The sequence below is a fragment of the Girardinichthys multiradiatus genome, chromosome 3, assembly GCF_021462225.1.
Source record: "Girardinichthys multiradiatus isolate DD_20200921_A chromosome 3, DD_fGirMul_XY1, whole genome shotgun sequence".
In the NCBI taxonomy this organism is placed as follows: domain Eukaryota; kingdom Metazoa; phylum Chordata; class Actinopteri; order Cyprinodontiformes; family Goodeidae; genus Girardinichthys; species Girardinichthys multiradiatus.
This window is the reverse complement of record NC_061796.1, coordinates 1,626,919-1,691,834: the sequence shown is the minus strand read 5'-3', so window position 1 is coordinate 1,691,834 and position 64,916 is coordinate 1,626,919. Positions and strand designations below refer to the sequence as shown.

Here is a 64,916-nt window from a genome sequence, read left to right as displayed (position 1 = left end):
CAGTAAGAAGGGCAGAAGACAAGTGGTGGTTGTTGTGTTTTCAGAAGTTCTCAGCCAACCTAATTGGGATTTTTTTTTTAAGTATATCACTATTTTGTCATAGAGTCCTGAGCAACACCAGGAAAATCAATCATATTACACAGGTCCTTAAACCAATACACTGTTTCCCTGTTTGAAAAAGGATAGTGTTGAAAATCTTTCTATCAGTTTAGAAAGCAGTTCAATATTTTCTTGTCATTTTCTTGTCTATCATGACCCCACAGGTCATGATAGATCAGTCTCTTTGGCGTTCCCAGGACCAGAATTAAACAAGGTGAGGCAGCTTTTAGTGTCTATGCTGCTCAGCTGTGGAACAAACTCCATGAAAACCTGAAAGGTGCAGAAATTATTGGTTTCTTCAAATAAGGACTGTTAGACATTACTGTTAACTGAGGCTTTTATTTAAAGCCCAAACGTATTCAATGTTTTTATGTTTCAGGAGCATGTGGGAAGTTTGTGTTGTTGTTGGAGGAGAATGACATTATGGAAAACCCTCTGACTTGCCTGGAAGGTCAAAATAATATGTGTATACGCATACAGTATATTTCACCATTCATTCATTTTAGCATGAGCTTGTGAAGGTGAAGCATCTTAATTAGCAATAATGCAACTGTTTATAAATGGATTTAGTTGCGGAACCTTGTTAGATGCCTCCTGGACACCGGATGCCTCCTGGACGACCAGATGCCTCCTGGACGCCTTCCTCGGGAGGTGTTCCAGGCACGTCCCACCGGGAGGAGGCCCAGGACACGGCCCAGGACACGCTGGAGGGACTATGTCTCTCGGCTGGCCTGGGAACGCCTTGGGCTCCCCCCGGAGGAGCTGGAAGAGGTGTCTGGGGAAAGGGACGTCTGGCGTCTCTGCTGAGTCCCGGATAAAGCGGAAGACGACGAGTACGAGTACCTTGTTAATTATTTTCAATCTTTGAAAATGTTCAAAACCAGACATTTTAGTCTGTGTAATGCTCTTGGAGACAATACTTATTTTGAAAAGCTGCTCTAAAACCAAGGAAAGTTCTGTCAATTGAAGATCATTTTAAAATATCTTTAGACAGGTAAACTGGGATTCCTGTTTGATTAACATTGTTTTAACTACAGATTTTTGATATTTTTTTAAATAAAAAAAGCCTTCTATTTTGCAAGTCACAGCTTATTTTGAATATAGTTTTCCTAACTCTAATATCTGTGACTGCTCATGAAAAGCATCAGTACTTGACAGATAGCTTAGAAAGAATACAATCGCTAGCAAGTGAAAAAAACAACAACATTTTGTGTAATTGTGTCACTAAATAAAACTCAGTTTGCAATCATGAACATAAACAGTTGAAACCAGATATTTACAGACACTGTCTAACATTAAATCAGACTAAACCTTTGCTATTTTAAGTTATTTAGAATAACCACAGCTATTTCTATTTGCTATGTCGCTCAGCACGGAAGAAGCCATTACTATAAAATCAACACAAAAATCCAGGTTATAGTTTGCAGTTGTACTCAGGGACAAAGGCCCTAATTTGTGGAGAATTTTGAAGCAACGTCTCAAGATATCAGCCATGAGCTTGGGCAAAAAGGGCTGTTCTGAATGGCTCCAAAGACCCTAATCGTACCGCTAAATCAGTTACAAAAATATATGCAGACAAGAAACTAAATGTTTTGGAGTGGCCATCTCAAAGCCATAAATTTGGTCTCATAGAAAATCCAGGGCAGAGATGAAAACGTGTGTGTGAGCAAGGCGAACCGGGTTAACCTGACGCATGTACACCAGTTCTATCTGGAGCAATGGGCCAAAATTCCAGCAGCTATTATTAGGAGCTTTTATATAGATACCCAAAACATTTGACCCACGTCCTACAGCTGAAAAGGCAAATCTATCAATACTAAAGATATGTGCGTAAACTTCTGGATTTGAAGACAGATTTAAAAAAATACTCTTGCTCATATTCTGATATTTAGGCAATCAAGATAATTTTGGTAATCCTAACTGACCTAAAACAACAACAAAAAAACCAAAAACATTTATATTAGCTTTAATGTCAAACAGTGAAACAAATGTTGATTTTATACAGTGTATGTGAATATCTGGTTTATGTCAGGTGTAACCATTACATGCAAATAACTAGCATAAAACTGCTAAACACTGATCATTTGCAGCTGGCGAATTTAATTACATTTAAGACCATATGTAGTTTTTAACAATATTAATGAGTTTGTTAATTTCATGCATGTAAAAACAAATGTTTCCCCTTGCTGGAAATTATCCAAAACTGAAGAACTGAAGAACTGTCGTAAGAGTCCCTTCTGTCCTCACGTGTAAGAATGCTGTTGAGCGCTCAGATGTTCTGCGCCACTTGTTGCATTCCCTGAGAGGTAAAACCAGCTCTGACCGGCTCCAGGAAAGTTAGATGTTCACCACTGAGGGTAGCCGCTCAGACACCAGCAGAGACTGGTTCACCATGGAGTGTGACGGACGGATGAGAGGATTTTACTCCTCTCTTCTCAGACACAGGCGCTGTAGCAGAAGGGAAACCTCCCCCTGTTTCTGTCAGAGGATCAGCTTTCTGCAAACCAAGACTTGCTGTGACCTCTCAGCTCTGACCTCTGCAGTGTCTCCAAATTTAGACCGCAGAGACACAGGAACAAACCTGATATTATTTCAGTATCAGAACTTCATGTCCCTTATCTGAATAACACATCTGAAATAAATTCATGCGCAACGTTCCCATTCATCTTTTCAGGTTACCAACAAAACCACAACGTCAGTGAGCCACTGTTGTTTTTTTGGCTTTATATATGGTTTTACTGCTAGTCTTTAAATTCTTCAGACATCTCCGTTCTTCTCAGTTTCACTCAATAATTTGTTTACCACCAGCAGCAGTGCCGGACCCAGACTCTCTCTCCCTCCCTTCATTACATAAGAATACATTAGTGTCAAAGTTTAGTTATATAACTCAGTTCTCAGTAGAAAGCCTTCATAATGTCACAATGTGGCTTGAATCTAAATTTTGTGGAGAGAATCACCGTGTTTGTTTTATTACTGAAAGGATGTTTAAGGCCTTAGTGGAGAATTCGGAGGGGAACACTATTATTGTAATTCAGTACTAGTCCTCTTCCTTGCACTATGCTTTGAAATTATTGCAGTGGGCCAAAATAAACAAACCAATCCAGGGCTATAGTGAGAACATTTTTCATGCTTAATGATTTAAAGAGCAAGCATGGTCCCTTTTGCAGGGTCATAAATTTACAGAACAGAGATTATTATCCATGTGGCCTTTTTCTTGCTGTGTGTGAATGAAGAAAAACTCACACCTCTCGTTTCTCTTCTACTCTGAATTTAAAAAGTGTTGCTCTGAAATGCAGGTTCTCCATAAAGCTTCTCACCCAGCAGCATAGGTTGTCAGTCAGGACATTTTCAGCCAGATACTGAAGGAGCTCACAGTAAAGATTGAGTACTTGAACATGTGTGTTGCAGCTTTAAAAGACAATCTTTGCATTTCTGTTTTCACTTACAACCCATCTCTGAAGCATACTCTTTGCTGCTCCTGATTTACGCTAGAGTCTCACTCTACTAAAAATGTCAGAATATTATAAACAAGCACAGTATCAGAACTGCGCATTGCATTAAACTGCAATTAATGATGATAAACATAAATCCTACACAGTTGAATTTCAACAATGAAATCTGTTAATCCTGGTTGAATATATGTCCTAATAGGAATTTCTTGACTTTTACTCTTTTGCATCCTTTAGCTAGTGACTCCAACTGAAGGTTTCTTGGATAGCTCAGCGGACCATAATATCTGCCTATTATGGAAGCTTATGGAACAAAAAACAACTACAAAAAATATATAAATATATTGTATAAGCTTATTTGGACTCCCTTTTTTCATTATTTTATTTTTGATATTCCCTGCACGCATATTCACTCTTTACAATGGGATCAGCAGGCAGATGCTGATCCGAATCAATTAATGTGGACAAACTGGAGTAGAAAGCTATGCAAGCATATGTCGTGCTTTCATCCCTCAGCACAGGCTTTCAGTATGACTTGTGTGGAAATTAAGTCTCGCTTGACTGAGTTTACACAGAGCCTGCTGCTCAAAACAAGTTTACTACTGAAGACGTAAAAATGCTCTGCTGTGATTAACTTAGGAGTTTACAGGCTGATTCAGACAGAGAAATAGATTTCCAGAAGGATTCTGGCAACAAAACAAACAAACAAACAGATAATTCAGTTTGCTGTCACAATAAGAGCAAGTCTGTATAAGCAGCTAATCCTGTAGTCTGATCTCGTTTTTCCAAACTTAATTAAAAAAGACAAGAAGAAAACTGATCAATTAGGCTACCAAGAAGCCAATGTTAAAACTGAAAGAGCTATAGGGATTTATGGCCAGGACTGGCTGTGTCTCCAGTATTCCCTGTATGTCTGGACTAAGGAGTAGGGTTGCAAGACAGCAGCCTTTCCTTCCAAAGAAAAGATTCAGATCTGGCTTGTCATGAAGGGCGGGTTTGTTGGACCAACATGAAGATCAGAGCGAGTGAGACACATGGTGAGTAGCAGTGTTTCAATAATATTAATGAAGCTGGAACGTACAGGTAATGACAGGACAAGGAACCTCAGGCAGGTATACAGACAGGTAGCAAACAGGAGGATCTGGTCGTGAGCAATGAAACCCAGAGGGTATAAATACAAAGGTAGGGTGGAGAATGGACCAATGAAAGAGGGGAGCCAATTAGGAGAAATATGGAGCAGCTGGTGACAGGGAGAATGCAGAGCAAGTAGAAGGAGGCTGATTAACACAGATGAGCAGGGAGTTCAGGGAAGTAACAGAAACATCCGAGAGCCACACAAAGCTATGGTAAAAATGGACAGTGCATGAACTAAAGGGTTTAAAAAAAAAAAGATGCAGCAAAACATTAGTTGAAGGGGCTACTGACTTAGGCACCCAAATATATTCCCCTCTCTTAATTTATTTCTCCCCAACAGATTTTTCTTATTTTACAGTTGTATCATGCAGAATAAAAGTCAAAACAAGATTTGAAATAATTTAGCATCCTCTCATTGTTACGTCACAAATACCTGGCATTTTAACAGGGGTCTGCACCCGTCTATATCCAAGGTATAGACCCATTCAGTAAATTAGAATGTTATTGAAAAATTCATTTATTTCAGGAACTCAGTTCACAAAGTGAAACACATTATATAGATTAATTACACACAGGCTGATGTTTTCAAGGCTTTATTTCTATTAATTATGATGATTTTCTGGTTACAGCTAATGAAAACAAGACATTTAAGATTAGAATATTACACCAGACCAATAAAAAATATTAATACAGAAATGTGCACTTAATGAAATGTATATTTGATAACTGCTTAAAGGTTGTTATTCTTAAAACATAACTTTAATCTGACAAACGAGGCTCATGGGAACGCATATTCTAATTTCTAGAATATGACTGTATTCTATTTATATTTATTGCCATACATTAAATTCACACTCTGAATGCTAGTATCAGATTTGTCCAATCAGATGGACCATATCTGCCTTGACATGCCACTGAGTGTTAAAATACACATTCTGGTTGGCAGTCACCAGACTGTATCACAGTCTTAAAACTGGGTCAGTAGCGATGTGAACAGGCCCTGCCAGTTTCCCAGAGCTGCAACGGACATGACGCCTGATGACAAATGTTTGGAGCGCTGTCGGGAATTTACACATGTAGTACAGTTTCTAGGGATCAAAAATAGCCCAAAACCTACATTTGGAAACTGAAGAGTAGATCAAAAAAGCTGAACTCAGCAGTTAAATTAGGGCATGACATGGTCACAGCACGAGCAGCTGTCTGTATTGCTACCTACTTGACTTACTGGAGCTAGAACATGTGTGAGTAGTATACTTATAGCCACTTGGCCTTAGTATTATTCTTTATAAAAGAGCATATTATATGTTTGAGAAAATAAAATTTATTATAAGACAAAGATAACCTAAGTACATAAAAAACAGTTTTCAAATGATGGTTTGTTTATGATTTACCCCTCTTCTTGTACAGTTTTACATGCCACATCCAGGCAGGATTACTGCCAGATCTGTAAAATCAAAATTTAATGGAATCTGTCTGACAACATGAACTAGACTAAAAGTTCTCAAAAAAGCAACATGTTTAATCCCGGGACTAAAGAAATTCGTGTTTTGGTTTGAAAATGGCTAAACAGCCTTTTTAAGGTTTTGGGACTCCTTTGATAGCCATAAACCACAAATGGAGAGGGTACAGACAGTGGTGAACATACTCCATATAAAACACTACAGGGCTCCCTCACGGCAGGGTCAGTGATAATTATTCAATAATAGGAGAGAGGAACTGGGTAAAAATAGCACCCATGGGAGCGTTACAAGACCAAAACCACTGGAGACCAAAAAGAACACAAAGGCCCATCTCACACTGCCAAAAAACATCTTGATGGTCCCCTAGGGTTTGGGTGAGTTTATTGGTGGACTGAGGGGACTGAAGTGGAAATTTATGGAAGGTGTGCCTCTCGTTACATCTGGAACAAAACTAAAAGCATTTTAAAAGCCAGGATGTTACGCCTGCAGTCAAACATGGTGGTGGCAGTGTGATGGTCTTGGGCAACTCTGCTTCTTCATGAGCTGGCCGACTTGCTGTAATTGATGGAACTGTGAATTTTGCTCTCTTCGAGAAAATGTTGGAGGAGAATGTTTGTGACCATAAGCTCAAGCGCACTTCGGTAATGCAGCAGTGCAATGCTCTAAAGCACATCAGGAAGTCCACCTCTGTATGGATGAAAAAAAGTAAAGTTTTGATCTGGTCTAAAATCCAATTGAGATGCTGATGCCTTAAACAGGGTGTTCATGCTAAAAAATGTGGCTGAAGTAAAAAGAATTCTGCAAAAAAAGAGACAAAGGACAAAATTCCTCCACAGCAATCTAAAAGACTCAGTGCCTGTTTAGTCAAATGCTAAATAGCAGTCATTACCGCCAAGGGTAGGTTTAGGTATCTTACACTTGCTTTAGGTAGCTAACATGAGCCACCATGCAGTTATGGATCTGCTTTGGACCTTTTTAAATCAAAGGGCGCTGCACTGGAGTGCATTGATGATTTAGTTGCGGCGAAAATGTTGTAAAACACAACCCTAAAGGCCTTCCTTTTCAAACTTAAATACTTGGTAATTCCATCTTGTCAGACAAGTAATTTAAACAACACCATAACGCAGCTGTATGAATGATTGTCCTAGATACTGGTCATGAGAAGCGCTCATGGTAAGCCTCGCATGCTATATTTATAAGTTGTCTGAGGGAGCTTGAACGCAGCGCGTCGTGCGTCAACAGCCTTAAATTCAGCAGCAGAGGGGGTTGAAGTTTCATTCCAGAGGGTGGAGTTTACTGAGAATGGTCTAACCAGAACCAGAGCCAGAACCAGAACCAGCTCCTGATCTCTGTGGAGTTTTATTTTAAAATAAAACTTCTTCCAGATGACTCTGACTCAAGAACGACCGATGACGTATGCCAAAATGAAGGGGCTTGTTACCGTTATATCAGGTAGGTCGCCATTTTTAGGCTTAATTGAACAGTACAATGAGCTGTTATCTTAAATATGACACATTGAAACGTAATTAGAAAACTTATTAATTAAAATGGTTTCACTTGTTACATTAATGCTGAAATAATTTAGCACAGTGGTTTCTTTTAATTATTTGGTAAATCCACAAAACTAATAAATTGAGTTTTATATTGGAAGTGACCTCAGTTTGAAAGGCTGCCAGATGTCAGCAGACTAAAACCAGCTAGTACACTCTTATGTAATGGACTAACCCATCCCCTCCCTCTCTTTCTGTCTGTCCGTCTGTCTTACAGATGTGCTAAAAGAGAAAAAAGTTGGCTTCATGGATTTCTTACACAAACTTGTTTCCACCCAGAAACCCTGCCAACAGTAAGTTAACAAAAAATAAGGCATTTTTTACTTTGTGTCCAGCCCTTTGAATCAGAATCTAAACCAAGCTCTGCTTGACCTCCTGATTGAAGCCTGGGCACCCAGAAACCACTGAAGAGACAAAGCAAGCTGAGGAGACAGAAGGAGGAGGAAGCTATCTCTGTGAGTTCGGATCTGGTGAAGGAATTCTAGGAGATGCTGCCATGGTGTTGATGGGATGAAACCCAGTCCCTCCTTCTGACCGACCCTCTCCCCCTCTCTCTGTGTCTTATTTTTTCAGGGCCCGTTGAACTCAGAGGCCTCACAGTGAGTCACGCCCCATTACAGTAATATTTCTTGAAGAAAATATTTTTGCTTCACATTACAGAGCAACCCTTTCTTTTATAGCAGTCAATTGAGAAGCACAGTGAAGGTCCATGGGAGGGTCCCCTAATTGGCTCCTAACCTTGTGAGCCCACGTCACAGGTTATGGCATTAGCAATTATGAGGGTTTCCTGAAGAAAAAAACAGGATTATGTTATTTTGTGGCCACGTTCAGTATTTAGTATTACCGCTCTATTTGTATTACAAGCATTTATACATTTCTTGTTATTTACCACTGTTTTCTGTCATTGTCTTGATCAGGGTGAAACCATCAGACTTTGACTACCTCAAAGTTATTGGCAAAGGAAGCTTTGGAAAGGTATTTCCTGATTAACATGCTGATTTATATCTATAAATGCTGTGAACTAATAAGGTGAAATATATAACAGGTGTTGTTGGCAAGACACAGAAAACAAGGAGGTTACTACGCAGTTAAAATTCTGGACAAGCAGATGATCATCAAGAGGAAAGGGGTCTGTCCTTGTCTGTGTTTTGTTGCATCTGTTTTTCTATCTGTGTCGGTTTTTTCTGTCTAACCATCTGTGGGTTATCTCTCTGCAGCAAAGGCACGTGATGGTTGAAAGGAACGTACTGCTGAAGGGACTAAACCATCCATTCCTGGTGGGGCTTCATTTCTCCTTCCAGACACCAAAGACACTCTACTTTGTCCTGGACTTTGTAAACGGAGGAGAGGTATGAAATTCCTTGTGCAAACTCACACCAAAAGATTTGTCTGTCGGAATGTGTGCAAGAGACTCTCCATAATGTTTCATTTCTGTGTGTGAAACCTTGTTTCTTTCAGCTGTTTTACCACCTGCAGAGAGAGGGTTCATTTCCAGAACCCCGAGCTGCTTTCTACGCTGCAGAGATAGCTGCTGCACTTGGCTACCTTCACTCTCTAAGCATCGTTTACAGGTGCACAAACACATATGTAACACGGCTTTAGATAACTCTGTCAGGGTTTCTGCAGGTTTTGCTAAAATTCAGTTAAAGATCCCTGTGGAAGAAATATAAGTCAATCAAGAAGTAGCTTATACATCTGTTGGCTTACAAAATAGCCAAGTTAAACACAGCTATATCCTCTGAGGTTGGTATTTATCACTTCTTTAATGTGACGTGTGCTCTTACACCTACTGGTTACCTTCAAATAGTATGCGGTACATGTTTCACAACACTACTACTGAAATCTATTTCAGTAGTAATGTTGTGAAACATTGTTAAACATTGTTAATTTTACAGTTTGTTTTTTTTCACATCAAAGAAGCTGGACAAAAATGATTACCAAAAAAGATTTTATATCTTATATCTAACCTTTGGAAACTACATAGTTTAGTCCATCTTGAAATTCCTGCAGACAGGTTTTTTACTGCCCTACATCAAGCGATTTGTAATATAATTTTCCCTAAATTTCACAATTAGAATTACTGAACATTGACTAAATAAATGGTGCCAAAGTATTTCTCAAAAATTAAAAAAATATGCCAAAGTATTGAGTGAACAAAAGTAAACATTACTGAACCAATTAGGCCTATCTAAAGGTAATGGAAGGTCTTCTATGAGAAATCTGGACTTATTTAAGACTTTTAAATACTTTTTCTAGTTGTAGACTAGACACTCCATCTCTGTCCTGTGTACAGACCCATTCAATAAATTAGAATATTGTTGAAAAGTTAATTAAGTAACTTGACTCACTAAGTGAAACACATTATATAGATTAGCTGCACACAAAGTGATGTTTTCCAGCCTTTATTTCTGTTAATTATGAGGATTTTCTGCTGACAGCTAATGAAAACACAACATTTAAGATTAGAATGTTACATCAGACCAATAAAACTAACTTTTTAAATACAGAGATGTAGGCTTTTTGAAAGATAGTTTTATAAATGCTTAAAGGTTGTTATTTTCAAAAAAATACTCTCAACCTGAAAAACAGTCCTCACTGGAACACATATTCTGATTTATTGAAAATGACTTTATGTCTGTACAGAGACCTCAAACCAGAAAACATCCTGCTGGACGGCCAGGGTCACGTGATGCTAACAGACTTTGGTCTTTGTAAAGAAGGTGTGGCTGTCGGTGGGATTACACACACCTTCTGTGGGACCCCAGAGTATCTGGCTCCGGAGGTTCTTCTAGGCCAGCCATACAGCCTAGCTGTGGACTGGTGGGGACTTGGAGCTGTGCTGTTTGAGATGCTCTCTGGACTGGTGAGTAGCACTGGATTAAACTACTTCTTTGTGTTTTCTTCTGCATCTTGAACTGACTATATCGCCTTCCTTTCTGCTGCCCAGCCTCCATTTTACAGCCGCAGCAGACTAGAGATGTTAGAAAATATCCTGTATTCTCCTCTGCGGCTGCCCAGCGGCCTGTCTGAAGGTGCCATAGCACTGTTAAAAGGGTTGTTAGAAAGGAACATCTCAAGGCGCTTAGGCCAGAGACTTGACGTTGTAAGCGCACACACAGAGCATCAACAATGAGTGAGAAGGCACATGGCCACTGGAGTTAATTTCTGTTGTGTTCCCAGGAGGAGCTGAAGGAGCATTGCTTCTTTGCTTCTATCAACTGGGATGACCTCGTAGCCAGAAAAGTTAGGCCCCCGTTCATCCCTAAAGTGGTACGAATACATCAGAAAAACAATTTCAATTTTTACCCGTTTGGTCCTTACTCTTTTCTCCTTTTCTAGACCGGTCCTGATGATGTATGCTACATCGCTCCTGAGTTCTGGCTGCAGCCTGTCCCTGCCTCCCTGAACGAGAGGGTCGAGGCAGCGGCAGCCAGTGTGACGTTTCCTGAGTTCTCCTACATGAACCCAGCAGAGAACGTAGTTGCAGAGGCAGTTTTATAAGCCCACCAAATCCTCAGGAAGTGTGATTGTTGAAATATATTTTTTTCTAAAGGTATATATATTATTTATTGTAATTTCTATTTTTTTGTACTTGAACAGAATATGCAATCCCTGACATGGCAATTTGCAGCATGCTTCATTTGTTGTTCCTGAATAAATAGTGATATATTTTTAACTTTTCACTAGTTTCTCAGTGTGAGTTGTTTATTAGGGAAAGGCGGATCACTATTTTTGAAGTCCTTTATATAATGTGTCTATTAAGCATGAACAACACAGCTATGAGTAGGTATGTTTATAGCCTTTATTGCACGGGTCCCATTTAACAAATACATTCACTTGTTATAATGATGTCTTACTGGCTTTCTTAACACTGCATACATAAGAATAGAAACTGAGTGTATTGCAAGCAGAAAATGAAAGCTTCTATGTAGCAGTTATATAAAAACATAGCCGAATGCCATTTTTAGCAAAAAATACACACAGCCTTTACCTTCTGTGTGTTGTGACAAACAAAGCAAAAAAAAGAAAACAGATGGTTTACATTTGCATCTTGATAATTTAGAAAGTCATCAAAAAAGTGTCATTAATTCAGAAAGTGAAACTCACACAGACTGATCTATATCAAACACTAAGCTGTTAATTTTGATGATTATGGTTAACAGCTTATGAAAATCCAAAATACAATTTCCGAGAAAACTACACAAGAACAATAAAAAATTATTTTCAGTAGAGAAATGTAATGTCATGAACCACACAATCATGGTGAGGACAGATTACCTAACAAAGGATTGTTGCTCTCTCATAGTGCTGTGTATAACTATATTAATGGAAAGTTTAGTTTAGAAAAAAGGTATGCAGCTTCACGAGGACTGTAAAGCATATCTCGTTCAAACGTTTGTAGAAGCTTCGCATGTCATGGTCTGAGGCTGGAGTCAGTGCTTCAAGAACCACCACAGACATATGTAGGACATGTTTTAAACTGGTCTTAAACCAGAGGCAGAGTCAGAGGCGTCTGTTAGTTGATATAAGAGAACGAGGACAGGACTAGGCATGGGCTGGTTACTGGTATCAAGGTATACCAAGGTTTTTAACAGTTATGGTTTCAGAATTAACATTTTCTGTCAAAATTGTCCCAGGGTTTAGGTCCTTTTAATGATATGCCAGAGAAACTGATGCACTGACTTGACTTTTCTCTGGCTTCTCTGGCTGTAAGAACACAAAACAGGGCTGCCCTCCCCCACATGTCTCTGAACACTGCTAGTTAGCTGCCCCAAAAAGGCTTTTGCCTCTATATACATGAAATACAATAAAGGTAATTTGGAAACACTTAATGGTCACAAACAACATGGACTGTCATGGTCTAGATAATCTTATACAATTTTGTGTGACACCAGAAAACTAGGGTATTTTTTTTAAATCAAGGTCCAAAGTCCTCTATTCACATGAACGTAAATTTTGTCTTTCATTTAGAAATCAAGGTCCCAGGGTCTAGAAGAAGAGCGGTGATGTGCAGAATCCAAGTTGTTTGAGGTCTGGAGATTTTAGAGCAGACAAGCTTTATGGAGATGGTGGTTTCATTTCCAGCAGGACTTGGCTTCTGGCCACACTGCCGAAGGCACCAATACCTCCTTTGATGACCATTGTATCACTGGGCATCTCCTGTGGAGGTTCAATCCTGCCAAAATTAAGAATACATACAGAAATAAATAAATTATTCAATAAAATAATTTGGGCCAAAAAGTAGCTAGTAAAATATATTAGTGTGCCAGTAAATGCAAAAAAAAAAAAAAAAGATTTATTCAATAATTAATCAATTAATCAGATATAAATATATATTTCTAATTTTATTTACACCACTAATTTTAAATCATGTATTTTTTTCTTGAACTCTATATATTTATTTAATACAAGTGAATTTCTTGCCATTTATTTTTCCTATCCTGTTATTTCTTTAATATTTACTACCACCGGAATATATTTAAAACCTGTTTTTTTTCCCCAAAATTAAATATTTTTATTTTACTCCTTTTAATTGTTAAACACTGATATATTTTCTCCTCTAATATGTTCCTGTTGTATTTTCTTACCCAACAAATTTCCCTGAGCCCATTTATTTCCAATCATCCTATTTGCATTTGCATTTTCTTCTTCGAGACTGCTCATTCTTTCACTTAATTAAAATGAAAAAGAAAAAGACATTTGAGATTTATTTTTCAAAATGTACCCCAGCAAATAGATACCAAAGTTCAATTTGAAATGGAAAATTTGAAAATGAAAAAGCATTTCCAGAAATGCTTTTTCATTTTAAGAATGTGGCTGCATTATTTGACCCATAAATAAAATGAGTAATCAATCATCCTATTTGCATTTGCTTCTTCAAGACTGCACATTTTATGCCATAATCAAAAAGAAAACAAAGCAGACAACGAAAACGAAAAAGCATTCCGAGCGGCGGGCGCAGAAGTGACGTCAGCAGCCGCTCTTTCTCAGCTCCTTGCTGACCGAGCTACCCATCTTGTTTGGTGGGGGCGCTGTGCACGTCTGCATTGTATTACATTGCAAACGTGCCGAGAAATTGATTGAATTGCAGCAGGGCCGAGCTCAATTTGTGGCAGTGGCAGGCAGAACAGTTAGTTCCGTCACAGCCTGCCACTGAAGCTGCCACCGGAACTGCCACAGCCTGCAGCAGGGTGGCAGAGGATTCCGCGAGGATGCCAGAAGGTGCCAGACCGGCCGTAAAAGCTTGCCAATGCGGTTGCCGCTGTTTTTGTGGAATCTGATGCTGATTATCGGCAAACGGGATGTCATTGTTGTTATAGCCTGTTACCTTTAAATATTGATTTCATTACTCATTATTATTTAATAAACAGCTTTAGACCCATAAGGTGATTGTATTTTCTTGACATGGAAAATAAATAGCACTATGTCTATGTGTGACGTGTTGAAAGGATGACGAAAATTTATTGCACAAACAGCCGGTTTATTATAGAGCGGCTAGTCTGAATTGTCACTCACAGAAAATTATAAATAAATGCTTAAAAATACGCTGGATATCCCAGGCCATAAGGCTGCCACCGGAACTGCCAGTTCCGCCTGTCACTGCCACAAATTGAGCTCGGCCCTGCTGCAATTCAATCAATTTCTCGGCACGTTTGCAATGTAATGCACTGCAGACGTGCACAGCGCCTCCCACCGAACAAGATGGGTAGCTCGGTCAGCAGGGAGCTGAGGAAGAGCGGCTGCTGACGTCACTCTGTGGCGCCAGCCGCTCGGAATGCTTTTTCGTTTTTGAGTTGTGGGCAGTACTTTGCGGGCAGACCACGAAAACAAAAAAGGAATGTCTGCTTTGTTTTCTTTTTGATTATGGCATAAAATGTGCAGTCTTGAAGAAGAAAATGCAAATGCAAATAGGATGATTGATTACTCATTTTATTTATGGGTCAAATAATGCAGCAACATTCTTAAAATGAAAAAGGATTTCTGGAAATGCTTTTTCATTTTCAAATTTTACATTTCAAATTTAATTTTGGTATCTATTTGCTGGAGTACATTTTGAAAAATAAATCTCAAATGTCTTTTTCATTTTAATTAAGTGAAAGAATGAGCAGTCTTGAAGAAGAAAATTAAAATGCAAATAGGATTATTGATTACTAATTTCATTTATGAGTCAAACAATGCAGCCACATTCTTAAAATGAAAAAGCATTTCTGAAAATGCTTTTTCATTTGAAATATGGTAACGATTTGCTTCCATAATTTCCGTCCTTCTTTTTTATATTCCTTGGTCGCTGTATTGTCTTTTCCTCCTCAATATGCAGCTGGAAACAGAAAAACAAACGGGGCGGGACTGAGACAGGGGAGGCGGTGTTTGGAACAGCGTCACGCCTCAGCTTCTTTCCTATTGGTTGAGGTCAAGCCTCTAGGAAGTTGGTGCTGAGTCTATGGCTGCCTGGTTCTGAAAAGGTGCTAGCAGAAATGGCTAACCTCTTTCATGCTTTTGCTAATGAAGTCAGGGGTGTTGGGGATTTGTTGGTAGATAGCACTGTTAGTTGGGATAGTTTACTGTGTCCTGTTGACTCCAACTGAGAGAATACTTCAGTTTGCCTGAGTATAAAGTATTAAGGCATTTATGTTTACAGACCCGCTTTAAAAATAAAAGAATGACTCAGTGACAGACTGTATTCCCAATCTAACTGGGGGAAACATATTTTAAAATCTTCAATGTTAAATTAGCTTCTTTAAACATTTAAATTGATACTTCCTGAATAATATTCAGATATACATTTTTCAAAAATAAAACTTGGTAAATATGGCCAATATTATTCACCATATTAATAAATTTTTTTGAGTTCTGTTCTGGTTATTTCAGTTTCTATAGATGTCACTATATTTTATTTATATTTCATGTGGGATTTCTAAATTAAAGTCTCATAAAGATTACTATTGAACATTTTATTCTGAGATTACAGCCCTGTTCCCCTGGAAAGTTAAAGGCCAAACTAGGGCTTGCATCAGTCAGAGTGGGGCTACATGTAGAGAGAGTTATTGGAGAGGCAAGGAATCTACAGGTCCTTCTCAAAATATTAGCATATTGTGATAAAGTTCATTATTTTCCATAATGTCATGATGAAAATTTAACATTCATATATTTTAGATTCATTGCACACTAACTGAAATATTTCAGGTCTTTTATTGTCTTAATACGGATGATTTTGGCATACAGCTCATGAAAACCCAAAATTCCTATCTCACAAAATTAGCATATTTCATCCGACCAATAAAAGAAAAGTGTTTTTAATACAAAAAACGTCAACCTTCAAATAATCATGTACAGTTATGCACTCAATACTTGGTCGGGAATCCTTTTGCAGAAATGACTGCTTCAATGCGGCGTGGCATGGAGGCAATCAGCCTGTGGCACTGCTGAGGTCTTATGGAGGCCCAGGATGCTTCGATAGCGGCCTTTAGCTCATCCAGAGTGTTGGGTCATGAGTCTCTCAACGTTCTCTTCACAATATCCCACAGATTCTCTATGGGGTTCAGGTCAGGAGAGTTGGCAGGCCAATTGAGCACAGTGATACCATGGTCAGTAAACCATTTACCAGTGGTTTTGGCACTGTGAGCAGGTGCCAGGTCGTGCTGAAAAATGAAATCTTCATCTCCATAAAGCTTTTCAGCAGATGGAAGCATGAAGTGCTCCAAAATCTCCTGATAGCTACCTGCATTGACCCTGCCCTTGATAAAACACAGTGGACCAACACCAGCAGCTGACACGGCACCCCAGACCATCACTGACTGTGGGTACTTGACACTGGACTTCTGGCATTTTGGCATTTCCTTCTCCCCAGTCTTCCTCCAGACTCTGGCACCTTGATTTCCGAATGACATGCAGAATTTGCTTTCATCCGAAAAAAGTACTTTGGACCACTGAGCAACAGTCCAGTGCTGCTTCTCTGTAGCCCAGGTCTGGGGAATGCGGCACCTGTAGCCCATTTCCTGCACACGCCTGTGCACGGTGGCTCTGGATGTTTCTACTCCAGACTCAGTCCACTGCTTCCGCAAGTCCCCCAAGGTCTGGAATCGGCCCTTATCCACAATCTTCCTCAGGGTCCGGTCACCTCTTCTCGTTGTGCAGCGTTTTCTGCCACACTTTTTCCTTCCCACAGACTTCCCACTGAGGTGCCTTGATACAGCACTCTGGGAACAGCCTATTCGTTCAGAAATTTCTTTCTGTGTCTTACCCTCTTGCTTGAGGGTGTCAATAGTGGCCTTCTGGACAGCAGTCAGGTCGGCAGTCTTACCCATGATTGGGGTTTTGAGTGATGAACCAGGCTGGGAGTTTTAAAGGCCTCAGGAATCTTTTGCAGGTGTTTAGAGTTAACTCGTTGATTCAGATGATTAGGTTCATAGCTCATTTAGAGACCCTTTTAATGATATGCTAATTTTGTGAGATAGGAATTTTGGGTTTTCATGAGCTGTATGCCAAAATCATCCGTATTAAGACAATAAAAGACCTGAAATATTTCAGTTAGTGTGCAATGAATCTAAAATATATGAATGTTAAATTTTCATCATGACATTATGGAAAATAATGAACTTTATCACAATATGCTAATTTTTTGAGAAGGACCTGTATATACTACATTTCAAAGTACAACTGGAACTCACATTTGCAAATATACCCTACAGGTGTTACACATCTGGATAAAATATTGCACATATGCTGAGGAAATGGCTTCAGATTACAACGGCAGATATGTAAATCCTTAGTGACATAGATGGTCAACTCCTAACTGTAACAGGAATCTGACCTTTTTTTTAAATGATGATTATAGTGTAAATATCTATATTAGAATCTTCCAGAGGTGTAATTTTGAATTTCCATATCTGATATGAATTAAGTGACATCTAGAGATGATGTAGCTTAAGTCCATAAAGCTACAATTATCTTTTAATGGTGTTATTAATTCATTAAAAGATTAGGAGATATTGTCATAGTAGTATTGCTTTAATTCTGAAATCCCAGATTAGATCTGGATAACACTTTTTAATTTTAATACAAAGAGGAATCAGCCCAGGGCATCAGACATACTTATTTTTAAAGGATTGTGGATATGACAAGGTATACATAAATTTTTCATGTTTAGGGACTTTCTTTTTAAATTCCACATCAGATGTGGATAAAATTTATTGAGTGACATCTATGGATGTTAAATTTTTTATCTGGACAGAAATTAGCCTGTGATAATGGACAATGCTAATTTATTTAATTTATTTATATCAATTGTTAATAGAGTGTCTTATAGTTAATGTCCTCATCTAGCAATTTAATTGTGAAATTCTGCACCATATATGAATAATACTTTTGAGTAATGTGTGAATTGTTTGCTCTTAATTTAGACAAAAATTGTACTGGAATGAAAGAAATGTTTTTTTATTAAAACAAATGCTGATATATATAATTTTCCCATGTTTTAATTTAGAAATCCCTCTTAAAATATTAATAAAATATAGTGACATCTATAGAAACTGAACCCCTAATCAGAGCAGAAGCCATCCTTGAATGAGTTTACCTTAAAAAGATTATAAATATGGAAATTTACCAGGTTTTATTTTTGAAAAATGTATTGCTGAATATTTTCAAGAAGTATCACTGGACATGTTTTAAGAGACTAGCTTGAAGCTGAAGTTCTTGAAACATGTTTTCCCTGGTTGAATTGGGAATACAGTCAGTCATTGAGTCATGCTTTTATTTTGAAAGTGGGTCTGTACACGTGGATGCCTCTTAGTACTCGGCAAACTGAAGTATTCTCTCAGTTAGAGTCAGCAGGACACAGTAAACTATCCCGACTAACAGCGAAATCTATCACCAAATCCACAACAAGCATAACTTAGCAACAACATGACAGTAGTTAGCCATTTCTGCTAGGCCCTTTCCAGGACCAGGCAGCCATATTGAGACTCAGCACCAACTTTCTAAAGGTTTGACCCCAGCCAATAGAAGAAAAGCTGAGGTGGTGATGTTGATCCAAAAGACCGCGCCCTCTGTCTCTGCCCGCCCCCTTTGTTTTTAAATTTCTAGCTGCATGTTGAGGAGGAAAAGACAATACAGCGACCAAGAAATGTAAAAAAGGAAGACGGAAATAAATGGGCACAGGGAAATTCGTTGGGTTAGAAAATACATCAGTGGTATATGAAAAGGGAAAATATATTAGTGTTTAACAATTAAAGGACAGTAAAATAATTTGGAAAATATTTATTTTTGAGGAAACAGCATGTTTTGAATATATTTGGGTGGTAATAAATATTAAAGAAATAAAGGGGCTAGGAAAAATAAAACAGCATGACACTCATTTGTTTTAAATAAACAAAAGAAAATTGTAGAGTTCAAGAAAAAAAAAATTTGAAAATAAGTGGATTAAAACAGAAATATATCTATATCCTAATATATCTATTAAATGATCAATTATTGAATAAATCTCTTCTTTTTATGTTTAAGGTGCATTTAATGGCACTCTAATTTATTTAGCTACTTTTTGGTACAGTAATTATTTTATTGAGTAATTTATTTGTATCTGTATGTATTCTTAATTAAGGCAGGATTGATCCTCCATACCTCATTGGCCAACAAACTTGTCTGACAATAACTTATAGAGAATCAACAGCTTATTGTCGGGAGGCAGGTGGGAGATAACAGATCCATGAAATACAGAAGAGCAGAAGGCCACTGATAAAACAACTTAGCCTTGCTTAACACCTAAGCAGAGTCAAATGCTGATTGCTTCCATGCCGTGCTTTACTGATGCAGCAATTCATGCAAAAGGAACCCCGACCAAGAATATTTGGACATGTACACTATGACTGATCTGTATTTTTCAACAGCAGAAATAACTCCAAACAGCCAGATTTGTTTTTTTGTGTTGGCTAAACAAAACAACTTCTTTTTCAGGCAGCTAAGTGACAGTGTGCAGTAACATGTAGGGGAGGGGAAGCACTGTGTTACTCTATGCTCCATATAGCCAGAGAAAGGTCTTATCACTCTTGTTCTTTCTCTGGCATCCAATTCAAAGAACATAAACAACAAGCATGGTATGAAAGAAAAGTTTAGCGGTTTTAAAACCGCAACTGTTTAAAACCTTAGAATACCTTGACACCAGTAGCCAGACCAAGCCTAGTCCAGTCCTTTTTCTCTTTAACCCAGATAGCAGGTTTCTCATTGCTGGTTTCATAAAGCTCTGACGTCAGCTACAGTCCACATCATGTGAATCTCCCCATAAACACTTGAACTGGCTTTGCCTTACAATCCCCCCAAGGTTGCAGGTATCCCTCTTGATTGTGCGCCTTATTTCGACTATTATTTTCTCTTCCACTTAATGTTCCATTGATATGCTTGGATACAGCCGGCTGTGAACTGCCAGCTTGTGTAGCACTGACATTTTGTGGTTTACCCTCCTTGTGGAGGGTCTCAATGACTATTTGCTACACAACTGTCAAGTCAGCTGTATTCCACATGAATGCACATGCCGTAACAGAACATTTCTGTTTTAAAAATAATTTTTCATTGGCCTCATGTAATATTTTAATTTTCTAAGAAACAAAATTTGGGGTTTTCATTAGCGGTAAGACATAATCATCAAAATCAACAGAAATAAATGCCTGAAATAGATCACCCTGTGTGTAATGAATGTGTGTATGAGTTGAACTTTTTTAACTGAATTACTTAAATAAATTAACTTTCTGATCATATTCTAATTAGCTGCCTTTCCACCTTGTCAGTAGTAGCTGAAGGTGGCATAGCTTTGCTCACTTTGGCATGTGAAGTAAGCGATCAGCTGGCCATTGCAAATCATCAGAAACAAGCCGCTACCTGTGGAAAAAGCAAGTTAGAGAATGATTAAACAAATTAATTACAACACAAATGCATGTTACCACTAATGTTTGCTTACCTAAAGCCAGCCACCACTGCCACACTGTGGGAAACTCTAACATCACTGCAACGTAGAAACAAAACATGCCAATACAGTGCAGATCTGGTCATTCAGTTGTGCACAAAAGTGGATGTTTGTTCTGTTCATGCTCACCCAGACTGGTGATTATTACATGGAGAAGTGTGACAGTGAGGGCATAGTCCCAAACCCGCCTCCTCACCACTGCAGCAAACAGTATACCACTACAAAAGTAAGTGAGCTCCAAGGAGAGGAGATTGACTGAGGGAGACAAAAAAGTGACAAAATAACATTGTCTGTACGAAGCCAACAGTTGGTGCTGTTGACCACACCGGCTTTGTGTAACGTGCTCACCCAGGTATTTGGAGTTAGATTCAGCCGGTTCGGTTTTAAAATCGAATGGAATCAGCCCGTCAAACCGATCCAACCTACATGAGGAAACATGAAGCGTCAACAGTGAAAGTCTGCCATTTTTATTATTATCTAAACTTAGATAATAATAATAATTTGTTTTATTTACAAGCACCTTTCATAACACTCAAGGTCAATGTACAAACAACAACAGCAATACCAGATAAAAAATCATAACATAAGTTGTATGGAGCAGTGCAATTACAAGTAGTATGCAGTCATGAACAGGTGGGTTTAAGTCTGAATTTGAACAGGGAAAGAAAGTCAGTTTTAAAGATGTCTGGTGGGAGAGAGTTCCAGAGAAATCGAATGGATCTCAGTACGTACAGTAACGTCCAACAATCTCCATGTAGCTAGATTTCACCAAGGGTTCAGCTTGCTTTCTGAATGTCTTTTAAAGTTTCTCTTTGGACTTTGGCTGCTTTATCCCCATTTTCTTTTACTTGACCATGCAAGCATAGTTTGCTTTGTGTGGAAGGAGGACAAGAGGAGGGAAAACAGGTATATTCAGGCTTAAAAACAATCAAACTTTTTTATGCCACTATTTAGGCAGTGGATTGAAAATAAATAAGAAGGAAAGCCTCTAGCAAAGAGGAAAGAGGAAACAAAGACATATTCAGAAAGCCCAAAGAATAGTATTAAGACTGCCATTCGTGTTTAACATGAAGTTCTGGCTCCTTGGAGGCAAAATCCAAGCCAGACTTGGTGGCAACCCTGGGTATAGATGCGTAAAAAGCAGTATTCATCTTTTATTGCAGTAGCATAATCTCAGACTGAAAACAATTCACAATTGTAGAACACTTACTCAGTGGGGAGAAAACCCCATGTTAGGAAATTAGTGTCAAAAAAGAACAATTTGTCATACAAATGCTGATACATTTTATTTACACATTAAATGTAAATGAAGCATGTTTTCATAGACTTTAAGTTGATGAGAGTTTGTAGGAACTTCTGATTAATAATGCACAACTTTCTATGTGCCAGGAGTATAAATATGAGATGACACAGAGACCCATGTTTGTCACTAGGCTGGAGGAAGACCCACAGTGAACAGAAGGTTAAGGGAGTTACAAAAATCTTCAAAGCTTGTTGAAATGCAGCAAAGAGTGGCATCCGTGGCATAAGTCTCCATAATAATCATTAGATGCTATGTATATACCAACTACATCTCAAACATAACCATGTGAAGTTTGATAAACTCTACTTGGACTTTCAGGTGGGTTTGGTTTGAAAAAAAGGAAGCCAATGCAGAAAATTGCCTGAGGTCTGGAAATTTTAGAGCATTTAAAGTATGTCCCCCTCTCCTCATCTGTGATGCTGTGGGCCTTTTTCTCTTCTAAACACCCTCAGAAACTTCATAGAGTTAATGGTATCATGTAGATTTTAAAATTCCAGGAAACGTGAAATAAAAATCTGGTGGATTTGATCTGTACACTGAAAATGGATTGTATTTTGGTCTTTTAACAGGATAATGATCCAAAATATATGGCCACATCAACACATAAATAGTTAGTGCCACTTTCTGTATGCTTCAACCTTGTGAAATGTTACAAAGGAAGACTGAGTGATGTCTTGTTACCACAATGTATGTAGTACAATGTACTAATAGCATGGGTATTGATACTTGTGCAATTGTTCATTTTGGTAGAAACAATTATTTCTTAACTAGGGATTTTTTCCCCCACTGAAAACAATGTATCCAAATGAAAGGTTGGATTTGCTCAAGCTTTCATTGAGATAATGCAATTACCCTCAATAAAGATGCCTTTATTTGATGGTGTTTTACACATATTTAGAGTAGGCAATAGGGGTGACTGGCAATACATATAGAAATGTAACATCAAATGCAACATCAAACATGCCACTTAGATACTGCAGTGCATGACATGAGTAAAGTGAGGCCAAGATCCACCAAAAAAAGACTTCCAGGAAGGTTTAACCTAGAATGTAATGTTAACTAAAACACCTATAGGAATTAAAACATAGGATATGCCTGTTAATTAAAAAAAATAGTGAACTGTTTGTACATTGATTCGAAAATTGTTCGTGTAATATTTAATTCTTTTAATAAATGCTTTTTGGAAAAGGGTCCCCTACAGGATCTGGGTCCCTAAAGGGGAAAGCTGCATGCGTCAATAAAAGCTTTGCTAAGGACAGTCCTTGTGCCTGTGCGCATGCGTGCGAGGTTCCTACTCACCTGAAAGCACCGAAGCACACACTGCCGATCATGTAGAAAAGGGAGTAAAATATGAGCAGGCACAGCAGCAGATTGGACAGCACGGTCTGTAAGGTGATGGACAAAAAGTAGGCTCGTTTATTTACAGGATCCCACCCGTCAATAGCGCCTCCTCTCAGTCCAACCTGAAGCTGAGCATGCACAGTTTTAAAGGGTTGCTGCAGCCTGTGGGAGGGATCCGTGTGATTGGCAAACAGAGACAGCAGCTACCTGACCAGCTGATGAATCGTACATGAGAAAATCTAAACGTGCACATTAGATCAGACACAATAAAGCATGTTGTATCCAAACCATGATGAGCTGGTTTTGCAGCACTGTCGATCCTGTCATGTTTATAGAGACGCTTCAGCAGATTACTTTTGTATAAACAGCAGCACGTCAAAATGTATTATCTCTTACCTTTGAATCGACCGCTTTGCCTTTGAATGCCATTTCATGGTTTGCAGCTTTGGAGCTACTTGATGTTATTATGCAGAATGATACAAGCCGCAATGTGCCGCTAATCCCATGGAAACTGGATCACTTGCGCCATCTAGCGACCATACGATTCCAAAACACGAAGAAGCTATGCCGCCGCTTTTACATCCAAGATGAGCTCTTCTACCCTGTCCTATGTGCATTTCACCCTTTGCCATGTCGAACCTTTGTATTTATGGTCATCTCGTACCCCACTTATTCGGGGAAAAATCTAGCCGTCTGTCGCAGGATAGTTCTCTGAATGAATGCACAATAAATAAAAAATAAACTCATTGCAAAATTCAAACTAAAAACATATGTATGACTGTCTGGGGCAGAAAAATTATACAGCTGCCCATTACTTCCTCTGCCGCCATCTTTAGTGGCGCCATTTCGTAACTGTTGTAGTTTTGGTTGCTTCGTACCCGACATAAAACGAACAGGAGCCGTTTGCTGAACCTCCCTCCTGGTAATTGACCTTTTTATGGTTCCCTTCAGTTCAATTCACTCCTTCCCTATTGTGTATCTCCTTGTTGCAATTTCGCCCATTTCTTAAAGTCAATAAAACATTTCGGACCCGTATAAACCTACAAGTTAGAGAATCAGTTTATTTGTAGTTTTCACGAAATACGTCGACGAACTTTCATGACGCTTAAACAATCTTATGAACACTTTAACTCAATTTTACTTTATTTTCTGACAACTTTGTATTAGACTGTTACCGTTCATTGTGCAATTAATCATAATTAGTGGCCTGTTGACTGAGACCCCTGACTGAAAAAAACTGAGCGATATCCTTTTGGTAGATGTTATTTACTAAAGTCCAGCAGACAATGAGTGAATGATATGTTATTAATTAATGTCCTCGTATTGACAGGTACGAATAAGCACGAAATTGCAAAAGGGGCAAAATAAATTAATATACCTAAGAATCATAACCTGGTTATGAAACGGGTTGGTACGAAATGGAAGCAGGAAGGGACGTAAGCGTCGGTATGACATGTGGTGAATTGAGCATGAATTGACCGCAAGCCATTTTAATTTCATATGCGAAACTCTACTCTGTAAATCCATGCAGTATAAGTATGCCAGGGGCGTGAGCAGATTTAAATCTATGTCTCAAACGCCTCGAAATAAGATGACACACCGTGTATTAAACCAAAAATGAAAACAAAATGCACCCACAAAACGTCGGTGTTGCGCATTAATCCGTTTGCGTGGTTAAACTCGGTCGTTTGCACCATAGCTTCGGTTTGTTGATATGACGTAAACTGCTGCCAACACCGCTGTTGAGCTAAAACCAGACTAGATTCTTGTTTCAATGTATATAACTTTACACACCAGTCTGATGTGTGTTAGCACGCTGATGAGATACGTGTTTCCGTCTGCGGGGGACCATGTCGTGACAAATAAGCTGTTTAACGGTGGCGGAGTGTTGAAAACAGAGATGAAAACGGTCGCTTTCACCATAGAAGAACCAAACGCTCCCCGACGGTTATAATGGAGCCGCTGCGGTCCCTGTCTGCGCTCCATTGATACACACAGTCCTACTTCTTATAGTGGGGGAAAGGAGGAGATATAGGGAGATGGGGACATACTTTTAACCCTTGTTCGAAAGCAACAGGGAAGCCCAAGCCCTACTAAAGCTTTTAGTACCCCACAAAACACACCCTATCCGAGTTTTTGGGCGTGTTGTGAACGAACGCAGGCCTGCCGATGGCGAACTGAACTTTTCCCGAGACCCAAACTTGTCAGGCAGCCGCATCTTACGCGCATGCGCATCGTTCTTATCCAGCTCTAAATAAGAGTTAAAACAGAAACGAGGTGAGTTCCACAATTTTCCTAAACAATACGGCCGTTAATTCTTATTTATCACAGTTAAGATGGGCAGAAAATGTGAAAACCCGATCTTAGACGGACTAGTTGGTGTTTGTTCGCGTTATTTGCACTTTGATTTAAAACGGCGTGAATAAATCGTTTTTTAAGTTTCTATTGAAGAAATTAATCGGGCAACATTGTTAAATCTCATAACAGCAGCGCAGTTTTAGGGTTTATGCTTTTTTGATATTATTTGAAATATCCGCATTTTTATACAGTTATTAACCGGGAACTTATTTATTACAGATTGTCCTTAGCTGGCTGCATCCAGTCACAATGCTACGGCTAGCTGTTTAGCAGTCGTCCGTTCATTTCTACGGATCGGTGTTGTGCCGAAAAAGGCGCCCCAGCCGTCAAACGCATCTCCTCTTTAGAACCGTAGTTTAGCGCATTTGGCTTTGCATATACATACATTGAAGCTCATTAGGGACAAAGTGGGAAAACGTTTCCCAGTCACTTCCACCTAATTTATTGGTGCAAATATGTGTCTTGAAACTGGGGTCTGTTTTGACGGCGGGGGTGCCTTCTACGACACAACACCGGCGCTAGCTGACGGTTAGCTTTAGCTAGCTACCGTAGCAACCTGGGCTGACATTCCGTGACAAGGAGAAAGTGCAGAAAAACGGGCAGAGTCAATGAAAACACTACGTTAGGAAATTACACAGCAAGCCTTTGCATTTGTTTGACCCGAGGGGACCTCACATGATTAGTTTAAATGGGCAACTTGAGTAATTAACATAGTTTAAACATGTTGGTGGCCTCTTCCTATGCTCCGCCATTTTGTATAGGACGAATGCTAATCATGGGCGCTCTTACATACACTTTATTTATCACTAGAATAAAACTGAGGCATCAATTGCAACGTCAAAACTCAACCAGGACACATTAGCCCTCACTGCTGTTTACTTTGCACATGGTTATGGCTGCATTGCAAACAGAAAATGTGACCTTAATTCAGTGTTGAACATGCGTCAGAACTAAAACGTATAATCGTAATAACATACGTTTTTAAACGCTTTTAAGTTTGGATAGTCAGTGCAGAAAATAGTGTTCTTCGTGAAATCGATGAACAAATTGCCCTTTCGCCTGCTAGCGACCAGATAAACTGTCGTTTTTAGGAAATACCGTTAAAACAAGGAAAAGACGAACTTTTGTCATTAACTCAAACTTGACACGTATTTCCTCCTGTTTGTCAATGGTCTTAACAAATGTTTATCCTAGTGAGGTCGTTTGTTTGCGTATTTGCCCGTTGGTTGACCGGAAAAACAATATTATTATTGAGTGTTTTGTCTGAAACAGAAGTGCATGGTGTACCATGCACACACTCGCCATCTAGCGGTGATTTTGAGTATCACTGTTTACAAGTTCAGGCTGAATCTGCGTTTTATTTAAGATAAAAACCTTACACTGGCTGCCTGAAAATAACATAATAATACAAAAACATTGGTAACATAAATAAATGTACAGATTACTCACAGTCATAGGAATCAAGTAATGCCTTTTATGTGGAAATTATCACTTTTCAGGTAGGTCATAACAGAAGAGTGGGAATGACTGACACTCCACCCAGTGATGGACCCTCCCAGGGAGCTGAGTTTGACATGATAAGTGCTCTGGACTGGAAGGATGGTATTGCCACACTGCCAGGCAGTGATATCAGGGTACAGGCTTTTCTTTGTTCCTGTTCTTAATCAAATATAGTGCCTTGCAATAGTGATCACACCTCTTTTTCACATTTTGTCCCATTAGCACCACAAACTTTAGTGTATTTTATTGGCATCTTTGTGAAAGAGAAGAGAAATTATAAATTGTTGTTTTGAAAATTGTGCAGTTTGCTCTTGTATTCAGCAACCCCCAAATCCACTACACATCCCCTTTGCTGCAGTAATATCTGCTAGCCTTTTGGGGTATTTTCATACACCTGAATATTTGCTCATTATTTTTTGTTGTTCAATCTTAGTCAGACTAGATGGAGATCAGCTGGGAATTTTCAAAACTTACTACTGATTCTTTATCGAATGTAGTTCTGGACTTTGACTGGGCCATTTTCACACATGAATATGCTTTCATCTAAAGTAATATGTGGAAGTTTTTGCTGTGTATGTAGAGTTGTTACCTTGGTGGAACATTAACCTCTCTAATAGGTCTCTAATAGGCTTTCCTCCAGGATTTACCTATATTTAGCTCCATCCATATCCTCTTCAGCACTGAAGCATCCACACAGCATGATGCTGACCCCACCATGTTATACTGTTTGCGTTGTGTGTTCAGGTTGCAGTGGTTATTTTTCTCCAGGCTAGTGTTTTGCATGAAGAACAAAAAGCTAAATTTTGATCTCATCTGGCCATAACACTTTCTTCAACATATTTGTGGCAGACTACAAACCGGACTTCTTGTGACTTTCTTTTGGAAACGACCTTCTTGCCACTCTTCCATAAATGCCACATTTGTGGAGTTCATTGACAGATTCTCTTGCATGAGCTGTGGATCTCTGCAGCTCCTCCTAAGTTACCATGGACCTGTTTGTTTCTTCTCTTGTTTAATGCCTTCCTTGCCCAACCTTTCAGTTTAGTAAGACTGTTTTCTCTTGCTAGCTTTGCTGCTGTACCAAATTGATTATATTTTCAACAACAAATTCGACCGTGCTACGTGGGTTGTTCAAAATTTGGGAAATTATTTTATTTTTCTAACTCTGCTTTAAACCTCTCCACCCACAACTTTTACCTTCCTGACCTGTTTGCGGTGTTCCTTGGTCTTCATGATGTGGTGTGTTCACTAATTTTCTCTAAAAAAACCTTATGGGTTGACACTATTTACTAATTAGCTGACTTGCAGTTGCTGGCAGTTGGTTGCTCTGGATCCTGTTTAGGGGTTTTTAGAATAAAGAAGGCTAAATGCACATATTCATGTTACTGTTCTTAGATTATTTATAAAACATGTTGAAATCTATGCATCTTTTTCCTTCCCCTTTACTGTTATGGGCTACTATGTGAATATTTATCACTTAATGTCCCAATAAAACACAGTGAAGTTTATAGTTGCAACAGGACAAATTGTGAAAAAGTTTAGGGGATGTGAATACTTTTGCAAAGTACAGTAAATGTTTGTAAAAAAAAAAAAAAACAACTAAGAAATAATTTAGCTCTAGATAATTAGTTGGTTTTTCCTGGATCTGAGCAACAATAACTAAGTTGATCAGGAGACAAAAAACCTGAAGCATGGGGTCAAGTCCTGATGAGTATATCTGCTTATTTCCCACCTTCTTTCAGTTCCGCATGACCGAGTTTGGGACTCTTGAGATTGTCACAGACATAGAGGTCAAAGGGCAGGTGGCAGAGCCTAATCGTGAGACCTTGAACCCGGTGCAGTCCCACACTCCCACCCCTCCACCAGAAGTCCAATCACAGGCTAGCACGGCCACAGCTCTGGTCATTCAGAGCAAGCCAGGCTCATCTCAAGCTAAAGGTATGATGGTTAACCACTGTCGTTGTGGAGAATATCAATGGAGCTTTTTAGAATCTACCTCTATTTATTGCTGTGAGATCCAACCCTTTTCTGTTGCATGTGTTTGAGCTTCTGGTGCTCTTCTCTTGTTTTCAGAGGAGGACCCCAGCATGGAGGTTGGCCCTAGGGTTAAAGCCAGTTCTGGTACTGACATGGGTCCAAATGGGGAGCTGTCAAGATGTCGAGTCTGTGGTGGTCATGTTTTCAGGCATGCCCTTATAGAGGAGAAATACTGTAGCTCTTGTGTTCAGCCTTCCAGTGGCAGGTAAAGAAAATAACAAGCTGTTCTCCTCTTGGTGCTGCCATATGAAATGGTTTGATGTGATCTTTATTTTATTTCTTAAAGATCTTCTCCGGCAGAAGCACGTGACAGTCAAGCAGTGGAAGGTGAGAGACTGGGGAAACGTGTCCGCAAAAAGAGAAAGATCTACATGGATTCTGGTGATGAAGAGGAGGACAATCAAGAAGAACCAGAGGTGAGGACAACACCATACACATCGCCTTTAAAGTTGTCTTAGCATTTAGTCAGTTATTTATTACTATTATGAGGTTGGTAATGTGCTGTTTTACGTTTTGTTCTGATAGGAAAAGGCCAAAGCTGCCAAAGGCAGGAGAGGAGCCAAAATGGCCAAACTTGGTAGGTTAGACTGTTGTTAATAAAGAAGATAGGGTAAATAAATAATACATAAACAAATGAAAGTATGGGAAAAATTTGAAAATGAAATAAACTTAAACTTGAAATAGAACTACAGGCCAATGAAAATAAGTGGGTTTCAGGCAGGGATTTAAAATTATACAAAATCTTAGGAGCTCTAAAGGCTGAATGTAAACTGTTCATAGATAGAAAATGAATCTGACATTTACCATCTTCTCTATAATATCCATCCTCCCACCTACCCATCAGTATGTTTTTTGCATAAATACTATAATTCATCATCAACGTTTTACCTTTTTACTCTTTTTACACCGTTTTACTCTTTTAAAATGTGCTAAATATAACTGAAAACTCTGGAAATCTGAACTTGGACAAGTGAGGAATTTGGACATGACTAATGTGTCGGAACAGGGAGATTTTATATTTGTTGTATGTTTGCTTCAATTGTCAGTGACTGCCACGGCCAACAAGAAGCGGGCATGGAGCTGGCCAGCTTATCTGGAGGAAGGACGAACTATTGCTGCACCTGTGAAACTTTTCAAAGAGGTACAAACTGTCATTTTGCCATCCCTTCTTTTTGTTTTGGTTTTAATGTAGTGTTGTATTTATCCACTATAATTGTGTTGTGCATTTGCCTTGCAGCACCAGTCGTTTCCTCAAAGCAGGAACAGTTTTAAGGTTGGAATGAAGGTTGAAGGGCTTGATCCATCTCACCCATCTCTCTTTTGTGTGCTCACTGTTGCAGAGGTGGGAATACTGCTAATTTCAGTCTTTTTTTCAGACATCAGAAATTTCATCCATGTAGACCGTTTTCATTTTGTCTCACAGATCCAAGGTTATAGAGTTAGACTCCACTTCGACGGTTACCCTGAATGCTATGACTTCTGGGCTAATGCTGATTCGTGGGACCTGAAACCAGCTGGGTGGTGTGAGAAGAATGGACACAAGTTATTACTGCCTAAAGGTAGTCACCGACATGTTGTTTATTTAAAATAATTTTGTTTTAGATGAAATAACTGTCTGGTTTTGTTTTACTTCATTGTAGGCTGTAAAGAAGGAGAGTTTAACTGGAGCATGTATGTGAAAAACTGCAGAGGCCAACTGGCTCCAAAACATCTTTTTAAGAGCCTCAACACAGTGAGTCCTAAACAAACAATGAAGCACCACATAATCTGATTGATTTGATCAAGTTTATGTCTGACTGTGTGTTATAACTCATGAATTCCCTACTTTTCTTCTGGCTGTAGTCTGTGACTCCATCTGGGTTTAGAGCAGGGATGAAACTGGAGGCAGCTGACAGAAAGAACCCTTCGCAGATCTGTGTAGCAACAATAGCTGCTGTTGTTGACAACCGCCTTCTTATTCACTTTGACAACCTGGATGACACACATGATTATTGGTAGGAAGTTTATTACCCAGGAGTACTTCTCCATCTGCATGCTGAAGCTTTGTGTTTCAGGATTGCTGCCACTGTGCATGACTTGTAATATGGTGTAACAGTACGGAAACATGTGGGCAAACATGCAGCTGAAAGGTTTTCTCAGAGTCTAAATGTGTGTTTTGTTTTTAGTACAGCCAGACTTATGTTATCATATTGCATTTTTTTAACTTGTTTATATATTTTATGCAAGGTGTGATGCCAGCAGTCCATATATCCATCCTGTTGGTTTCTGTGAAGAAGCTCAGTTGACTCTAACAACTCCACCTGGTACGACACTGGCTAAGTCTGTTTTTATACAATCAGAGTCGTACTATAAGAATGACTAATATCTTAACATTACCACAGATAAAAGGCGATAAATCTATAGAGTCTGTGTTACTAAAATATATGCACCAAGCCACACTGACTGTAAGCAGATCATGAACTGAATTATGCATGTTGTTCATTCAGAAACTCAGTATGAAAATAATTTGTAATCTTGACACATTGGAGTCCTATAGGTGTTTTATTTGTGAGGAATTAAAAGTTAGAGATTCCATTCATAATTTCTAGTTTCTTCTCCTTAGAATATAAAAATCCCAAGAATTTCTCATGGGAAAAGTACTTGGAGGAAACGGGAACACAAGCAGCTCCTGCTCGAGCTTTCAAACTGGTAGGATTCTCACATATAAACCGCTACTCTAATATTTTTTGTATTTTTGTTTTGTCTCCTAGACCACAGAGGAATCTTACCTCCATAATCTAGTTTTTGGAAGCTGATATTGTCTTAAACATCCCCATTAAAACTAACCTACCTTGAATTTTCCAACATGAAACATCAATAATTATGCAACTATGGTCACTGTTGCATTTTTCATCAGTTACTACTGCAGAGACTTATGGTTTCTGGTGCAACAGTTAAATTCATTTTTATATCAGTACCCCTATGAATTGATATGGCTCCCATTCTTTGTTATTCATTTATCTTGAACCAAAGATGTCTGTTTGTCTAATGTCCAGAAATACAGAAAATCCCCAGTTTTCACTGTTTTGTCATTTCATTGTTTCAAACCATTGCGTCCTTGCAGCGACCCCCTCATGGCTTCCAGACTGGGATGAAAGTGGAAGCAGTTGATAAAAGGAACCCCATGCTCATTCGTGTAGCTACCATAGTGGGCACAGAGGACCACCGTCTAAAGGTGCGAGATGCCTCCAGAGATGTTTTCCAAACTCCCTCTGTGCTTTGCCTATGTAATTTTTCTTTGTTTTTTTCCCTCCTCTAATGTAGATTCACTTTGATGGCTGGAATTTGGATTATGACTACTGGGTTGAGACAGACTGCCCAGATCTGCACCCAGTTGGATGGTGTCAGAAAACTGGACACCCATTACAGCACCCCAACAGTGAGACAAGCTTTTTACTCACATTACCTCAGTCTTAATTTCAACAAATGAGTTTGCAGAAATCCCCAGCATGACATTACTGATGCCTTGTGTCTGTATATTTCAGGCACAAGTGATGTATTGCCGGCCCCAGGACAAGGCTGTCCTACCCCGGGATGCAACGGGGTCGGACACATAAGGGGACCTCGCTATGGGACACACTACACGTTAGTTGTAGAATACATGTTCTTTGTTTTATATATTTCTAAATTCTTTTTTTCTTATTAAACTGAACTGCTGCTGCCTTGTAAACCCTAAAACATTCGACCCTTGTATATTTGTAAGGTATAATGCCCTCTGGTTTTGTTATATTTAGTAATGGTATAAAAAGAGGACAGGAGACTCTGTGTTCTCAGATGTCAATAATAATTGTGTGGGTGGTTTGTGATCTAAATGTGTTGCTGCTCTCTGTGTTTGTGAGAATCAAAGTGATAATGGCAGCATCCACCTCCCATTTGTTGCAGTATGCTTGATGCCAGAAATGTAAAATGGTTCTTCCTGTGTGCAGCCAGGTGAGCTGCCCTTACTCTGAGATAAACCTGAACAAGGAGGGTTTGTTGCCAGATCGTCTCGGTGGAGAGCGGCCTCTTGTTCTTAGCGGGCCTCCACCACGGGGGCGACGTCCCGAAGCTCACCAGAGCAATCCAACTCAGACCACATCAGCACCGGCACAGACCGACGCACCTGTGGATCCTCAAAGCAGGTTTGTTCCTAAACACATATAATACGGTGTTTTAACAAAAAACAAAAGCAACTCATAATAAAAAAACCAACGTGACAGTGGTGGTAAAAGCTAGGAGGCTTGAATAGATTTAACCTTATTTTGCTTCTACAAAGGGTTTCAAGTTATGGTATTTGCTCGTTCACATGTACGTTCAGAGTGCTTTCGATTATGTATTTATTTCTATAAATATTTGAAAGGATTTGTATCTGAAACTAGTATCTTTGTTGCTAGGAAACCAGTGACTGGGGAAGCTGAGCATTCAGAATGCAACAACCAGTCAGAGCCACCGGGTGAAGCCAACGAGCAAAGCCACAATGGAACGAGGCCTAAAAGGTATCTGCCACCCATGATTTCCTCTCGCAGTGCTGAGCCACAGCATTGTGGCCAAAAGTATCTTCTAAACTTTTGTGTTGTTTTTCTTCAGGATGGCTCCACTTCCCAAGTATCTAAAAATGCACTATGTCAAGGATGAGATCAGCGATGGAAAATGTAAGTGTGGGCTATGAAGTGGCGAATCCAAGCAAGCAGGTCAGTTCTGCATCCAGCTGACCGCTGTTCTGTTCTCCATCTGCAGCTTCCCCAGAAACAATCTCTCTCCAGCAAGCACTCCACGAGTCTGTATTCTCCCCTGGCATCTCTGCCTCTCCCGCGCACAGAGTGGCCCTTTGCTGGGACAAACACTGCCAGCTGCTGCCCGAGGTCCTGGGGCTGACTGCCAAGAGAGTGGCAACTTGGAGCACTGAGGAGGTCAGACAGGTCTACACACTGTGTTCAACACATGAAAAACAGACATGCTCCTCATTCACTAACCGAGTGTGAAGACAACTAGTTGCTCAGATGAACTGCAGCAGTGAATGAATATTCAAGAAGAGCTTTTCTGATCTTCTTCTCTGCTTGGCAGATTTCCAACTGAGGTTTAATATAGGTGGAAAAAGTGTTTTTCTATTAGTAAATAACTAGAGATGTCCAGAAAAACTGACTCATGTGAACTGATTTTCAGCTTGATCCGCACTGACAGTCAACAAAGGCACCGCAGTAGGCATTACTAGGTTACTCTGACAGAACTCTTTGTTGAAGATGCTATTACTGAGTGAAGAAGACTTAGTTTGCTATTATCAGTATGATTGAGCTGTTAAAAAAACGTCAGGGGCAGCACAGACAATAAAGATGTAAGAAGCAATTGAAAAGGGAACTGTTTTTTAAGACATTACGAGAAATGTCTGCTGGCAGAGAGAGAACAAGACTTCCAGCAGACAAATGGGAAGGCTGTAATACTGTGCTTGAGCTTTCAACCTCTGTCTTTTATTGAACATGGTGGATTTTTAAATGTTAGCAGCTCTTTGCAATTTAAAATAAGGTTCTAAATTCTCTAGGGCATAAGTGTCGAAGTCCAGTCCTTGAGGGCCGGTTTCCTGCAACTTTTAGATGTATCTCTGCTTCAACACAGCTTGAATCAAATAATTAGGTCATTAGCAGGACTCCGTAGGACTTTTTTTGCATGTTGGACCAGGGAGAGACTTAAATGTTTCAGGGGTTTGACAACCCTCCACCTAGAAAACACACACTGAGACTGCCATTTGTAATCCAAGCCCCACCAGCTGGCCTATTCCATAATAAAACCAGCTTAAACTGTCAGCTTTTTTTTTTTCCTGTTTCAGTAAAACCTGTTTCACACCAACTGCTCTCACACATGCTGCAGGATGTTGCATTTACTCCTAGAATAAATAATTGATGACAGATCATGGCAGCAAGACTAGTGCTAAATATTTTGGATGCTTCTTATGTTGTAGCTCTTAAAGAGAGGGCAGAATCAGCTAAAATCAGTATAGGAATGTTTCAAAGAAACCACAGACACCGATTTGATAACTGTTGAATGACTGACATCCTGCTCGGATCAAGCTAATTTTTTATCTTGTTTTCTTTCTCCACCAGGTGGCTGGTTTTGTCAAAGGACTTCCAGGATGTAAAGAGCAGGCTGCTACTTTTAAAACTGAAGTGAGCGCTTCCCTTTGCCTCCAAAAGATCAACACATCTCCTAAAATTAGGGATTTGGTCATTGATGAGGACCATGTTTTGTAATTTTTATTAAACCATTAGCATAGAAACTGTTAAGCAGCCATATTTCCTTCTGTGCACTAAATTGTCCCTGATAATTTCTCTTTAAATGAGGATTATCGAAAGTAGCGCGAGATGTCACACCAGTGTGAGGGCTTCTGGTTATCCTCCAACTTGAGGGGTTTCCAGTTTAGTTTTCATGAAGCAGATTTGGATTAGAACTCTAATACAGAGACCCTGCAGCAATAATTTACAGGTCCTTCTCAAAATATTAGCATATTGTGATGAAGTTCATTATTTTCCATAATGTAATGATGAAAATTGAACATTCATATATTTTAGATTCATTGCACACTAACTGAAATATTTCAGGTCTTTTATTGTCTAAATACGGATGATTGTGGCATACAGCTCATGAAAACCCAAAATTCCTATCTCACAAAATTAGCATATTTCATCCGACCAATAAAAGAAAAGTGTTTTTAATACAAAAAACGTCAACCTTCAAATAATCATGTACAGTTATGCACTCAATACTTGGTCGGGAATCCTTTAGCAGAAATGACTGCTTCAATGTGGCGTGGCATGGAGGCAATCAGCCTGTGGCACTGCTGAGGTCTTATGGAGGCCCAGGATGCTTCGATAGCGGCCTTTAGCTCATCCAGAGTGTTGGGTCTTGAGTCTCTCAACGTTCTCTTCAAAATATCCCAGATTCTCTATGGGGTTCAGGTCAGGAGAGTTGGCAGGCCAATTGAGCACAGTGATACCATGGTCAGTAAACCATTTACCAGTGGTTTTGGCACTGTGAGCAGGTGCCAGGTCGTGCTGAAAAATGAAATCTTCATCTCCATAAAGCTTTTCAGCAGATGGAAGCGTGAAGTGCTCCAAAATCCCCTGATAGCTAGCTGCATTGACCCTGCCCTTGATAAAACACAGTGGACCAACACCAGCAGCTGACACGGCACCCCAGACCATTACTGACTGTGGGTACTTGACACTGGACTTCTGGCATTTTGGCATTTCCTTCTCCCCAGTCTTCCTCCAGACTCTGGCACCTTGATTTCCGAATGACATGCAGAATTTGCTTTCATCCGAAAAAAGTACTTTGGACCACTGAGCAACAGTCCAGTGCTGCTTCTCTGTAGCCCAGGTCAGGTGCTTCTGCCGCTGTTTCTGGTTCAAAAGTGGCTTGACCTGGGGAATGCGGCACCTGTAGCCCATTTCCTGCACACGCCTGTGCACGGTGGCTCTGGATGTTTCTACTCCAGACTCAGTCCACTGCTTCCGCAGGTCCCCCAAGGTCTGGAATCGGCCCTTCTCCACAATCTTCCTCAGGGTCCGGTCACCTCTTCTCGTTGTGCAGCGTTTTCTGCCACACTTTTTCCTTCCCACAAACTTCCCACTGAGGTGCCTTGATACAGCACTCTGGGAACAGCCTATTCGTTCAGAAATGTCTTTCTGTGTCTTACCCTCTTGCTTGAGGGTGTCAATAGTGGCCTTCTGGACAGCAGTCAGGTCGGCAGTCTTACCCATGATTGGGGTTTTGAGTGATGAACCAGGCTGGGAGTTTTAAAGGCCTCAGGAATCTTTTGCAGGAGTTTAGAGTTAACTCGTTGATTCAGATGATTAGGTTCATAGCTCGTTTAGAGACCCTTTTAATGATATGCTAATTTTGTGAGATAGGAATTTTGGGTTTTCATGAGCTGTATGCCAAAATCATCCGTATTTAGACAATAAAAGACCTGAAATATTTCAGTTAGTGTGCAATGAATCTAAAATATATGAATGTTAAATTTTCATCATGACATTATGGAAAATAATGAACTTTATCACAATATGCTAATATTTTGAGAAGGACCTGTATTATGTTGACTCAGTTTGTTTAATATTTAATTATTACCGTCAACTATGTGTCGTCTGGTGTGTGGGCTTCTCTGTTAGTTTGTCTTGCTAATTTATGCGGGTTGAGCATTTTATCAATAATTAGAAACATAAAAAAATATGAAATATTTCTTGCTAATAAAATGAACTTAATTAAAAATTGTCATATTACAGCTGTGAAAGCTTCATTCAAACTGATTTAAGATACACCATTACTAAAACACTTCCCTCTCTATTTCTTTTTAGCAAATAGATGGCGAGGCCTTCCTGCTTCTTACCCAAGCAGACATCGTTAAGATCCTGTCCATCAAGCTTGGACCTGCTTTAAAGATCTACAACTCCATCCTCATGCTGAAGAGTGCCGACGAAGAGTGAGACCTGCCTGCAGGGGGATTCTCTCCCTCCATCCAGGTCCCTCAGTCTCGGCTAAGCCTTCGCTGAAGATCAGACTTCTGATAAAAAAATAATTCATCCAGAACAAGGCCAATTAGTTTTCCTCTGCAGTCGTGCAACTACAAGAGAGGAGAAGAGAAAGCCTTTGTCTGGAAGGTGTCCCATCTCTCCCCTCTTTCTCTACAACGGCTAACTGGAGTATTTTAAGACACCATGAAGATTTACTAACCTGAGTTGTGTTTGTTTACAGAATCACAAAAACATAGAGGCACCTTTAACATTGTACATTTTACAGATTTGATTTATTGTCCTTGTTGTTGGATTTCTTGTTTGTAAAGAAACGGTGCTCTGGCTCTGAGCTGGTAGAACAAGTGTTTTTTTTTTTGTTTTTTTTGTTTGTTTTAAAAAGCTGCAAAATACAATCGTAAAATGGTGAGAAGATTTTGAAATGTGAAACCCAGTGGAGCAGAGGCACTTCAGCTTTTCTCCTGTAAATTGGAGAGAGACGACTGTTCAGCAGGCTCAAAGAGCATGAGTGTTTAAGTTGGAGTTGGCAGGAGTTAGGATTCAATAGGCACGCTTAAAACTGTGTCTTTGTTTGTGTGCAGATATGATTAAGTGTGTTTGAGAAATGGAGATGTATATTGCCACTGTCCTGCGTTCAACGGGTTATTTTTTGGGACGAGCTGCAAGGGCTGACTCTGTAAATCAAAGAACTTTCCCATCTCCAAAGTTGGATTCAATGCTGAACCAGCTGTTTTTTGTTTGTTTTTGTTGCAACACATGAATTTGAATGTTAGACAACTTTAAGTTGTTTTGATATCCACCTTATTGTTCCTGCTCCAAATAAGCTCTGACTTTGAGTGTAAATACAACTCAAATAAGAAACCTCCCTCTCTACCTGAGTTTAGTCCTGCTCTGTTATGCAAAGACTAATAATCTGTCTAGTTTAATGGGAAGAGGACAGCCTTGGCTGGCATCTTTGTAAATATGCGTGTACCGCAGCAAGTTGGATCTGTACATCAGTAACTGTTGATATGCAAACAGCTTTTATTTATGTTTTGTAAATTATGGGATAATGGTACGCTGCTCTGCCTCCTCTTATGGAACGTGTGGATGGGAGACAATAAATGAGATGTACACTGTCTCCTGTCCTCATTTAACCCCAGCCAAGTTAACACACATAAACTCACAGATCAACTGAGCGCTGTGCTCCATGTCGGTTCTTCTGTTGTTTACATACTTGCTATGTTTGGCAAATCCACCACGGCTTTCATAATGCTTCAGATCTCTGACTTCAGTCAGATTATCTTCTAGTTTTCCGCTTGACTAGTTTTTTGTGTGTGAATGTGAAGTGGTGAAGTAACTCGTAGTGCCCTCCATGCTTATTGGCATCTGTGTAAGAAGCCTCGTCTTTTGATGCAAAAGCATTAACTCTTTTATTTTTGAGAATAGTTATTCGTTGGTGAGAAAAATCCCACATGATTAAAAAATAGTTTTTAACAAAATCAACACTGGTATATTGAGACCTCTGCTGTTAATACTAATATAGACTCCTATTACCAATAGAACACTTAGTCTCCTATAATATTTCCCAAGGTTGGAGATTACAGAGAGTGACGTTTGACCATTCCTAAGACCCTCTAGATCTCTCCTCGTCTGCTAAACTCACAAGTTCTCTACAGGATTTATAGGTTGGGAGTGGGATGGCCATGGAAGAAGGTTGATTTGTATCCATCTTGTTTTGATAGGTCATAGTCCTGCTAAAAGAGCAAGTTATGACCACTTTTCCAGAAGAATCCACTAGTTTTATTTAAAATCTGATATTTCAGAGTTCATGATACCATGCACTGGATGAGAAATGGGCCCATAGCATCACAGATCCTCCACTATGCTTACCAGTGGCTTTTAGGTGCTTTTCTGTCATAATGTTGATGGCCGACTTGACCCACATGCAGACAAATACGAAGAAACAGAGAAACGTTTAGTAAAACTTTTATTAGGAAATCTGGTGCAGGAAACCGCAGCAGCAGGGAGACTGAAAAAGAGAACGAACGCTGGTGAACAACCTACAACTGAAATTCTCAAATATGTTCTATGGAGAAAGTTTACATTGGGTAGAGTTAAGTCCGCCAGGGAGAGAGGTTGTGATCCTGGTAAGAGGTGGCTATGCAGCACTGCCGTAGCAGATGAGTCCTGAGAGGCTTGGAGGAGGGTGCACAGGGTTCGCATGAAGCTGTGAGAACAATCACTAATCTGGTTGCCAGTAGAACAAAAACAAGAATCCAGAGTCCAAAAAGCTATTGGAAAGTTCCTTCAGATATCTCACATGAGCGAGGCTTGGTCAACCTGAGACAAAAACAAAACATTAGTCAAGGAACAAGAATTAGAATCTTCTCAAACAAGCAATAATCAAAACCATGATTTGGCCAGGTAAAATACCACGAAGAGGCAAAACACTCAGGCATCGAAGTACTGGCTCGCCTCCTTCTTATAGTCCTCCAGATGATGACAATCATGCGAAACACCTGACGACCAGCTCCTCATCTCTTAACGCCCCTACTGGTGGAAGAGGGTTAGTAGCAGGCAAAAATGACCAGGATCTGACATTTTCCTTATATTCATTCTTTGTTTCAAGTCAAACCAAACTGGTTTGTTGTCTAAAATCTCAATCTAAGTCTGAAGTGACTAAAGCAGATTATTCCTGTGAGTCTGGAAACTTGTGCTTTAGTCAGTTTCCTAAACTCGACATATTTACACTTGCAGTGACATGACAGAAAAGGCTCGTTTTTATCAGCACGCCTCCCAAACAACCAGTTTTTATGTAGATGGGGTATAATGGTTTTTATGAACACTTAATGAACCCAGGATGCTGCGCTTTGTTGCAGTGATTTAGCACTTAGCCTTTTTTTAAAATATCCCTCAGACACTGGGTGATGGCAGCATAAACATGGACTCTCATCCGGTCCTGTTAATCACTACTTATTGCTCGAACCACAGACGTGGACAAGTTGAGGTGAGTAGCAGAGCTGTGCAATATATTGAATTGCAATAACACTACTGCGTGGATATAGTAATTGGTTGGATGTCATGTTTTAAGGGTCATGCATTGCCCATGTGCATGACAACAATATATTTAGACCTTGATGCACAGCATGTTTATTTTTCAGGGATCGAAATGCAGGAGATTGTATAAAATGTTGAGGAATTTGCAATGATTTAAAGGAACGGAGTCAGACAAATGTGTGTTAATCATAATCAATATCACAATAATTAACAAGTATTCCAATTACAGTCTCCCCCATGGTTGTGTAACCTGCTGCCCACCACTGAGACCATTTAGAAGCTCAGGAAACCTTTGCAGGTATTTTGAGTTAATTAACGGATTAGGGTGTGACACCATGAGTTTTCAATATTTGACTTTTTCTAAATTTTAATTTTCTAACACAGAATTTTGGGTTTTCGTTATCTGTCAGCCACATTCATCAAAATTACAAGAAAATTAGACTTCTCAGAGTTTCCAATAAAGATCAAACTGTCAAATCAGTTTACAAGTCCCTTAACATAAATTTAATAACACCATGTCACTTTCTATTAAAGAGCTCTAAATGTGGCCTAAACTTTCCGTCGATTATACCCAAGTACGCGTTTCAGTTAGATTGCACTTTAAACTCAAACCCAGAACTGGTTCGTGTGTCGCCCACACGTAGCCCACCTGCAAAGTTGCCCTGAAACCAGCTATATTCTGCGTGGGCTACATCCGGCACACATGCAGCAAAATTAAACTCATTAAATTACCATTATGCAAAACGTTCGCATACAAGTTCCCTGAGTTCCATTTGTTGTATCTGCTGGCGCAACATCTGGTTCTGTGACACATGTTGAGACGGGAGGGGGGCAGTCAACATGTGGCCCATATTTGAGGTAAACTAAATAAAACTAAATCCAGTTTCATGTGAACCACACAACCTCCAGGTCTGCTTAAACTATGAAAGATGTTCATATCCTTTCCACCTTTTCACATTATGTCACTCTACAGCCACAAACTGTATTAGTATTTTGGTCAGATCTTGGTATAAATCCAGCTGCTCTGTGAAGACCTCAGAGGTTTGTTCGAGAACATTAGCGAATAAACTGCACCGAAAACAAACATTTATTGCTTTGCTTTGGTCCCCAGGTGCCTTTTAATGGTGGCTAGAGTTGTAAGAAATTCACCCCCCAAATCTAGGAGTGTATATATTTTAAGTGTCAGCAGACATATTCACGGAGGAGGATCTGTAGTCAGGTAAAGATATGTTTTCTGCATTTACAAAGATGCTAGACGGAAAAACAGGGCTGGACTTTCTGTAACTTCTTCAGCAAACACTCACAGAGAATAAATAGTCCCACGGTGGGCTCACCGTGGGACCGGCCTGGACCAGCCTCAGATTCCCACGACCCCTCCTCTCCACACACGCTGAAGAGCAAGCTGCAGACACGCACAGGCGGACAGCGCGGAGACACAGAGGCAGAGCAGCGCTGCACCACTTTTTCCTCTTATTTACCATAAAAGCCACATTTCAGGCTCCGCTGTTGCGCATTGCACTGACTCACTGTGCAGCGAGGAGGGTAAAAGAAAAAGACACAAAAAACAAAAACGTCCCGATCTCAAAGGGAAATGGGAGAAAGAGTGGATTAGCCGCGGATCAAAAGTGGAGGAGTGGGAGGAATCACGCAACTCGGGATTATGTATTCTGATTATGCCGAGGAGCCGGTTTCTGCTTCACGTTTACATCCATAACAAGGCAAGTACCCACTCCGACTGCATGCATACAGCCTCAACACATTCAGTGGATTGTTTTAGGGAGCAACTGCGCAGTGGAGCACAGATGGATTTCAAATTAACGTAAAAATGCATGCGTAAAAAACACTTTTTATAACTTGAAAGACAACTGCTCTCAATTCGCCCACTGAGTCCACTTTCCCCAGGGCAAATTAAATCAGGAGATTAGTTCAGAGGACTTCCATAGACTCGGTTCTTATGACCGCAATGAAGTCGTGAAGTGAAATCACAAGATCTCATGGAGTGGTCCAATATAACAGGCAAGTTCGTGTTCAGGCGGGTTGACTCCGGAGGCTCTGTTGCTCCACAGGGAGGGACTGCAGAGGTGGGCATCTCATTAACTCAGCCACATGTCTTATTAAAACAGCTATTTCCTGTTGTGTTGCAATGCGGAGTAAACTGTCTCCCCTCCAGTCCTCCTGTGCTCATTCACAGATGCTGCATTCACTGCTTTCATGTTTATTTCTTCTGTGTTTAGTCTGAGGATGACTGCTGCCAGTCCGCCCTGCAGCTCTGCCTCCTCCCACTCCTCACCCGTTTGCCTCCCAGCCTGCAACAAACACCTGAGGAAAGGCGAAGCCCTCCAGACCAAGCTGCGTCTGAGCTCCCCCCCAGGAGTGTGGCTCCTGCTGGGCGCAGTGGTGGTGCTGGTGGGGATGAGCGTGGCTGTGGCGGGCTACGTCTCCACGGCGCCGAGGCCAACCGTGGGCGGACGTGGGAGCACCCACGTGGAGAGGATGAAACTGGCCGGGCCCGTGGTGATGGGAGTGGGCCTCTTCATCTTCATCTGCGCTGCCACGCTGCTGTACGAGAACCGGGACCGAGAGAGCCGCGTTCGAGACACTCCTGACGACCTGGAGGATCTGAAGGGGAGCAGCTGCCGGGAAGATACTCAGGAGCAGTGGGAGCACACAGATGAGGAGCAGTCAGCGTGGGCCACCCCACTCCACATAGTTCCCCTCCCTCCTCGCTCCACCAGTGGGTTCTCACTGCCAGGTCCTCCTGATGCAGGAGGTGCAGGTAATGATGGGGGATACAGAAACGTAGAAGAGGAAGAGGAGAAGAAGGGAAAATTGATACTGCTCACCCAGGTTCTCCACCACCAGGAGCCGATTCCTCAGCCACCCTCCCCCTGCAAGTCTGCTTCTCATGACTCGGTTCACTCAGACTTCAGCAATTCGAGTGAAACCAACTTTAATGAACGAACAGAGTCTTTAGAGCTGCCACAGGACTGATGCCCCTAAATGCACAACCACACAGGACTATGCACAGCTCAGCACAGAGGAGCAGAAACATTTGTATGTCATAGTGCCTCTGAGTGGCACACTGAGTCACTGTCTGTGATGGGTGTTTTTGTCCCACATTGCTTACTGACCCACCCACATTTGAAAAATTTAAGCTGCACTGTTTGATGTCAACTCGCCAGCTTGTTGGGTCAGAGCTCCACCATGGTACCCCAAACAATCCACTAAGGCCACTTCTGGAGATACCAAATTGTGGCCTGGGGGAGAGGTGATGTTGCTGTAAAAGTCATTCAGGTGCCAACCTTGGTGATACACACTTCCTCTCACACTCATCCTCTCCCCGGAGGTAGACTTTTTCTTTCTTAAGAGGTTCACTTAAGAGGATGGGCCAGATTAGGTCCTGAATGAGTCTTTGTCTTATCTCACATGTAGTGTAATCTTTTCAGTATCCCGGGGAAAATTGTGTTTTGGTGTAAACAAGAGCAGCACATAAGGCCACACTCCTCTCACTCGACACCTACAGCCATGCTATTAATACCAGCTGGTGCTCTGTAGCAAGACCTGGATTTCTTACTGTACATTTTAACAGTTTCTTCGGATTCCCACATTCAGCTGTTCACTTTTCTCCGTTTCCTTTAATGTGGCGTTGAGAGATGTGAGTGAGTGGATGAACAGAAACAGCATTTAAAAAAACAAGTTCTGGTGAGGCTGCTATGAGTTATTCTTGACGCAACTGAGAAAATCACTCCTGTCAGTTTGAGTAAGTGACGCCTCACTCTCCCACCATCTCGACCTCTCATCTCCCATCTCTTCTTCACCTTGTTTCCTACGCTTTATTCAAATCTTCATTACTCCATCTCATTTCTTGGCTTATACACAACTGAGAAAGAGCACAAAAAAAAGAAAAGAAAGAAAATAAATAATTAAAGCACAGCCAAATGTTTGCAAGTACAATTAAAGGGATATTTCAGAAATGTTAAAGATTCTGTTATAAGGCCATAAGGAGATATTATTATATCCCCTTATTGTATATTTATTTTGCAACTCCAGATTAGTTGGTCCAGTGAAGCTACCAGATAGTCAGATAAGGATTAAGACCAAAGTGGACGTCTGCCATCTTATAAAAACCCAAATGTCAAAAATGTCATAGCAGTTTATGCTCATTTTCTACCAGATATGTCCTGACAGGTGAACTTTGAGATGTCCATTCTCAGGTTTTGTGTTTCACAAGGAATATTATTAGTAGGACACCACCACCAATCTTCATTTCCAGTGTAAACAATCAGTGTTTTTTTCTGTAAACGACTGCCCGGTGCCAACATGAAGAACTCCAATCTGAAAAACATCCAAGAGGTTGATGTAAACACTATATTATGAACCTTTGAGCTTTTGTCACGTTTGTATTGGACGGAGGTGACGCGCTACAAATAGTCTTCCTTGTGAAACATGAGCCGAGAATAGAAAGGGCCTTTCTGGTCAGAGTAACTATCTGAAAGAAAATGAATGTACACTTAGCATTGGGTAAGGGGATTTTTGTTTAATAATTTCGTTGTTGTAACAATTCTTCTTGGCAATAAATCTTATACTGTTGGAAAGCCTGTTTATTTCCCTTTCAATGGCACCACATTTCTAAGATGGAAAATGCAATTTTGGGTCGAGCAGCGGAGCTGAGTATGTGGGATTGTCCCAGATAATATTTGCAGAATCCACTCAGCAAATGCCAAACAGCTTTTTTTGGTTTCATAATTGAATTGGATGATTGACGTTTATAGAAACTAAACTAACTGCTAATTTAAGAATTAATTTTAACAAACAGGGACATCAGTAATGCCTGGGACAGCCTAATACTTACTCCTCATGCAGTGTGGGACCGGCTGTGGTCATCCTATTCTTCAACCAGGATCTGTCACAAGTCAGCCAGTCTGGTTGTGTTGGTCACACGGGTAAAAACAGCAAGTCCAAGGTGATTCCACAGATACTCAATGGGGTTAAGGTCAGGATTGCAGAGTGGCCATTCCTCCGTGGCTCTGTGGAGGCAAGAGTTGCCATCTTGCAGTATAGAGTTCAGCCCCCAAGAGTGGCAATACGTGATTGCCACAGGTTGCAGAATCTCATTATGTAACTACCTATCTGATATGAGACTGCTTCCAACAACAGCAAGCCTTGTTTTTCCAGTGAGAGATACCGCCCCACACCATCATACTGCCTACACCAAAAGCTGTTTAGTATTTGCGGAGAGGACTTAAAGTTCTTCATGGGCACAGCCTACATACTACACTATGCTCCTCATCCAACAAATGCATTTTCCTTACCAATGTGGCATCGTTTAAGAGGTAATGAAGAGGCTTTCTAACAGTTTAAGTTCTATTGCAAGGAAGCACCGTTTGAACAACATATTAAAAAAACAACCAATACACACTTTTCTGCACTTTTTGTGAGTTTAATGTAAAAATATATTAAATAGTTTTTGCTTAAAAAGAAAAAAAAAAATAGGGCTTCACAGTGGCGCAGTTGGTATCACTGTTACCTTGCAGCAAGAAAGTCCTGGGTTCGATTCCCGGCCTGGGGTCTTTCTGCATGGAGTTTGCATGTTCTCCCAGGGTACTCCGGCTTCCTCCCACAGTCCAAAGACATGCCTGTTAGGTTAATTGGTCACTCTAAATTGCCCTTAGGTGTATAAATGAGTGTGTGCGTGGTTGTTTGTGTGTTGCTCTGTGATGGACTGGCGACCTATCCAGGGTGTACCCCGCCTTTCGCCCATAGACTGCTGGAGATAGGCACCAGCCAGCTCCTCCGCGACCCACTATGGAATAAGCGGTAGAAAATGACTGACTGACAGTTTTTGCATAAACATATGAGATTTTAGAAATTAGACATTGTTAGGTTGGTGGAACACTCTCAGGTAAGCTGTCCAGAACCAGCTAATCTGGACTTAAACAAAATGACGACACAAGGAGTTTTCTTTTCCAGGTAAGATATTAACCGCTAATATTCTTTTAACAGAACCCCAGTTGAAAAAACTAAACTGAACTATCCCTTTAAGCCAAAACTAGCCTATTATCACCAGCATTTTTCTCTCTAGTCTCTAAATACACAGGAGATCAATTTCAGCATTTTTATAGGTAGTTCAGGACCGCTAAGTATTTCCTTGCTGGTTGAGCCCATGCTGAGATCCTTCCATGGAGATGATGAGTGAGAATGGAGATTACAGTAATCTGGACCCCTACATTTCAACCCTCCTAACAACAGCAGCTGTCCTGGCAGGATCTGAATGCTGCTTTAGGATGCGGGATGTATATTTCAGTATCAGTGGGTGAAAAATAAATCTTAACTAAAGCTGTCAACATGTCCCACAAAAAACAAATAAGCCCATTCTTTACTCTCACCATTAGGGCAGTCCTGCTCAATGTGAGATGATCTAATGCATTTTAATTCAGTGAGAACGAGGCTGTGCTGTGAGGCAGCAGTCACTGATTATTTATTTATAAAACTGAGTGTGACTGTAAACCGACCAGAGGGAATAATGTCAGCACATATCTAAATGCACGCTTAAAACGGCAGCCGCTACACAAATGGAGAAATCTTCTAGAATGTAGATCTGTGTTCGTTTCTGTGCAGCAGCGTTACATAAGTCAGCAGTGCAGGTTTTATGCTGCATTGACAGTACAACTGAATCGAATGCGTTACTCTCAGAGAGTATTCGTGTCAGCGCATTGATACATATCTGAGCAGACGGACAGAAAGCAGTAAGCTGCTTAGCCCTGCGCTGACTCAGTACCCAAGCAATTTCTCTGGTCCTCATAAGAGAGAAGCCTCAATCAACATTTTTTACTAAGACTCAACCAGCTAGAAAATTTCTGTGCTTATTACCCAAATAGAGATCACCTGTGTTACCAGAAAAGGGTATTTGGAATCATGGAAAGTTAAAACCACTAAGAAGGTATTCATTTTCTTACTGAAACAATGTGTCAGCTTTTCAAAGGTGTAACACTGACGTTTTATCCATTATTAAAACTGCCAATAAATCAAATTGCATTTTACATTAAAGGAAACTTTCTATACAACTTTCTACGTGTATTTTATTTTCTTATCTCTGCAGCTGCATTTACAACTTGAATGATCCACTTCCTTTCAGCAGCTATGATTGGTTCTAAAGAAATACCAGGTGCATTGCTTGGCTAATCCAATTTCTACCCAGCTTCAGGTTACGTGGCGAGTATTCATGGTGCAGTCAAAGGGAGATACCTGCTCAGAATGAAAGGATTAATAATCTGTGTTTTTGCCATCGTGATGCTCACACCTGCTCAAGGTAAGACGGTTTTTTCCCAAAGTCAGAAGGTGTTCCTGCTGCCCTTAGAGGGGCCTGGGCAATGGAGGCAAGACCTAGATGTTTGTAGGGATTGCATAACAGTCCCACAACTGGATGTCAACATTAAAACACTTTTCTGAAGGCTGCACATGTGGTCAGTCAAAGATTTAGACAAACAACCTACGCTTGCTTTTGCTTAACATGTAAATGAATCTAATATTATCATCAATAAAACATCCACCAGATAATAAGAAAAGTCATTTTCATTGCCTGTTTTTTCTGCAATAACTGATCTCAAACATATTAACTTTAGTATAGAGCACAAGGTGGAACATCTGCAAATTGTCATCTTCAGTTTGGAAACTTTGCCAATATAGTTGCTAAGTAATGTCACTGGCTCATCACAATGTTTAATTAAACATCTAAGAAACTGGCTTACAAAAGTGTTTGTGGTCAATTCAGGCATAATTTAGCAGACCTCTTTGTAAAAAACAAATGTGGACAAAGTATTTAAAATTATAAAACCGACTGCTGTTTTAAATACAGCTGCATCATCACCGAAACAATTTAAACAATTTATTAACAAAGAAATTACTGTTTGTCTACTGTTTTGCATCAGAGAAACAAAAATGCCCCAAAAAATTAATATAGGCTGAGCTGGTGAAAAAATAAAATTGTCCTTCCCTCCTGATGAACCGATCTTCACTCCTCTTTGGTCCGTTGGTTGAACTGAACTAACACTAACAAGATCAGAGCAGATAAGGATTGAGTCTCTCTGAAACGCAGCACAGCTCACACATCTGATGGGCCTCAGAAGGCGATTAGCTCAATCTAAAACTACCTTTGTACTAATGTGCTTTCCACTAACATTCCTAAAGGTAGCAAACAGAGACAATTAGCACAAAGTTGTTTTATTGAATAAAAGGCGCTTTAAACATTGTAAACTGAGCACATCATATAAGTAATAATTGGGGTAGAACTTGTTTGTACTCTGCATAGTATTTAACAAAAGAACTTTCTATTTATGCCATCTATTTATTCCATTAGTCTCTTGACCAACTAAGGCAATGCATTCACTTAAAGAAACATGTTCCAGACTGCTGCAGGATAAACAAAACATTTCTGAGATGTCTAAGTGCTAAACAGAATGTGTTGCAATATGGACCAGTTTGGTTTTATGTCCTCTTATAACTCTGCAACACTTCCAGCAGCTCCTCACTAAGGTGACAAGCATGCTGTTGCATCGGGTAAATAAATGTAAATCTTTTCTATTATCTGTTCTGTTTATAACCATGCTATCAACTTGGAGCTATAGTGCAGGAGTTTAAGTAGTTATCTGTTTAGTCTCTCAGTCTTATTTATTCCACAGGTTTGACTAAGTGCTGCTTAAAAAAGGAAAAACCCTTATTTGAATGAGGCCTTCCTGCTAGAACCTTTCCCTACATATTTTTCCTCTTAAAGTTCAACACATTGTGGCACGAGGCTGGTAGATCAGGTGCACCATGTGTAGACACTGTAGTCCTCGACGCGGTTCTCCTGAGTTCGGTTCTCAGTCTCGGGCTGTTTGCTGCATGTCTTCCCTGTCTCTGTCCACCATCTTTCCTGTCTGATTACTGTACAATAAAGGCCACTATTGCCAAAAAACCTGTCTGATAAACACAATAATATCCTGACAAAAAGGCAGATTCTTTCAAGCACATTTGAGAACCACTGCTCCAGTTCAACCTGAATTTGAAGTTGTCTAAAGTCCAAAAAGTAGTAAAACTGCCAAATGTTTTGAATAAGTGTGCATTCAGTCAGTAAGTTAAAACCCAAAATACTGATGGGTAAAGTGTGTAAAAACTAATGCATTTGTTAAGTATTAATAGATTTTTGTATTTTAGAAAAACAGTAGATGAGAAAGTGTAGGAAGTAATTTTTCTATCCTTATCCAGTCATGGAAAATGGTTCAAATAAAATCTCTATTTTTTCAGACATTTTAGACTGTGTAGGAACCCTGTGTATTCAGATCACTTTCACATTTATCAGCTGTCATCAGTAAAAAAATTAATTTTTCTGCCTCTAGAATTACTGGAAATGGAAAAAAAAAAAGAAGAAATATCAACGTCATCATTGCAACTCATTGTGTTCAGGTGAGGAAGAGGAGCAGGTGATGGAGTTGGAGGGGCAAGAACAAGAGGAAGAGTACCTGGAGTGTTTCCGCTGTGACCTGGGCTTCTGGGACGCCTGCTACACGACAGAAACCAACTGCAGCCACGGGGAGCTCTGCTACACGGGCCGAGGGAAGGCAGGTGTGTTGAACAGATCTGTATCTACTCATCTAAAAGCTTGAGGAAAGATGTAGAAGTTATATTCATAAAGTGTAAGTCATATATCGATTAAGCCGACTGCATTTTACCTCTTCTCCTCAGCTGATGCTCTGGATATAAAGATGCTGGGCTGTGCGAAGGCCGAGCAGTGCAACGTGAAGACGACGGTGGAGCTTTTCTTTAATAATACCATCTTTGTCATGACTAAATCCTGCTGTGGCACCCCTTTCTGCAACTCTGCACAAAGAGTACGCACCTGCACACTTTTTCATCTCACTTTGGCAGCTTTAACCACCTTTCACATCACTAAAGCCTTGGTCAGATAAAAAGAAAATATCATTATTCCGTTTTGTTGTTAAAACAAATGCGTCAGAGTGATGCTCAAAGGACTTCAGGCACAATAACGGCCAGATTTGGAAAATGTTTGTATTCAGTAATAAATAAATAAACACTGAATATTTTTAACACAAACAAATATGTTTATTCAGTAATTCATTCATGAAATAAACGTACTGTACTTTATTTAAAATTAAGACGAGGACACGCTCACTATACAAGAATAACCTCTTGAATTACTTTTTACATCAACTATTGTGTAAAATATATGTTATCTCATCGTTATTAACATAAAATTATATAAACATGTACCCTGTGTGGAAACCCCAGATATTTGAAGACAGTAAAAACAAGAGTTTAGTTGCGGTTCAGCAGCTCTCCAGCAGAGGGTAGGAGCTCCTCTTTCATGAAACCCTGTAGATCCAGATCTTTGTCCTCCAGGTCGAGACTCAAGAACTTCTCCACCACAGATTGGCATCTGTTGAACATATCCACCTCTTTGTCTCAGATAAAGTTTCTTTACTCATTTTACATGAAATAAAGACCAACAAACCTCTTGGCCTGCTCGTCTGAAGAGGCTTTGTCAATGCGTTTGATGGGTTTTCCTGTCCGGTAATATTCAGACACCTTAAACAAGAAACATGGTCAGTCCGTGGGCATGCCTCTGTGACTCTCTGTGTGTATTTGTCTCTACTGACCTCCACAGCTCTTTGTACAAGGCTTGTTGGCAGACCTGCCAGTGTAGCAATGTTGGCAGCGTAACTGGACTGGCAGATCCCTTCCTTCAGCTGGTATAAAAACACCAACTCATCTCTGTTCATGGCTGTTTCTAAAGTCTAACAAACACACATGCAAGGACTAGTTTGGGGTTTTATTTTTCAGCTGGTCAGATCCAATTACTCTGTACCGTCTTAGAATGACAATATTACAACAAAATGCTGCATTTAACACTGTATGTTGGTTCGTGCTTGGCTGGTGTTTCTCCCTACCAAAAAAGACAGCATGCCAGTGGTTGGTAGCAGGCCTAATTGCATCAAGCTGTGGAAGTTTGTAGCTAACAGGATGTGAGGGACATCCATCAGAGACTTTTTCAGCCAAAAAGAGACTGATGCAGCGAGTAAAGACAGCCCATCAACCTGAAGGAAAACATTACGTTATTGTGAAGAAAGACTGGGCAGCTTCTGTTGTAATTCAACCTAAGCACTTCCCACAAACTGCAGACAGCATGTTTATTGAGCTGCTGTCAGAAATCAATCAATGTTAGGACCTCCCTGCCAATAAGTCTGTAGAAACAAATCTTTCCTTTCTCTTTGTTTAAGCAACAACTTGTTAGAAAAACATCTCGTGTTACAGGATAATCTAATAAATACTAGAGATAATAATAAATACTCAACACATTCAGCTAAGCAAAGAAAACGTTTACTCTCATGCTTTCCTACTTTATTGTCTGATCATATCAACATGTACCAGCATGCACCAAGTCAAAGGAAGTAAAGCAGCAGCAGAGGAGAGCAGCGTGTCCTTCAGGAACACAAATGTGCATGTGTCTGCACAAACGGTTAGAAACCGACTCCATGAGGATGGTATGAGGGCCTGACGTCCACAAATGGGGGTTGTGCTCACAGCCCAACACCGTGCAGGACGCTTGGCATTTGCCAGAGAACACCAGGATTGGCAAATTTGCCACTGGCACCCTGTGCTCTTCACAGATGAGAGCAGGTTCACACTGAGCACACGTGACAGAGTTTAGAGACACCATGGAGAGCGATCTGCTGCCTGCAACATCCTTCAGCACAACCGGTTTGGCAGTGGGTCACTAATGGTGTGGGGTGGCATTTCTTTGGAGGGCCGCATGGTGCTTCCTGTAAGATGAAGACATTGAAGCTATGGACTGGCCCGCCCGTTCCCCAGACCTGAATCCCATTGAGCACATCTGGGACATCATGTCTCGCTATATCCACCAACGTCACGTTGCACCACAGACTGTCCAGGAGTTGGCGGATGCTTTAGTCCAGGTCTGGGAGGAGATCCCTCAGGAGACCATCCGCCGTCTCATCAGGAGCATGTCCAGGTGTTGTAGGGAGGTCATACAGGCACGTGGAGGTCACACACAATACTGAGCCTCATTTTGACTTGTTTTAAGGACATTATATCAAAGTTGGATCAGCCTGTAGTGTGTTTTTCCACTTTAATTTTGTGTGTGACTCCAAATCCAGGTCTCCTTTGGTTAATAAATTTGATTTCCATTGATGATTTTTGCATGATTTTGTTGTCAGCACATTCAACTTTGTACATAACAAAGTATTCATTGAGAATATTTCATTTATTCAGAACTAGGATGTGTTATTTGAGTGTTCCCTTTATTTTTTTGAGCAGTGTAGTTAAGCCCAAAATTATTCACAACCCTTGAAGATTTACATGTAAATTTTTTTATTCAGCCAAAAAGTGTTTCTTTTAAGAAATGAGACAGGCATCTAAATAGATTATGAAAAAATTATAAATTGTTTTTTTTTTTCATTTCAATAAAAAATGACACTTAATTTTTTATTGACATTGCAGCCATCAAACTCAGAACAGCTGATCAGCTTTCTGCAGGTTTCCTCTGGTAGCTTGAAGTCTTTGATGTTGGATGTCCTCCTTGCCAGCACCTTAATCTTTAGCTTCCACCACAGATTCTAAATCAGATTCAGGTCAGGACTCTGTCTAACATTAGTTGCAGTCAGAATAAAGATGTCGGTGAAATTTAAAAGATTATTATAAACCTAAATCTGTCAAGGGTGTGAATAATAATGTAAATGTACACTGTGATATTTTCAAGTTCAAAATTTCATACTTTTCCGGACTCAAAATGTAGTTGTTTGTATATTTTTCCAAAACATTCTGGACATCTGAAAACAAAACATTTACCTACATGGGTTTTATTATCTATATTTTATTGGTTTGCTTTTATTATCATTTCTATGAAACATCAGGCAGCTGAAGTTGGCTTCAGCATCAGTGCTTTTCTGGCATCTGCACTAACTTAGACCAGCTCTATTCTAACTTTGATAACTTATAGATTTGCTGAATCTGGACTGAACCCAAACTAAATGCAAATTCTTTAATGTAGAGTTCATGATCTGTTTTACTTTTATTCTGCTTGTAAAAATAAAAAATATAACTGTTACTGCTTTGCTTGGTTGTCATCTAAACTGGACCACAAATCATATTTAAAACCCGGATCTATACAATGCTATTTTAAATATTTTTAATGACTGAGCATTTACCTATGAGTTCTCTGTTAGTAACCTAACACCATCAAGTAGTTGAACAGACGTTCAAGCTGTAACATATGTTTTGAAATTAAAAATCAATATAAAAGAGCTTTTACTCATTTTTTTCTTTTAAATGATGCCACAAGAAACAAAATCTGGAAAGTCAAAGCTTTTTAGCTGCTCAAATTGGCTTTTCTCCTTGTTCAAGACTTTATAACAACCTCTTTCTGTAATATTTACTTTCCTGCTTTCTAAGTGCAGTTGTCTGGGACTTCTCTGTCCCTGTTTCAGAGTACTACACCAGACAAATAAGCAAAGCTGCACAACATATCGAATCATCGTAGTGTGTGCATATTCGCAATAGTGAAGAACGGCTTGGATTCCTGTTTGGTAGATTGTTATAATTCAAGAGCTTGCAACACTCTGGATGCAAATTATGCATCTGGCCAGTCGGATCAACATTCTTTGGCTGCAATTTTGATATAGATTTCAGTCGACAAAATGCTGAAGCTCACAGAAAGTGGTGCAGAAATTATGATGATGGAAATAAAGGAGGAGTGAGAAAACCATGTTAACCACAATCGATATGGTCATCACATGATCAACATCGATATTCCAATTTTTTGAGTTGCTAAAATCACGGAACCTTTCAAATAGGGAATAAATATTAACGATCGAGACTGTCTTCAACACTGGCATTTTTTGTTCATGTGTTTTTTTAAGGGGGAAACTGCAAGGATTTTGCACACCACACACACACAGAGACATGTATTTCTTCTTGTTTAGTCGGTGTATGTTGGACAGACTTGAGGGTCTGTTTCTTCTTCATGTTAATAAAACTGGGTGTTGTGCAAAATGCAGGAACAATATCCTCCTTACTGTGTTGGTGCCCTTTCCAAACTCATCGATGAGAACTAATGAGTTCCCAGTGCTGCTGTTAAGAGCCAGGGCCATCTGGGGAAAAGAGCAATACATTATTAAAAGGAAAACTGCTGTTTCTCCTTGTTGTTTCATTGTTTGTCTATCTCTAGCTCTAGAAAGAACAACCCAGGCTTTTTAAAAACATGTAACAGGTGGAGAGTGGGAGCAGAGAGGACACCAGTGTTTAAATTCACACACCCACATACAATAGCATATGTGTGTGGTTAAAAATGCATCTGTGACGTACCTGGTTGAGATCTATCATGAAAGTGCTGAGGCCCACAGACACAGACTCTCTGCTCTGCATGCGAGTGAAGATCCCGTCCACCAGACCTACCTCTGCCTCTTTAGCCGGCACATCTGAGCCAATCAGAGCCATGAACACAATCAGACCCACCTGGAAATATGAAGCAGCAGGGAGGGAGACATGGACAAGCTTGTGAAGAAGGTCAAATCGGGCTTTTCATGAAAAGTCTGGGGTTGAACATACAAATGTTTGGGTTTATGCTTTTTTACGACAATGCATCAAACCCAAACAAGTTGGACCAGGACTCTGATTTTTACCACGTGAATGAAAAGGGCCATGATTCAGTGTTACATGAATTTATGCATTTTACAAATACCTCAACCAAATTATTTAAAAAGTAAAATATTTTAATTCCAATAGGCAACAATTATAAATGGCAAGAGATTTGCTGGTATTAAGTGAAATTATCTTAATTTCGGGGCTTAAGGTTATACAGTTTAGTAAAGCTGTACATTAATTTTCTAAACTGGTAAATGGTAAATAAATCGGTAAATAAAAAAGATAAAATTATGAAATTGGCCCTAAAATGTAAGACATCAGAGAGCTAATTTAGGCCTGGCCACTTACAAACACAAAGAATTTGTAAAGCAGCACATCAACGTAAAAGGATTAATCATGGCTTTAATTGTACGTTACTGATCACCTGTTTGAGGAAGATGCTCTTGCCAGATGAGTTTGGGCCTGTGATGATCTTGATTCTGCCCTTTGATTCAAAGCTCTGGAAGGAGTTGGCCACAAACACAGGAGAACACAGCTCCAGGAGTGGGTGTCTGGGTAAAACAACAAATTTTCACAGTAGGAATGTCTGGCTTCATCCTGCAAATTAGTACTTCATGTGTGAATTTCTACCTGCCCTGTGTTATTGATATTTTTCTGTGTCTGCCAAGCTTGGGTGAGGTGTAGCTATACTCCTGGGAGGCGCTGCTCATCGCCATCAGACAGTCCAGCTCAGCCGTGAGATCCAGAACCTGCACATTTATTACAGGGAATCTTTTGGCCTTAACAGAGACAAAAAAACTGCTATACTTTTTGTAAACCATTACACAGATAAATATGATGGCTAAGATGGAAACTACCTGTTTTTGTAACTGTATTGTTACAGGCAGAATAAGAAAGAAGAAGATTAACTTGTAATGGTGGTACATAATTTGGTCCTCAACACTGAAGGACAAATTCACAAAGCTATTTGTACACACTAAATCTCTGTGAACCGGAGACGATGCATGTCAACTAAATGTAAAGGAAGATGTCGTCATAAATGTAGCGTCTCCATCCATGGATGCAGTCAGCCCATGTTTAAATAAGGTACTTTCCATGTATTTAGGGGAAATCCACCCATATTTATTTATATTAATTAAACCACAACCAGAGCAAATTGTTTTCAACCCGGAAAGACCAAAGTTATTTGCATAATGCAGCTGAGTGTAAAAAAAACCGTCTGCTAAGCTAGTGGGTAGTTTGAGGGAGGTGGAGAAAAAAGGAAAAAGGTGACCTGATGGATTGCTGGCTTTTCAAAAAAAACAGGCCACAAATGTCCCAGAAACTAGAACCAATTCTCTCTTCCAATGAGGTGTACCAGACATTTCTGCACATTTTGTGCACTAAATAGTTGGTCAAAGTTGTTTTCAAAATCCCGTCTTACTTTTTTAAATTCATAACACAAACTGTTTCTCATCATGTTAAGCAAACTGCAGAGAAAAACAGATGAGACCCGGCAGGACCACCAGGAAAGCTGTTTTTTATTTACTGAGTGCAAATAACAGGATGTACTTACCGTCAAGAAAGCAACAGATCAGTGTCGTATGTATTTGTATAGACTAGATGTAAAGATTCTGAAAAGCAATCAATGCTTTTTATCTCTGACTGAATCAGTTTAAGGGATAAATCATTCCAATGTCTTTACTAATCTGTAGCGGTGCATTAAAAACATTCACAACTAGCCGTTCTGAACATCTGTCTTCCCTAATAGACTCAGATGATGTGCCTCATCAGGTCAGCATCTGGAGTTTTCAGTTAGAAAATATTTTTCCTGACCTTTTTTGTTCATTTCTCCTGGCTGAAGAGAGGAAAACTATGAGCCGATACACAGCAGGTGCAAATTGCTTGCATCTGCTTAATTTTTTGAGGGTGTTTGGGTTTGAATGCATTTACTGCAATCTGTGATTTCAATCTGTGGCACAAACAAAGCAACCAGCCACACATGTAAAAGTTTAGCAACGTGGAGCAAACTGTCTCCTTTCTTGAACCTCCGTCAAGAGTGTGTTTCATTATTTACAGCAATGTTTCTTAAAATACTTAAACTCAAACAAAACTTGTTGTTTTCTATTGCATTAACCACCAATTTGCCTCTAATAGTTAACATCTAACAACAATGCTTCAGCCGACCTTAAACCTGCCCTCAAAAATAAGATTTGCAATGATCTATTAAGAAACACTTCACAACTGTTAAAAGGAATCAGTCACAAAACCCTGACCTGTTTTCTATCTAAAGTGAACCACTTAATTAGATTAAAACAATCATCATAACAAAGTCCACCCACACACATTGATGCCAACAACAATTCTTTCACGGTGGGAGTCATTTTGAAAACACTTGAACCTGCTGTTCTGAGTGACGCCCACCAACCTGGTACAGAGATGTGCTCCTCTCCAGCACTGCGTTTTGCAACTGTGTCATCACTGCAGTCTCCATGTCTGAAGAACACAATATTAAACATCAGGAAAGATCTCTTATGTAGCTGAACAGATACCATGGACAGCATCAGGAGTTTGCTTAGTGGTGGAAATGAAAAGACCTCTGATGTCACAGTGCAAGTCTCCGAGGAGGCTGTCCAGCTCTCTGGTTCTTTGACTGCGGTAGTGCAGCCGCTCCTCTGAGAGGAACTGGCTTGTCCAAGCATGCAGACACACACATCAAAGAGGTTATTGCGGAAAGCCGACCAGTGATTTTGTCACCTTTTTGAGAGCAAACAGACACACCATAAACTCAAGCCCCTCCATTTCAAAATCCTCTTTTTCCACCATGCTGGGCAGCCGAGGCACAGAGAGCAGAAATCCAATCTGTAAGAAGATGTTTACCTTGATGTATCATCAGTTTTCATGAAAAACCTCTAAATGTGATGAAGTAACTGACCAGGGGGATGTAAATGACACAGCAGGAGGAGATGCGAGAGTCCAGGTGTTCAAGCTCTCTTCTGGCAACATCTGTCAGGAAGTCAGACAGCCCCATCATCTTCCTTTTCTCTGAAACAGGTAGAGCCGAGACCACGTACAGAACCAGATATAGATCACAGCAGACCACAGCTAAACAAGTTACTCTCTGTACACACTCTCATCAATGCCAGGATCAACATTCGGTTTGACGGTGAAGCGGTTCTCTTCTAAACTGGCATTAAAATCCACCTATAAAAATATAATCAAACTCATCAATAAAAATCCAAAAGATCTCAATGAATGCATGCAATTTCATGAGTAACCGTGGATGGACGCAATATAAGTGGAAGAACTCACAACTCGGTTTATGAGAGCGGCGATGTAGTGAAGATCATCAGAGAGCTTTTCACTGATCTCTCGAAACAGTTGAATAGATCCAGGGAGGTGCCGCACTGAGTCCCTGATACACACGGCACTGTATACAGTCTGAGATACACACAGAACAATGCAGAACCCATGTCAAACAATAAAGACACATAATGCAACAGCGTACAGTGGTTCCAACCTTGTAGAGACTCTGCCAGTCAGTAACTTTGGTGTTGGAGAGAGTCATGCGCCGCAGGAGACCCTACCATGCACAGACAGGCACCTCTTTGTAAACTTCCTCTTTGTTTAATGACATATTATTTCTTGACAGTGCCTTACAAAATTATACACAACTTTCAAATTTTCTCATGTTATAACCACAAACCTCCAGGTATTTTGTGATTTTATGTCATAGACCAATACGGAGTTATGAATAATTGTAAAATAAAAGGAAAGAATGCTTTGTTTTCAATATTTTCTCCCTTGAGTCGATACTTGGAAGAACCACCTTTACAGCTGCAAGTCTTTTGGGGTATGTCTCTACATGCTTTCTCACATAAATAGCCCCAGCTCAGGCAGACTGTACAGTCAGTTATCAAATCCCTCCCCAGATTCCCAACTGGCTTTAGGTCTGGGCTTTGACTGGGCCATTCTAACGCATGAATATGCTTTGATCTTTGAACAGCCCCATTATGGCTCTGGATCTATATTTCGGGTAAATGTCTTGTTGGCAGGGGACCCACCACCTCATTCTCTTGTTTTTGCAGTCTTCAAAAGGTTTGCTTACAGGACTGATCTGTATTTAGCTCCATTTTACTCCCATTTTCCCTGAAACAGGAGGACTATTTGCTAATTTAAAAAAATAATATTTTGGTTTTAAAGTAAAGGGGGCTGAATACCGATGAATGCTAAGCTTTTCAAATGATTACATGTTAAGAAGTTTAAAAACTACGTATAATTTTCTTTCCACATTACAAGCATGCTCTAATTTCTGTTGATCATTCACATACACTAACATTAAAGACATCAAAGTTTGTGGTTGTAACGTCAAAATGTGAAAAGGTTGAGTTGGTAAGAATGGTAATGAGAGGCGTTCAACGCGGACAGGTCATTTACTGGTATGTTTTTAATGTTCCGTAACGAGGCCTGCAGGGTGTTCAGGACATCCGAGTTTCGGGGTGAAGTAAAGAAACGAATCACTTCCTGTCTTCTCTGTAGCACAGCGAGGTCTTGTGTAGGCCGCAGAAACCACTGACTGTCAGACGAAACCAAGATAAAATAAGTTTGCTTTACTTTGAAATATACCCAATAAAAAATTAATTTTTTTATTATTTTGAACATAATCATAACACCTTAAAGTTATATATTTGGTATCACTGAACTCAAAACCATTTCTCACCGTAGCAGTTTAGATCCAAACTTGCTCCGACACCGGTTCAATATTCCTTTAATGTGCAGAAACAAGAATTATTTTATATATAAATGCCTTTAAAAAGGAGAAAAACGTCTACCATCTGATGTGCCTACCATAGAGACTTAATCCTTCCTTTTCACCTGACTGCAGTTTGTACACTGATGGGTGCAGATCTGATTTGAAGATCTGAAGTACACTAGAACAGATAAAAACACATTGTCTTGACATAAAACAGCTAAACATAACTGAACTGTTTTACCATTTTACTCAATGAAGTACAGCGCATTTGACTTTATTTAACTAAACCTATAGTATAAAGAAAACTACGGTAAATAAAACAGAGAGCATTGAAATCAAATAATGCAAGAAACTAAGAAGAAAATTAATTACAAAACTGAGAAACAATTAACTTGCTTCTTGTTTTTTTGCTGTTTGTTGTCCATGTTTATAAGTCCACATGGTTTTTTATTTCCCTCTGTTCAAATAACGAGATTTTAACAACCAATAATCCGTCATCAACGGGTCTTTGCGCTAACTCACTAACTTCAATCAGGTGTGTTTAATAACACCATTGCACATAGTATTTTATTTTTAGTCAGTTCTTGCAATTCTTGCGCCATCAAGAATTTGTGGCAAACGTTTTAAGCTGTTTAAAATTCTGGTGCGAAACTCCTGAATCCAAAACATCTCAGGTAATTCTTAACAAATTCATAGGTCATCCTCAGGTGTCGTAACTGATTCCTAATTGATTCTTAGGCGTTCCTATGTGTTCTTAACTCAATCAGGGATTTGTGAAGCATTGCGTCTTGACCACTCAGGGCCATTGTACCCCCTAAAACTGCCCAAATCTCTCTTCTGCCCTTGGAAAAAAATGTTAAAAAAATGAGGAAAATAATTAATAAAACAAAGTAAAAAACAAAATAATAAAATAGTTTTTAAATAAATAAAAAATATAAAAAAAAGTAAAACACATTTTATTTAATTTCTTATTACTTTTTATGTCTAAAAACAAGCACTTTAGTTTTTACATTTTATTGACAAAAAAACAATCACTTCATTTAAAACATTTTAACTTCTAAATGTCAACAGTCATCATTAAAATAGCCTTCACTCCTGTTAGTGCCTCATCACTTTTTATTATATCTGGATGGAAAATCCCACGAATTGTCAACAATAGTAGCAAATCCAAATTTAATTGTACCGGATTCTGAGAGGCATTCAGCCTATTGATTTCTAATCTTCATGCAGCATTATTACTAGATTCTGGTAAATTGTACTGAATTCTGGACAACATTCGTGCGAATCAAGCCGAATCTTACGATTTATCTTTATCTATCCTACGTGTCATAATTGAATCTTAGGGTGTCACAAATTGGAACAAACAATTTGCAAAATTACAAGAATCCTCATGGATCTTTCAATCTTAATTCTTGGTGATTTGTGTTATTCATGTTCTATGTGGAATAGAATAGTAGCTTTAGTCAGAGAAACTTGGCAAGTAAACAACCCAGAGACTGAATAAAACATTGTTTTTAGAGCTTCGATTACTCTTGAAGGGATATATTTTAAATACTTGCCTGAAGGTGTCTCTGTCAATGTAAACCACTTCTTGACTATAATGACAAAAAAACAATGCTTTAAAAATGGAACCTTTTTCATTCATACATACATTTGAATCACTAGTCATAATCTCTCAGAACCACAATGAGAGGGTGTAATATAAAACCTTCTGAAAGTAGTGTAGATTTATATTGAATTATGCATGAGATTTGAGCATTTCTTATTTTATTTACTTTTCTAAGATACAAAAAATTAACTGATACACATGGTTAAATATACTGGCATAGAATGGTTTGTTTACAGGAGCAAATTGGGATAAAATACAGGTTCAGGTTGACGAAGGAGCAACCTGAAGCCCCAAAAAACCTGTTTAGAGGGGCTATAGTTCATGTGTGTTTGCCTGACTGTATGTTTGTGTGTCTCACAGGGTGTAGGCATGAAACTGCAGGATTGGAACTCCAACAGTGATGTCTTCCAGTTCTACTCCCACTCTCCTCCTGTCTAGACATTTGAGCAAAGCTCCCACCGCCCTAAGCTGACCAACAGAAGCACAGACCCTTTCAAATGCTAGAAGCTGATGAATTTATAGCTTGACCACAAGGACAGGATAATATAGAGATATGGCTCACCATCAAGGGTGAGTCAAAGGTGATACAGGAGGAGAGATAGGACATTTTGTCCATTTCTGAAACACAAGCAGGAAGGAAAGGGAGGTAGGCGGAAAGAAGCCTCTGCTTACCAACCTCCAGACCTGCAACGTTCGAATATGATGAGCAACTTCATGTTTATTTTTGGAAAATAAAATATATTTTTTCTCGCAAATCTTTGCCTGAAAACATAAGAGGAAGTATGTATTTTGTGAGTGGGTATCTTCTTACCAAAGTCAACATATGGATAGGTAACAACCTCGGGTTTGTATTGTGGGTCGGAACCTGAAATCCAAAAGACAAGTTTAGAAAAGCTCTGATTTCTGAAAGACTAGTTTCACGTGATGCTGCTTGGCAAAGTTGGAAAAACAGGGTATAACCACTTTCACAATCGGGCTTCTTATCACATTCACCAGCTACAGTGTCAAACATCTCTAATCTCATTAAGTTCCCTTGACCCAGAAACAACTTGTCCAACATCACATCCAAACAAAATACTTAACATTTTTGTTGTTCACTCGTTATCTAATAGTGCCATTTTCCAGAGCTCACCAAGTTGCTGCAAATATTGGGTCAAGCAGCGTTCCTGCTTTGCACTGGTTAGGATTACATGGGGCCTGACCTCTTGAATGACTGAACAACAGAAAAGAAAGATTTTTGTGATGTGTCTGGAAAAGGTCAAGGGCTACTTTAAAGATAAAGCTGTAATCTAATTTGTAAAAGCGGCAGGTTTATTCTTTACCTCTGGACAACAGGTGAAGCTCATGGTTATCAGGAGCATCTACCATATAGTGTAAAGATGAGTCTTCACTGTCATAGAAACAGAGGCCCAACTGTCCCCGCTGTACTAAAACACTCAATAAAACCTAGAAAGAAAAATGTGAAGAACACAGTGGTTAATCTGCTGTTGTTATCATCAATAATTCCACTAGTAAATGGGTCAATCTTACTGCTGCTGTGCCATCTTCCTCCTCTTCATTTACATCCCTGCCAGAAGTCTGAAAAAATGGGCTTCCTCTTTGATTCTCAGGGGCCACTGCCATCACTCTGAAAAGAAATAGCTGAATCAAGCTGAAATTGTACTCTGAATGCTAATTTTAAGCACTTAGAGCACAACTATGGCGTAACTATTTGTTTAACTAAGTTAAACAGATGCAAAGTGAATTACTGGTATATTTCTGATGTTCCTTAAAGAGGCCTGCAACTTGTTCAGGACATCCAAGCTTTGAGGTGAATCGAAGAAATAAATCACCTCCTGTCTCATGTGTAGCACCGGGTCTCAGAAAACCTGAAAATTATGAGTTTACACTAAGATAATAAAATTGATGTTGTAAATACTCATTGAAGCTGTGTATCCCAACATTTATTGATGATTGCCGTAACTCTGAAATGCCTAAAATATTTACTTGATTGGTATTGATTGCATTGCATTTTATTTAAATAAAACTTCTCGTACTTTTTTTAACATAACATATATTTTAATTATAGGTATTATGAATAAATTAAGAATAAAAGAATGACACATTCCTACATTGTTGTTCACGAAAATGTGGAGTGAAAAACATTAAATTTGCATCTTTTGTAACTTCAACAAAAACCTATTTGCTGAACTACTATAAAGCAGATCTATCTCAGCACAGTTTGAGATTTGTAAAACCTTTATTCCGACTGCTACAACACGCACACTTTTTAAACCATGCAAACCACCTTCAGCACTTACGATTTGCGAAATCTGTGCTGGATTATTTTTGCACTAATTACCAATTCTTTGTGAGTTGCGAGACCATTAATTTAAAACATAATAGGGGAATTTCAAAGCTATTTGCAATAGGACGATGACAAAAAAAATAGATTTTTAGACTCCGATTGGTCAACTTTTAAATACAAGGACATGCCCAACATTACAAAGAAATTTGTTTTATAACTTCATTCTCTGAAAACAGGGCTAAACAAATCTATGAAATAGCCCTTTACCCGACCGTTATCTATGAATCCAAAGCCAACATCGTGGACTGTAGTTAGCAAGGTAACGAAGAAAGCTAACTTATTTTAGCTAGCTCACAAATGTCTGTTCTTTTTATAAGTCAGACAGTGTTTAGTTACGTACCTAGTTGGGCCTTAAAGGAATAGAACCGTTAACTCCTGAGATAGATGTTATTTCATGAAGAAATAAATTTTTATTTGTTGTCAAAAACTGACTTTTCAGTGCGTCATTTCCCACTCCTTCCTTTTGCGCATTTTGTTGCTATGGCAACAGCTTCCTTCCAATCCCCGCCTAATAATGGTTCGCGCCTGAGAGAGCAGCTGGTTTTTCAGTTTTCAATAAATTAACTAAATCTCCTGATAATTGTAAAGTATTTTTAGACTTTTAAATTATATTTACGTATTTACTGAAGTTTTTGCCAAAAGGGAAGACTGCTATTTAGGTGAAGGTTTTTGTTTCGAAGCACAGAGCAGTTTCAACGTTTTTTAAAGGAAAACGAGCTGCATTATCAGCTCCAGTTCTATATCTTTTTGAATGGTAGAACCTGCAATTGATTTTCCTATGCTAAACAGATATGATTTACTACACATTCTGAGA

At 39.6% G+C, this 64,916-nt stretch overlaps 6 protein-coding genes across 12 annotated transcripts; 4 read left to right on the top strand and 2 right to left on the bottom strand.

Moving 5' to 3' along the window:
* The first annotated feature begins 7,393 nt into the window (after window positions 1–7,393).
* On the top strand, window positions 7,394–11,375 carry sgk2b (serum/glucocorticoid regulated kinase 2b). 2 transcript variants are annotated; one of them, XM_047361481.1, is made up of 12 exons: window positions 7,394–7,594; window positions 7,910–7,985; window positions 8,078–8,147; window positions 8,266–8,291; window positions 8,610–8,667; window positions 8,738–8,821; window positions 8,910–9,041; window positions 9,151–9,263; window positions 10,336–10,555; window positions 10,640–10,795; window positions 10,873–10,962; window positions 11,032–11,375. In XM_047361481.1, the coding sequence occupies exons 1-12, from the start codon at window positions 7,528–7,530 to the stop codon at window positions 11,191–11,193; spliced, it is 1,254 nt and encodes a 417-aa protein (XP_047217437.1). In that variant the 5' UTR covers window positions 7,394–7,527; the 3' UTR covers window positions 11,194–11,375. The 2 variants fall into 2 exon arrangements, with proteins under 2 accessions (XP_047217437.1, XP_047217438.1); XM_047361482.1 differs by lacking the exon at window positions 7,394–7,594 and having other exon boundaries at window positions 7,940–7,985; window positions 8,373–8,667.
* Window positions 11,376–11,476: 101 nt separating this feature from the next.
* Window positions 11,477–24,110, bottom strand: LOC124865953 (transmembrane protein 244-like). Of its 2 annotated transcripts, XM_047361483.1 has the most exons (7): window positions 23,685–24,103; window positions 23,247–23,332; window positions 20,993–21,066; window positions 20,774–20,899; window positions 20,639–20,683; window positions 20,500–20,559; window positions 11,477–12,868 (listed from the first exon to the last, which is right to left on the bottom strand). In XM_047361483.1, exons 1-7 carry the CDS (start codon window positions 23,715–23,717, stop codon window positions 12,768–12,770), a joined length of 525 nt encoding a protein of 174 aa, XP_047217439.1. In that variant the 5' UTR covers window positions 23,718–24,103; the 3' UTR covers window positions 11,477–12,767. The 2 variants fall into 2 exon arrangements, with proteins under 2 accessions (XP_047217439.1, XP_047217440.1); XM_047361484.1 differs by lacking the exon at window positions 11,477–12,868 and having other exon boundaries at window positions 18,426–20,559; window positions 23,685–24,110.
* A 964-nt stretch (window positions 24,111–25,074) lies between these two features.
* l3mbtl1b (L3MBTL histone methyl-lysine binding protein 1b) lies at window positions 25,075–38,838 on the top strand. Its single transcript, XM_047356737.1, has 22 exons — window positions 25,075–25,565; window positions 27,146–27,280; window positions 28,889–29,084; window positions 29,220–29,388; window positions 29,470–29,599; window positions 29,709–29,760; window positions 30,230–30,324; window positions 30,421–30,525; window positions 30,607–30,742; window positions 30,824–30,915; window positions 31,026–31,177; window positions 31,410–31,486; window positions 31,786–31,871; window positions 32,287–32,397; window positions 32,487–32,601; window positions 32,708–32,807; window positions 33,149–33,343; window positions 33,596–33,697; window positions 33,789–33,853; window positions 33,939–34,111; window positions 35,297–35,359; window positions 37,547–38,838. Exons 2-22 carry the CDS (start codon window positions 27,170–27,172, stop codon window positions 37,673–37,675), a joined length of 2,454 nt encoding a protein of 817 aa, XP_047212693.1. The 5' UTR covers window positions 25,075–25,565; window positions 27,146–27,169; the 3' UTR covers window positions 37,676–38,838.
* Window positions 38,839–39,672: 834 nt separating this feature from the next.
* On the bottom strand, window positions 39,673–64,606 carry msh5 (mutS homolog 5). 5 transcript variants are annotated; one of them, XM_047361124.1, is made up of 30 exons: window positions 63,504–63,621; window positions 63,286–63,380; window positions 63,078–63,201; window positions 62,888–62,968; window positions 62,567–62,620; window positions 62,318–62,439; window positions 62,114–62,223; window positions 61,706–61,741; window positions 60,242–60,324; window positions 60,114–60,159; window positions 59,831–59,969; window positions 58,914–58,976; window positions 58,706–58,834; window positions 58,525–58,597; window positions 58,329–58,438; window positions 58,175–58,255; window positions 57,991–58,078; window positions 57,822–57,889; window positions 56,045–56,163; window positions 55,839–55,965; window positions 55,136–55,285; window positions 54,847–54,921; window positions 51,703–51,849; window positions 51,412–51,549; window positions 51,267–51,340; window positions 50,467–51,191; window positions 50,257–50,395; window positions 40,136–40,252; window positions 39,806–40,042; window positions 39,673–39,731 (listed from the first exon to the last, which is right to left on the bottom strand). In XM_047361124.1, coding segments are annotated over exons 1-26 (2,454 nt in total). In that variant the 5' UTR covers window positions 63,505–63,621; the 3' UTR covers window positions 39,673–39,731; window positions 39,806–40,042; window positions 40,136–40,252; window positions 50,257–50,395; window positions 50,467–51,070. The 5 variants fall into 5 exon arrangements, with proteins under 5 accessions (XP_047217080.1, XP_047217082.1, XP_047217079.1 ...); XM_047361126.1 differs by lacking the exon at window positions 63,504–63,621 and adding an exon at window positions 64,443–64,606 and having other exon boundaries at window positions 39,673–40,042; window positions 63,286–63,382; XM_047361123.1 differs by having other exon boundaries at window positions 39,673–40,042.
* LOC124865754 lies at window positions 40,040–46,175 on the top strand. The gene is made up of 2 exons (XM_047361129.1): window positions 40,040–42,477; window positions 42,994–46,175. Exon 2 carries the CDS (start codon window positions 43,001–43,003, stop codon window positions 43,748–43,750), a length of 750 nt encoding a protein of 249 aa, XP_047217085.1. The 5' UTR covers window positions 40,040–42,477; window positions 42,994–43,000; the 3' UTR covers window positions 43,751–46,175.
* LOC124865755 (sperm acrosome membrane-associated protein 4-like) lies at window positions 46,476–50,848 on the top strand. The gene is made up of 3 exons (XM_047361130.1): window positions 46,476–48,068; window positions 50,201–50,359; window positions 50,480–50,848. The coding sequence occupies exons 1-3, from the start codon at window positions 48,014–48,016 to the stop codon at window positions 50,701–50,703; spliced, it is 438 nt and encodes a 145-aa protein (XP_047217086.1). The 5' UTR covers window positions 46,476–48,013; the 3' UTR covers window positions 50,704–50,848.
* Window positions 64,607–64,916: the final 310 nt, after the last annotated feature.

Coding starts and splice junctions, on each gene's coding strand:
- sgk2b (XM_047361481.1), top strand. CDS start 7,528: ATGACTCTGACTCAAGAACGACCGATGACGTATGCCAAAATGAAGGGG. Junction 8,822..8,909: donor TGATCATCAAGAGGAAAGGG/GTCTGTCCTTGT, acceptor ATCTCTCTGCAG/CAAAGGCACGTGATGGTTGA. Junction 10,963..11,031: donor CCCCGTTCATCCCTAAAGTG/GTACGAATACAT, acceptor CTCCTTTTCTAG/ACCGGTCCTGATGATGTATG.
- LOC124865953 (XM_047361483.1), bottom strand. CDS start 23,717: ATGGCATTCAAAGGCAAAGCGGTCGATTCAAAG. Junction 23,333..23,684: donor GCAAAGCGGTCGATTCAAAG/GTAAGAGATAAT, acceptor ATCACCTTACAG/ACCGTGCTGTCCAATCTGCT. Junction 20,684..20,773: donor TGTAATAATCACCAGTCTGG/GTGAGCATGAAC, acceptor TCTACGTTGCAG/TGATGTTAGAGTTTCCCACA.
- l3mbtl1b (XM_047356737.1), top strand. CDS start 27,170: ATGACTGACACTCCACCCAGTGATGGACCCTCCCAGGGAGCTGAGTTT. Junction 32,398..32,486: donor CAGAGGACCACCGTCTAAAG/GTGCGAGATGCC, acceptor CCTCTAATGTAG/ATTCACTTTGATGGCTGGAA. Junction 33,698..33,788: donor AATGGAACGAGGCCTAAAAG/GTATCTGCCACC, acceptor GTTTTTCTTCAG/GATGGCTCCACTTCCCAAGT.
- LOC124865754 (XM_047361129.1), top strand. CDS start 43,001: ATGACTGCTGCCAGTCCGCCCTGCAGCTCTGCCTCCTCCCACTCCTCA.
- LOC124865755 (XM_047361130.1), top strand. CDS start 48,014: ATGAAAGGATTAATAATCTGTGTTTTTGCCATCGTGATGCTCACACCT. Junction 48,069..50,200: donor GATGCTCACACCTGCTCAAG/GTAAGACGGTTT, acceptor CATTGTGTTCAG/GTGAGGAAGAGGAGCAGGTG. Junction 50,360..50,479: donor CACGGGCCGAGGGAAGGCAG/GTGTGTTGAACA, acceptor TCTTCTCCTCAG/CTGATGCTCTGGATATAAAG.
- msh5 (XM_047361123.1), bottom strand. Junction 62,224..62,317: donor CCTTTGACTCACCCTTGATG/GTGAGCCATATC, acceptor TCTGTTGGTCAG/CTTAGGGCGGTGGGAGCTTT. Junction 58,835..58,913: donor ACTGGCAGAGTCTCTACAAG/GTTGGAACCACT, acceptor TGTGTATCTCAG/ACTGTATACAGTGCCGTGTG.